The 71,909-nt window shown below is 35.5% G+C and overlaps 4 protein-coding genes and 1 long non-coding RNA gene across 9 annotated transcripts in view; 3 read left to right on the top strand and 2 right to left on the bottom strand.

Annotated features, from left to right (window-relative positions):
- LOC136832256 (lens fiber major intrinsic protein-like) overlaps positions 1-4,010 on the top strand; it is a 110,165-nt gene extending 106,155 nt beyond the window's left edge. Inside the window, exons 6-8 of one of the 2 annotated variants that reach the window (XM_067093120.1) lie at positions 1-51; positions 1,670-1,750; positions 3,068-4,010. The exon at positions 1-51 is cut by the window's left edge and continues 132 nt beyond it. In XM_067093120.1, coding sequence (XP_066949221.1) covers positions 1-51; positions 1,670-1,750; positions 3,068-3,232 — 297 coding nt within the window. In that variant the 3' untranslated portion in view covers positions 3,233-4,010. The remainder of the gene's footprint in view (positions 52-1,669; positions 1,751-3,067) is intronic. The other variant, XM_067093121.1, reaches the window with a different exon arrangement.
- A 248-nt stretch (positions 4,011-4,258) lies between these two features.
- Positions 4,259-7,263, top strand: LOC136832253 (uncharacterized). Its single transcript, XR_010851143.1, has 2 exons — positions 4,259-5,546; positions 5,653-7,263. It is a non-coding gene; the product is annotated as an uncharacterized lncRNA (long non-coding RNA).
- Positions 7,264-13,348: 6,085 nt separating this feature from the next.
- On the top strand, positions 13,349-31,274 carry LOC136832254 (uncharacterized). 3 transcript variants are annotated; one of them, XM_067093116.1, is made up of 8 exons: positions 13,349-13,440; positions 16,100-16,266; positions 17,433-17,553; positions 18,782-18,984; positions 20,518-20,653; positions 23,964-24,769; positions 25,708-25,840; positions 29,262-31,274. In XM_067093116.1, exons 2-8 carry the CDS (start codon positions 16,130-16,132, stop codon positions 29,583-29,585), a joined length of 1,860 nt encoding a protein of 619 aa, XP_066949217.1. In that variant the 5' UTR covers positions 13,349-13,440; positions 16,100-16,129; the 3' UTR covers positions 29,586-31,274. The 3 variants fall into 3 exon arrangements, with proteins under 3 accessions (XP_066949217.1, XP_066949218.1, XP_066949219.1); XM_067093117.1 differs by lacking the exon at positions 13,349-13,440 and adding an exon at positions 13,571-13,857; XM_067093118.1 differs by lacking the exon at positions 13,349-13,440 and adding an exon at positions 13,649-13,729.
- Positions 31,275-37,711: 6,437 nt separating this feature from the next.
- Positions 37,712-50,617, bottom strand: Dera (deoxyribose-phosphate aldolase). Its single transcript, XM_067093119.1, has 7 exons — positions 50,360-50,617; positions 48,721-48,870; positions 47,128-47,319; positions 44,267-44,401; positions 43,232-43,473; positions 42,227-42,336; positions 37,712-39,772 (listed from the first exon to the last, which is right to left on the bottom strand). Exons 1-7 carry the CDS (start codon positions 50,388-50,390, stop codon positions 39,676-39,678), a joined length of 957 nt encoding a protein of 318 aa, XP_066949220.1. The 5' UTR covers positions 50,391-50,617; the 3' UTR covers positions 37,712-39,675.
- A 10,434-nt stretch (positions 50,618-61,051) lies between these two features.
- The window catches only part of LOC136832252 (glucose-induced degradation protein 4 homolog), an 11,256-nt gene continuing 398 nt past the window's right edge, over positions 61,052-71,909 (bottom strand). Inside the window, exons 2-5 of one of the 2 annotated variants that reach the window (XR_010851142.1) lie at positions 66,710-66,877; positions 64,773-65,005; positions 61,508-63,563; positions 61,052-61,437 (exon numbers count right to left, since the gene is read on the bottom strand). Coding sequence is in view for 1 of the 2 variants with exons in the window: in XM_067093115.1 (XP_066949216.1) it covers positions 63,500-63,563; positions 64,773-65,005; positions 66,710-66,877 (465 nt within the window). In the remaining variant the exon portion in view is untranslated. Of the gene's footprint in view, positions 63,564-64,772; positions 65,006-66,709; positions 66,878-71,909 lie in introns of both variants that reach the window. The other variant, XM_067093115.1, reaches the window with a different exon arrangement.

Here is a 71,909-nt window from a genome sequence, read left to right as displayed (position 1 = left end):
TCTTCTGCTATTCCCGTCATAGCAGGCCACACAGCAGCCGCCCTCTTCAGCGTAAGTGCGTGTGTGAATGAATCTGAGGGCTTCAGTGTTGTAGTCTGGCGTTTACAGATCAACAGTGCGTCCGATTTCGTAACGGTAGGGTGCCAGGATAGAAGAAGAATAGAATATAGAATTTAGGCCACAGGCCAAGCGCTGTGATCTACAAGGTCATTGAGTGCTGAAAAGGAAACTTAAAGTAGAAAGGAGGAAACCCTTGCTGTTGCACCGTGAAACAATTGTTAAGAGAGTGTGGAAAGTGAGGTGGAAGAAAGAGAACATGAACGTAGGTACAATAAAAGAAATGAAAGAGGTTGCAGCTAGGGGCCGAAGGGACGCTGCATAAAGCCTTAAATAAAGCCTACAGTGCACATCTATAGCTTTTCATTAGATGAAAAATATGGAAAAGCATTTAAAGACATTTGCCATGGCATTTGTTTTGTGCATTGCCTCACTAATCTTGGAGAAGGACGCACTGCCTCAGCTGTTTTCAATGTTTAGAATTGTGTTAGAAAAGAATCAAAATTTCGAAAACAACCTCTGTTTTTATATTTATCTTCTTTGCTCATCACATAATCTAGCACAAATTTTAGAGACCACACAGCATCCACCATCTTTAGCGCATCTAGACTTTTGTTAGAAGGAAACAAAATTAATAGATCGGAAGCAACGGCCCTTTTCTTTTTTCTTTTTATTTTATCTTACTGTCACATGAATCTTGCAGGCCATACTGCCTCCACTACTTCGCCATTTTCTGCGTTTCCACAGTTTTCTTACTTTAAGAGATTAATAGTACTTTGAAACAGCGTCCATTTTCCCCTTGGTTATTTGTCATCGTATGAATCTCTGTGTATTCTCCAGTAGCTTTGTTGGAGGTGGAGAGCAGCTGGCATAGTTTCTTATCATTTTCACTATATTATTATTATTATTATTATTATTATTATTATTATTCATCATCATCGTTTTTTATTAACACTGATGACGAATACCGTTCAGATGCGCTCTTCATTGGCAGGGTCGTATCTTTAACGTTAACTCTCCGACCGGCCAATGACCGTTCAGTATTTATTTCTGGTTCGAAAGCATTTCTCATCATAATGTGGTTCGGATTCCTAAGCTTAGGTCCGTTGCTAGGTAACCAGTTGGTTTTAGCCACGTAAAATAATCCTTCAGGCCAGCCCTAGGAGATTAATCAGCTCCAGTGGTCTGGTTAAACTAAGTTAACTTTAACCGTTCAGATGTTCGAAAGTCTTTGCTTAATTCTTTTACATTGTAATACAGTTTACTAAATAATTGTGGATTTTATTACACAAACTGTTTTATTATTATTTTATTATTATTATTATTATTATTATTATTATTATTATTCAGAGGGTGAACCCTATTTCTATGGAACAAGGCTCACATAGGCCACTGACTTGAAATTCGAGCTTCCAAAGAATACGGTGTTCATTTGAAAGAAGTAACAGATGGCAACAGGCCATACAGGAAGAAGAGATGAGTCGTTGAAAGTGAAAAAATAAATTAATAAATAAATAGAAGTCTGGCGAGAGTTCTTAGAGAAGACAGTATCAAAACAGCCTGAAAACAAATGACGTCACTTTTTGTATTACATCTCTCTCTTACTTTGCAGGCGGATTTTACGGGCGTTGGTCTGAATCCGGCACGTTCATTAGCTGTTGCAGTGGTCACTGGAGACTGGAGATACCACTGGGTATGTTATTATTATTATTATTATTATTATTATTATTATTGTTATTATTATTATTATTATTATTTTTTTTTTTTTGGTCTATCACAGTCATCCTATTCGACTGAGTGGTTTTTTATAGTGTAGGGTGCGGGTTGCATCCTGCCTCCTTAGGAGTCCATCACTTTTCTTACTATGTCCGCTGTTTCTAGTAGCACACTCTTCTGCATGAGTCCTGAAGCTACTTGGGCAGCTAGTTTTTCCAGATTATTATTATTAATAATAATAATTATTATTATTATTATTATTATTATTATTATCATTATTATTATTATTATTATTATTATTATATTGGGCAAGCCTAAAACTGTTTTGCTCGAAGTAGGAGGACAATAAATGAGAAACATTCTCCGGAGAGTAAAATTGAGATGAAAATTACTTAATGTACAGTCAAAGGTTAGTATATACATACATACATACATACAAACATACATACATACAGCGAAGAAATGGATTAGGACGATAAAAGCGTGTGAAAGTAGCATCACAGCCAACTGCTGTTTCTTTCTGCAACCAAGAAGTTCTAAGCAAAGTGTAAGATTTTTCAGCACACAATCAGTATCAGCTGACATTTTTTGGCACGTCTTACTTTAAATCAGTGTTGCCAGTTTGAGGTGTAACTTCGTGAATTATTGAGAACTTTAATGACTTTCAAACCGCATATCTATGCTTTGTAGAGTGTTGGTCAAAAAGCGCTGGTGTATGCACTTCTGACACTCGCTTCCTCTCTTTAAATTTTAGGCCTCATTGTGATCCCTTACCGATAACACAGACACCTGTGGTCTGTTGTGTTTCTAGACATTAATTTCTGGGATGGGGTTGCAAGCCTCAGGCTCGTGGCCTCCATCCAAGGGTAGTCACTATCCGATTGAGTAATTTGATTGAGATTTTTTCCGCCATTTTGGAGAAGAGTCTGTCAAAATTAAACAGTTCAGTCTCAAATATAGTCTCATAATATATATATATATATATATATATATATATATATATATATATATATATATATATATATATATATATGTGTGTGTGTGTGTGTGTGTGTGTGTGTGTGTGTGAGAGAGAGAGAGACAGACAGACAGACAGAGAAAACACTTGCTTCTTTGCATTACTATTTTTCCAAATGGTTTATTTTATATGTTCTTATCCATATAAATAAATTTAATAAAAAAAACTATGTATACCCAGAAACGTACAGATATGAGCACTGTATCTCTTCAGGTAGGAGTGCTTTCATTTATCCCCTTTACACACTGCATTCTCATCCACATCTTTTCCCTGCAGGTGTTCTGGGTAGGCCCTGCCCTTGGAGGACTACTGGCAGCCTTCACCCACGAGTACACTGGGGCCAAGGACAACGCAAACGCCACGCCTCAGCATCCTCCACTCATCTCGAGAGACACTTCCAGACCGTCAGCAATCACATCCACACTCGCTTCTCCCTGCTGAATTGGCGCGAAGAGGGTCTTCTTTGTGCTGGCGGAGATACTCAATCGTGTGAACCTCGTTTTATAACTAGCAAGTGAAAAGGAAAAAACGTAGACGAGATTTGTTTATTTATTTATTTAGTATTTCTTGCGACACTGATGATCTCGTATAAATTTTTCGGTGCAACGGATGTGGCAACATTTTTTTTTTTTTTTTTTTTTGGCTTCCACACTCACTTCTCCATGCTGAGTGGGCGGAGCAAGTGTTGTTATTTGACTACTGTAGTGTGTGAAGAGGGAAAATGTAGACTTTCATTTGATGTCATCTGGACTTCTATTCATAGATGAGACTATTTCGTCCAGTTTCTTGGTTGCTTTTAGGTGAAATAGTAAAGTAATTTAGTGTGACACATGTAGACAACTCCTTTTGTTTATTGTTTCATTCATAATCTTCTCTTCAACCTTCGACGAACAGTCAGCATTATCATCAATTTCCATTTATAAATCCCAGTGTAGTTAATAAGTTATTTAATCTAGATAATTTCCAGATTGAAGACGGTATCATCCACATTTCACCATCATCATCATCATCACTCCTGTTGATTTGTAGAGGCCATTTCAACAGTCCTCACTGGGTCCATTAGACAGTCCCTGTTTATTCGTCAGTAATAGCACTTAGTCACTCAGTTCATGCCCGGCAGTCCTGTCAGTCTTTCCGTGAAAATCTAGAGTGCTATATATTTTGAAGGAAAATTATCCACCATATCCCCATTATAACTTGTCCACTAACTCCTACCCCATCCATCCAGCAAGGCACTTTCATGTAAGAGGTCAGCAATTAAGTCAATTTCGGTCTTTCATTAAACTAATACCATTGTAGAACACTTACCAACGCAGTTTGTGTAATATGTAGGTTCATGTTCATTTGCTTCCTTCAACCGTGTATATATATATAATAAATATATATATATATATATATATATATATATATATATATATATATATATATATATATATATAGTATATAATGGTAAAAGGCTAGCTATTACTCTCAAGTCTTAGGTACATTTAGATATTAGGAAGTCTGTAGAGTTTTTATAAACTGAGCTTGAGTTTTACTAGAGTAGACGTTGTCCTATATGTACAAAAATATAGTGTGAAAGTCTCTCAGACGACGATAACGGAGAATACTCTTTGATGGTCAAATTTTACCATATTTCTAGATTATTTTTTTCTGGTAATGAACTGTGGAAACCAGGCAGTGAGTGACGCATTTGTTGCGCCTCACTGCGGTTTGCAACAGACCTTTAAGTCTATTGGGAGCGGTATGTGGGTTACGATGAGGCCTGCAGGGCCAAGAATATGATTGGGTGGTTCCGTATGAGTCAGTTCACGAGAGTTTTATTAAAGTAGATTGCTGTTTCGGGCAACACAGAAACGCATTTTTTTTACGAGCTTGTAGGGTGACTGACAACCCTTTGCCCAGGTAGCCCAGGCTTAAAGGGTAAGAAGAGGAGAATGGAGCATCCACCCTAAAGAAGTGATAGACTCTTAATTTTAAATGAGAGATAGGTATATAAGAGTCAGTTAAGGAATTCCAAACTTTAGAGTACAGAGAAGGATTGGCCACAAAACCCAGCAATGGTTGCGAAGGTTCGATACACAAAGTATATGCGAGATGAGGTAGCCTGACAGGTTATTTGTCTTTTGTCTGTTTGGAGGGGTCAGTAGGATATATGGCCTGATACATTTTGAGTCAGTGAAGCTTATTTCGTTGGCATTATTATTTAATGGTAGGGTCGAACTTGCCGTAAGGCCACTGCGTTCAACCAACACTAATAATTGTGTAGGAAATGACTGGAGAGATATATACATACCTTACGTAAAGGCTAACGAGACAGGCAATCAGACGTCGCAAAATAGGCAAGGCCTAAAGGAAAAGTAAAACAAGGAGGGACTGTGAGGCTTGACCCTAAATAAAGCAGTAGACACACTTGGGAGACATAAGAGATCTTGGAAAGGGGAAACTTGGTAAGAGGTCTTTGGTATACTCTAGTGTTGCTGAAGGTTAATCTTCGATGTTCTTTTCTTGTGAAAAGAGGCTAGTCTTTGGCGTTCTTTTCTGTGCTTAAGGTCAGTCTTTGGCATTCTTTTCTGTGCTTAAGGTCAGTCTTTGGCGTTCTTTTCTGTGCTTAAGGTCAGTCTTTGGCGTTCTTTTCTGTGCTTAAGGTCAGTCTTTGGCATTCTTTTCTGTGCTTAAGGTCAGTCTTTGGCGTTCTTTTCTGTGTTTAAGGTCAGTCTTTGGCGTTCTTTTCTGTGCTTAAGGTCAGTCTTTGGCATTCTTTTCAGTTGCATAGAGGCAAGTCTTTGGCATTCGTTCCTGTGCTAACATAGGTCAGTGGCGTTCTTTTCTGTGTCATTCTGTTCGTTGCAAAGCTTAAGGCCAGTCATTGGCATTCTTTTCTGTGGTAAAGGCCAGTCTTTGGCATTCTTTTCTGTGGTAAAGGCCAATCTTTTGCATTCTTTTCTGTGGTAAAGGCCAATCTTTGGCATTCTTTTCTGTGGTAAAGGTCAATCTTTGGCATTCTTTTGGGTGGTAAAGGTCAGTCTTTGGCATTTTTTTCTGTGGTAAAGGCCAGTCTGGCATTCTTTTCTGTGGTAAAGGCCAATCTTTGGCATTCTTTTCTGTGGTAAAGGCCAATCTATGGCGTTCTTTTCTGTGGTAAAGGCCAGTCTTTGGCATTCTTTTCTGTGGTAAAGGCTAGTCTTCGGCATTCTTTTCTGTGGTAAAGGCCAGTCTTTGGCATTCTTTTCTATTACAACAGGCCAGCATTAGTTGTGGTTTTCTGTTGCAAAAAAGTCAGTTTTTGGCATTCATTTTCTTTCCTTCTGCAGAGGCCAGTTTTTAGCCTTACTTTATGTTACAGAGTGGCCAGTCTTTGACATTCTCTCATGCTGCAGAGGCCAGACTTTGGCGTTCTTTATGTTATGTGGAGGTCAGTCTTTGTTCTCTTATGTTACACAGAGGTCAGCCTTCAGTGTTCTTCCCAGATGTAGAGGCCAGTCTCTGTGGTTCTCTTGGTTACAAAGTAGCCATTCTTTGCTCTTCTTTTTTATTAGTAGAAAATGCTAGTCTCTGGCTATCTTTTGTAAGTGTGCTAAATCCGGGTTTTCGGCGTCCTTTTCAGTTGCAAAAAGGCTGGTCTTTGGCGTTCCTCTCTGTCGCGAATTGCAAGTGTTTGCCGGTGGCTTAAATCACTGGAGTTTCAGTCTTAGCTACAAAATAGCCCAGAAGCTGTATTCGTCTTCCTGTTTCTCCCTCTGTTACTTGTATAGAGATGTATTCTGTATCGACCTTTATAGTTATGAAGATGAGAGTTTATTAGTGGCAGTAGTGAGAATAGCCTGTTCATATAAATTATTTAAATGTTACTTGTTTAAAAAGATGTTTGCAGCCGTAGGTTAGGTAAGGGCGGTGTCACCAGAGCGCGCGTCGTCAGGCGTCTCTGACCATGTCGCTCGCGCACGTTGCTCCAAACAAGGTCGAAGTGGCTATTCTAAATCGAGCCCTGAGACAGACAGACACGCATCTGTCACCAAATAGGAAACACAGAACGCGTTGGTTCGGTCGCACTGTATATAAAGGAGACGTGGACCATAGATGCAGATGATGTCTGTAGTAATTTCATCTGAGACTTTCGATTCACTCATCTGGATTCTTTTAGGTAGTGACATTTGCAGACGCTATACCGACTCTATAGCGAATGACGTCACTTCCTCTCGATACTGCGAGGAAGTCGAAACCTGAATGTTCAAGCGATGATAGATTTCTAAAGAGTAGGATTGGATTGAGAACACTGGGGAAACACTTCCACTGAAACATTTATTTATATTTTTTTTCCTTGAAAGGAACTCTTTATGATAGAGGTTATATATAGACTATATACTAGGTAATGAGTGTGTTGATAGTTTTTATGTTATGATTTTCATTACCGTTGTTGCACGAGAAGAAATAAAATAAAATAAAAAAAAAGTTTATGCACCGCAGTTGTACTAAGGTCTTTTTCATTTGCTCCAACCCTGTTTATATTTGACGTCAATAAATACACACCGATGTATATTTGCGTATTCATATCAGCTTTACATACGCGAGTATTTTTAGATAAATACTGGTGTTTTCTTGCTAATATTTATCATTGCCTGGTGATGTCAGTGCTAACATACTGGTGATGTCAGTAACCTATTGACATGCTAATGTCACCGTAAACATATCTATTTCGGTATATACACAATGATATAGCTGTCGACTGCACGTAGTAATGATGGTATTGACGTACTAATGTCAGTATTTGCATTATGATAACAGTATACACTTGAAACATCAAAAGAAAAAATTTCCCTATACATCTCGAGTCCTAAATTGACTTAACTTCTGTCTAGGTCAGAAGGTGACATAAATAGTTCCCTTCTCTGTGGTGGAAATTTTAAACAGAAGAACGAGGAGAAAGAAGAAATCATTTTCAGTCTAGGATGGAAATGGAAAAAAAAAAGAAATATTTCATTCTGAAAATTTTCCTATTTATGAAAGTTTGGATTGGCAGCCCATGTAAAATAATGAACACAGAAACTGAGCTATTTTCATTGGAAACAGAAAGTTATAACGATGCCCTTCTCAAGTTTTCTTTCCCCTAATGAGAGTTATAATTACACGTTCATGACGGTAATGATGGTATAGGAAAACAAGTACTTTAATTTGAAAACATTCCTCCATGTACCTGACATTTTAGATTTTTAGTGTGACATTTAAAATCTAACGTGACAAAAATAAAACGAACTCCTCGCCTTGAATCCCGACATTCTTATCGATACATTTTTCCAACAGAGAGGCTTTAGTAATGCTTCTCGCTTTTGCAAGAACTGAGAGCCATTCGTCAAAGAAGATAATCTCTCCCAAGCCTTAGTGGGAGGCTGCTTTTCTGTAAGAGGGAGATATTTTTAGAAATTCTTGTTTCGAAATTGCTACTTAAATGGTATAAATAAAAGTAGGAGAAAATATTTCTATTTAATTACAGTTATCACTTCGCTTGAAATATAGAAATGCCATCCAAAATATAACCTCAGTTCCCCTTTTATTCAAATAGACGTTTTTCACCTTCGTTTTAATCTGTCCATAAAGTTTTTGAACCAGACTATTTATGAATGTGAATAAATGTCCGGTACTGATATAAAACATCATTCTTTCAAGGCAGATTTAGCAACCTGAGTTCAATAACTGAAGTATGAGAGAACCGAAAATTTTTTATATAAATTCAGGTTTACTTTCGTTTTCATCAACAGAACAGTATTGGAAAGGAGATTACACAGAAACTGTCCAGAGAGCGATGAATGTTACTAACTTAGGCCACTCCTAGACATATATTAAGTACTTGACGCCAGATTTAATAGACAGGGCAAGAATGATTTGAGATTATTGGAAGCGACTGAAGATGGCTGTGAGATGGAGGAGGAGGGAATAATTGTGAAGCAGTGAACAAAGCGAAAGTACAGATAGAAGTGGCAGATTAAAGGAGGAAAAGAAGAGATGAGGGAACAAAAAGCTAAAGAATGTCACCAGAAATCAGAAAAGCAGATGTTAAGTCTTAAGTGATAACGCACAAGTAGGTTAGGTCGAAAAGACATTCCTTCATATTTACGAGGTGTAATGATAAATCTATTGGCATAAGGATAATAGAGCCTTATGCCAGATGTTGCCATATACTTTAGAGATATCCAGAACAACGACGGAAGATTCTCAAGTCCCGCATTAGATCTACCATCAGTAACATGGGAAAAAACAGTAAGTCGACTGAAAGAAAAATCAGGTACAGTGTTTAATAAATGAAAGATGAATAAAGCTCTCAATGCAATAAAGCTGTTGTTTAATCTCTGTTGGTTGGGCAGAGTCCAGGTCGACACTACGCTCCTGTACCCCTTAAACAACACCAAACTACTTGGCCTTCTTCAGACAAGGACTCGTGCTGACATAAAAAACGTAATCTTAACCGACCAACCATTATAGTTGGCAGTACTTGAGTACCTGCCTTCCTTGGAACGGCTCCATCACTGAACGTCTGAAGAAGAAGGTGAAAATTAACGAATATAAAATGATAAAGAAGCTAAACACTAGATCTAATCCGTCAGCGAATTACTCCAGGATTTTACTGGATTATCTAGTGGACCAGATGTTGTGTTGACTTTCGAGTAAAAGGAGGACTAGAAGGAACCAGCTTTGCCCTGGGAAGCCTGAATAACTTGGTGGTTAAACCGCATGAAATCAAACCCAGAAGTATCAGACAAGTGTTCCACCCTTGAGGGGCCACACGCTTCGGTAACAAAGTATACGGAACAGAAGAGTTGCAGGCAAGGTCTAAAGCATCGTCTAGCTCTTGGTTACAGGTATCAAAACAATCCCCAGCTAACTTGAGAAATAAAGTAGAAGGCAAGTCTTTCTACCTACGATAGTGTTTAAAGGTATTGTGAAGGGAGTGCACGCAGGATAGAGATGAATGGCGTATTGTGTAGGGGGTTTTATATATGATGATTATATATATATATATATATATGTGTGTGTGTGTGTATGTTTGGTTAGTTCATAAGTAACATAATTAGTGCACAAGCACAACGACAAGTACAAGCACGAACCTGAGCAGGCAAGAGAACCAGGACTTGTTCGTCGTTCCCCATTAACCTTCATCTGCTGAGCATCAGACCCTCAGGCACGAGGGCGCTATTATTTTATTAGGCAGGTGATCGAACTGAAAAGTGGTTGGCTTGAACACTTACACCACTGACTGTTGGAATGACTGCTTTTGTGCTTGATTATTGAACTGTCTTTCTTTATAATAGTATACATGCTAGGATATTTATGTTCTGTTTATTTCTATCAATGTTACATTTCGATGTGTTAACCTGCCCTTCCCGAAAAATGAAGCTGTTATTATCATGTAAATATTAACCACAAATATGTATCATTTTCTTACGAAGAGATTAAGACTTAATCAGAGGAAGGTCAGATGATTCAGTAAATACAGAAGAAAGGAGATGATTGCACATCCTAGAATACCTTGATAGCAAAATAACAGAAATATCTCTATATTTCAACGAACCTTCGTCACAATTCCATGGGCCTAAGGTGACCTATGGAATGATTACGAGCTAAAACTTTGCAGGGCTGCTCCAGGGGCAAGAGTCCGTGCTGGCATAAGGCCAGCATGATCTACAGCAAGAACGAGTTGGATGTTTTCAAAATGTTCTTGATTGCTATGTGGCCTAGGTATAGGATGGAGGAAATCGAAGTGAATGTAAGGATGAGACATTATTAGCCTATTATCCGTAGGGGGTAGTGCTGTCAGTGCGCATCATACGGTGCACTGTAGGCACTACTTAAAGTTCTATACAGCGTCCTTTCTGCCCTTAGCTGCAACCCATTTCATTTCTTCCACTGCACCTCCGTTCATATTCTTTTTCTTCCACCTTACTTTCCGTCCTCTCCCAAAAATTGTTCCAACATTAGGTCCATCTCTGAATGACCCCATGGGTCCCGGCGCTTGGCCTTGGCCTAAATTTTATATTTTAGTCCACTAATTATTATTATTATTATTATTATTATTATTATTATTATTATTATGAATTAGTTTAATGAGAACACTGAATGACATTTCTAGACACAAGAGTCTGCATGTAAAGCTAAAGAAGCTAAACAGCCAGGTGGAAAGAGACGAAACGTAGAAGGCAGAAAGCATCCTAGCAGCTCAGGCCCATGAGGGAACAGTGTCAAGAATCTTTGGTGCTGAATCGTCTACAATGACGTCCACTGAAGGCTGCCTCGAGTCTATGTATGAGTAGATCTTGGGCCCTGCAGATGCAATACGGGCTGCTCTATGAGAAAGAGCCAGTGCTAACAAAGCCAGCTTAATCACAAACGTCTACGGATGTTGAAAAGGGCGGTCGTTAGTAAGGACCAATGGAAGTGTTTCATAGAGAGATGATCGCCATTTTGCCACAGACCTGCATTTCGTTTTTACTGGATGTTACAGTGGTGGTTAGTTTGTTTCCAGACTGGCCTTATGCCAACACGGCTCTTGCCTAAAGACGACCCAAGAGGTAAGGTATGGTAATTCTGCAAAGATGTTTTCAAAATATCGCTGACACCGGGGAAGGCTCAGAGGAAGAAAACAAGACAACGGTTATCTAAACAATATCCACATTCATACGTTGTATGCTGAATTGTGGATGAATCCCGTGGCAAAAAATCTACAACATTAGCCACTTCATACAGCTATAAAGAAATTTATTAGTAGAGCACATCAAGCCCCTACTCACACACACACTACACCATTCACCTTTATCTTATATATATATATATATATATATATATATATATATATATATATATATATATATATATATATATATATATAATATATATATATATATATATATATATATATATATATATATATATATATATATATATATATATATATATATATTATATTATGTGTGTGTACTCGTCATTTTTTCCTCAGGGGGTGGATCCAGAAAGCACTACCTTTCCAGTTTTCAGAAAACATTTTTGGAATGAAATTAATAACCCAACGTATGTTCAGAATTATGTGTTAACGGTATCTAGCATTTCTTGGAGATCACATTACAGTACAGTGCGTGCGTAAGTGTAAGTATATAAGAGAATGTCACTGGAAATAACAATTCAATGGCCCAACCTTTTAAGGAGATAATCATGCTTCTTGATGAAAACTTTGATAAACTCAGGGGATTCAGAAGGCAGGGGAAAACCAGTAGGCACCAGAAACCTTTATTTGGTGAATAGTAAGAAAATCAGGATCAGACTCAGTGGCATAACCGATCAATCAACTTTTTTTTTATTAGAGAAAGGCAAAGAATATTATTACAGTTAACTTAAAATGAGCGTGGAAACCTTGGGTCTAAAAGAAAAAGCTAAGACCTATTGAATGATTGATTTGGCGTCATAAAATAACGTTACAATAACGGATATTTACGTAATGTAACGTTGCAACCAATTTTGGTCATCGACACCTGTCAACACCGGATATGCGATCCCTTTTAACTATACGTACAAACTTTACTGTTTAGACGAGTATTGTTTATTTATATATTTGTTTCCTTAATCTATTTTTTGTCTTTAGTTTATTTGCCACGGCAATGCAGCTATATGCAGTAGATTAGTAAGACAATTTTCCTGATTCGCGTTAGCATATTTGCTCTACTTCCATTTTGGAGTTTTGAACTGCCCTCTTATGCAGCTTTATTCAACGTTTGCCGTAATGGTAGAAACACGACTGAGCAAGATGTTTTCTGTCCTTTGCAAGTACCAACCACCCAATCAACGTCCTCTGTATCTTCATTTTCATATTTCAACCTTCTTTTTAAATAACAAATGTTTCTTCCTTTCTTGAGATACTGTTCCATTATATTTTTATACTTTTTTTTCTTAGTTGAATCACAATTCTTATCATTTACAGTAGCCTAGTGTTCTTATCTGGTGGCCCCCCACCGAGAGTGCTTCGTGGGACCCGTAAATTCATCTCGATTTATTTCTTCACATAAACGAAGAATGCCACCACTTGCTGAAAAACAATTGTTGTATCAAGAACAACATCGGCACATCAAAATTAGATGTTGGCTCACTCGATACGCGACTAAACTTGCAGCGATATGTGTTCTGTTACACAAACGAAATTGCAACTAATTCGATACGGCTACTTTACTCTCCTGAGTAAAACAATGATCAGATGTATTTATGGGTACCAATAAATTCAAAATAATGCTTTAGGGACGTGTAACAAACGGAAACGGCAAAGTTCTTGGGGCCTTAGCCATCGAGAGCAACATTCGGTGACGTAATTGCCAAGGTTTAGTTGCACTCTCATCCGAATCTAATAATATTGACTTGAATCCGTTAAAATATTCTCTCTTTGTTTAATATATCAATTCCAGTATGCTTTTTGTTTGAATAAAATGATTTTAGATAATTTAATATAATATTTTTGTTCTTAATAATGCGTAATTATCCTCTCAAACTAAAATATGAAGCCTAAGTAATTATTTCACTACATTCGGACTAATGTTTTCAAAACCAAGGCTTAAAGAGTGGGAAGAGTAGGACCGAGCTCGATATATCTTGTAGTATTTGTTGACTTATCTTGAAAAGTAAGTATTGCTTTGATGCACGTATTCAGGATCATACGTAACAGATTCATTTGTATACGTGAGGCGCGGTATCTGGCAAAGACAAATCGGAAAAACGGGTGTAAATTGCTGTATTTTGTTGATGGGTTTTGGCCTGCTTTGTGAGGCCCGTTTGTCATGACAACTGCGTCCGGGGTATCGCACATTTTTTCGGTTACGGTTTTGTCACATCTTAAACCCGAAGGAATTCTTTCCCCTTGACGTAACGGTGTCGATACCCAGGCCAGTGTCTTGGTTCCATGGCCGTTAGGTAATTGTCATTGGCCTTGGATGTTGTGTAAGGCTGGTATGTACTACGCCTACTCGCTCTGGCATAGGCGGATTGCGGACCTGGGCTGGTTAGCTTTCCTTTCATCCAGTCGCTAATGGAATTTTCTAGTAAGGGTATTATTTTACTTTTAACCATTATTGTAGTTTGAAATATACTTTTCCCGTGTTTTAACGTGTGCATTGAACGTTTCGGTATTATTTTATATGTTGCCAATACACGCTATGAAATTGTTACCTACGTTTTTGAAAAGAGCTCTTCATTTTCGTTATTTTGAACCCCATAAACACTATGTGCAAATGATAAATAAAAAAATTAATAAAATTACGGCGTATAAGGTAAGAATACCGGCCCCCCTCCTCCATAGCTAGTATGGCAAAACTGTAACCAGTAAACACCCGTAGTTTGAGTTATATTGGTATCTTAAGGTTCTTTTAGTGCACTACCATTTCCTAGTCATTTTTGCATGAAAAACCCAAAATGGTTTTTCGTTCAAAAATGGCTGGCTGGAGTCTTATTGGCAACTTATAAAATTTTACCGACGTTTCTATCGTTCGTTTCTCACAAATGACAAACCAGCCATGCAGCATCATGCTAAGAACCTTGTACCCTAGGTCATGTTAGGTTAGATGTAGTTGGTTAGGTCTTTGGAGCCAGTTGCGAACGACGGACACAGGTTCCGCCAATGAAAAAACTAACTTTTTTTTTTTTTTTTTTTTTTACTAGAATGCCATGTCCAGCTGCAACCTGACCTTACCTGCCTAACCTGACTTGGGGTGCCTTGCATTGACCTGGCCAGGGGGCTTTTGTCCCCCCACCCATGGACCCGAACAAGTAACGTTGAACATCGGAAACATGGACTAGGCTAAGCCTTCACATGGAGGTAGCGTTAGGGCTTGCCCTTGTCATTCTGGAAGCTACCCAGGTTTTTTGCGAAAGAAACGAACACCAGAAAAGTTCAAAGCACCCATTAAAGTACAGGAATTTGATGTATTCAAGTCCAAGATGTGATAATGGTTTAAAGTAAAATTTTACTGCCATATCTGCTTGAGGTTAGGAAGCTAAGGGGTTTTTCAGATTAGGCTAGGTAAAGCTTCCCTGCTCTGTTGTCAATAGCAACCTAAGCCTACCCTAAAATTTATGAAACAAATTTTTGTGTGTGTGTAGGCCTTGTAAAATTTAAAAGGCTGAATACTGTATTTCTCTAAGCATTTAGCCTTAGGTTTCATTTTCTGCTTGTTTGTGAGTAGAAGTAATATTAACATAAGTCTACTAAGAAGAAAGTTTTTGGTCTTATCTGCTATGTAGTATTATACCTCTCTATTTATTTCAGTTAAAACTTGGCTGTGGCCTAGTAGCTGGCAACAGCTACGTAATCAACAGATTAGATAGGCAAGCCGGTGACTTTATGGTAATTACTGGGATAGATCCTAACCTAATCATCCCAAGTTAACCTTATCCGCTAGTGTGGACTGAAGACCCATTTAACCTTGCATGTGAAATGTGTCATTAGTATTTATAGGGATACATCCTAATTTAATGTAGGATGGATTTGTGTGCTATTCTTTGCACATCTGTTCTTAAGGATGTCTTGTGTCTTTTGAAAGTCTGAATATTAAAGTTGGATTTTTCAGTTAACTAACTAATAGTGTCTACAGGAGGTTCACTCATCACTATTACTGCCATGCATCTGGTTACCTAGCTTGCTTGCAGTTGTAGGCTAATAGTCCTAAGGAGTTATTTAGCAATATTGTAAAAGATTTTAAGAAGTACAAGAATTGTAGATTAAGCTATCTGGAGGTTTATTGTCCTGTTGTGTAATCTTAATAAGGTAAAGTATTGTTTACCAAAATAGGGCTAGCTTGAAATAGATTCAACTTACTGAGTTTTCGCAGTAGTTGCAGTTAGTCTGAAATTACAGAGCAGATCTGATTTATTTAGCCAAAGGTACCATCTGTATACAGTACCCTCATCATATAGCCTATGTCTGGTATGTTATTCTTTGACCCAACTTAATATGTCACAGGCCTATATAGAATATTTGCACCCAGGTAATTTTAAAATATTCTCATTAATTCAGGTTTGCATAAATCCTTGTCTAGTCCCACAGTTGCAAGCCCTTTAATAATATTTATTTACCTGTAGTTTTGAGGCATAGTCAGTTTTTTTGTCGTGATGAATGGAGTTATGGTAATCCATTTTTGAAGAAAGTTCTGTGCATACTCTGACCATTGATCTGTCAAGTTACTCTTAAGTTAGATTTCTCATTTATGTACTTGTGTAGAAACTTGCATATTTGAATCTTTGATGCTCATGTGCTAGAAAGTTGACTAAGAATTATCTATTTTCCAGGATAATCTATATTTAACCAGATGTAGAAAAATGACTTCCTTAGTTGCACAAGATGCAAATAATGTTGTGCCCTCATACCATCGTCCACCATGTCTTTCATCTTTAGCTGCTACATTTGTTGCCCGGAGCCTTATATATGAAGATTATTATGAATGCAACCATTATAGGTAAGTATAATTACATGTAATCTAGAGGTATGAGTATATGATATTTAAAAATATAATGTTAATACTAAAATGTTTGAAGAATTGACAATTTTTTTTTTTCTCTATCTCTTTAAATGTTGAACAAGCATTGTTTTTGGAGCTCTGTAGTCTTACTAGTAAATTAAGGCATTCTTGTCCTAGTTATTCCAATTCAAAGTGTGTACGGACAGTACAGTGAACAAACCTATCATTTTACGAACGTTTAACACTGATGAGATGCGATTAAGCATTGTATTTGATTTCTCTCTAGCACATAAGACGACCTTCATGGTGCCCTGTATAAAGATTGGTTTATTCTGTTATATGGCCTTTTTTTTTAAGTATTTCCTTAAGGATACAGAAAGTAGAGGTCAGCAGTGTAAATGCCTTTCACAGTTGCATGAGAAAGGCACCCATCAGAATACAGTTGAACTAATTAGAAGGTACATAAGTGAAAAGGCCCATATTGCATACATACTGGTATTGGTTTAAGTTTAAGTGGAGTTTCCATGCTTGCAGAACAAATCAATTAGTTCATAAACTTGCTGGTCAAACTTTCATAGAATAAAGTGGCTTATGTGAAAAATAAGAAATCATAAATCTTAAGGATCGTGCTTTCGGATACTGGTTAATGAAGAATACAATTGGTATTTGCATGGAAAGTTTCTCTTGCCTTGGTTTCTTCATGGTACTTCAGGTTTTTACAGGACAGGACATACGGCCATATTTGTTTCTGGACCACTGGCGTAATGTCATGTAGATTAAAGTTGGGGAAGGCATTTAATGGACATTCCAGTGATGTGATTCCCTAGATATCAAAGTCCTTGAAAGCATTACCTCAGCGATTGACATTTGCTTCCATGATGGGAGAACGAAATAATCAAGGATGTTGGTATGGATTTTCTTACTATGGGGCTGCTACTTGGGACTTATAGCTGCTCCTTTAACCTCTTTAACTGTAATTCTCTTAGATATTTTGCCGCTAAATGGAAGGTTAAGGCTTTGTGAAAGTCTTTTCGTAGAACATGGAAAATTATATATTTTTTGTCATTATTCAGTGAAGCATACATGTATTGATTTTAGCTTTATTGTGTTCATTTTCACAGTATGTTCCTTACTTATTTTCTTGTTTTTTCTTGTGACTGTAGGTGGGATCCAGTCATCATATGGCAGTATGAACTACCACAGAGAAAGAAAAAAAATAAAAAGGCTGTGGATAGAACCCAGTTATACACTGAAGCTTCGATGCCTATACCACAACCTCCCTGGGTAAGTGTGAATACCTGTACTAATTTTCAATAAGTTAATGCTGAGGCTAGGTCATTAGTAAGACTTTTTTGAGTAAGGGAAAAAATTTTTATCCTAAATTCCAGATTTTATTTCATTATTTTTTTTTTTTTTTGTCATCCAGGATCTCTGAGTCTTCATTATCATTAACATTTTTACCTGCCTGTTCCCTTTTCAGTTTTGATTTTTTTTGCATCATTTCCATCTGCAAACACCTCCTGATGGTAGATACAAAGGGCTGCAGATGATTTAAGTCTCTTCATAAATACACTTGAGGAAGGGTATTATAATGAGGGTGAAAGGTGGAGTACAGTATATTGCCTCCATAAGATGGGAAAGAAGAGATTATATTAAGAATATGGTATCATTCAGTGTAGGGGAAAGGGATCATATATGGAGAAGGATCTAGCATCAGATTCTTTTCGTGTGGTCTAGAAACGTCCTATATCTATCTAGTGGTTGGTTCCTTGGCCATGAGGGTTGTTTTGGTGTTTATGGGAAAATTCTCAAAATATTTAAGAAATTTCATGCTATTTGCCTTGTGAAATGGAAATTCAGAATTTTCTTTTAAGTAAGCCAAGATGGATTATACACACTTTGTCACAAAATTGCATAGCTTGTGCATGATATCCACATTTCAGAGTTATCAGGTACTGAATATTTATTGTACTGTATTAATTTTCCTGTAGAAAATATAACTTGGATAGCTTAGAAACACAGCATATGAGAGGGTAAAGTCCATTCCTTGAACATAATAGCAAAGTTATTTCTCTATACCTCAAAGGTTGAACTCGGAGTGTGAGAATATTGTACACTGATAGTGGGTTTCTTTTCATAGAGTAACTATTTTTTGGAAAAGTGGCTATTAAAGTTGTACACAAGTACAGACTAAAAGTATTTTATCTTTGAAGGCCTAGGTAAATCACCCTGGTACCATAATGAACTTTTCAGGCTTGAGAGTGCAATAGCTTTCATATTTCATTGAAAAAAAAAAGTTGTCCATCCCATAAAATCTTAATGGCTACGTGTAGGAAGATAAGTAACTTTTAATAAATGTTAAATTCAATTTTAAGAAAGGTGAATTGAATTATGAAAAAGGAAATTGAAGCAAAAATAACATAGATGGAGGATATGAGCCTTAGTTTCAGAACATTTAGAGTGTATCACTATGCATATCACAGCCTTCATATGTTTTTTCATGTGTTTACAGAAAGAAATGAAAAAATTCCGTGATTGGTGGTGGAACAATAGCACATTGGGAAGTTTGGATTCTGCATTGCGTTGTAGGATAATTGATGCTATAGAACGGTTGAGCTGGACCTCAGCTACAGAAGAAGAATATGTTTTATTTTTGTTACTTCGCCTGTGTGTTGATACAAGAATTGAAATTGGCAATAGATTTCAGATTGCCAGGTGAGTGAAATTAAAAGACAGTTATTTTTTTATATCTTGTCATATTTTACCTCAAGCATATTTTGTTGCTTATGTTACTTCACTTTTGTGTTACTCAGAATCTCCATTTGAGCATTCAAGTCTTTCAAAACAAATCTGTACAAGTTGTATGTGAAGTACCTCCCCTCGAAAGCGAGACTTATTAATCATAGGAAGTCCAATAAAGATTCAGGCAAATGACTTGCCACCTAAAGAGCTTTTCATTCAAAGAGAAATTTTTATTAAGTCATCCATCACCATTCCTTGTGAGAGGTAACAGAATTTTTTAGTCAATAAATGTCAAGGGACCTCTATCAGACATAAAGTTCCAGATTATGCAGTGTATACGCAAAAGCGAAACCTTTGTCTGGTTAGGATTTGCTGCAGTCCAATATCTTCTACTAAAGCAAGCTTGATTTCAATACCTAATAATGCATCTGTTTTCACACCAGATTTGTGCGCAGTATGACCAGTAGTTACAGTTATCAAAAACATTCCACAGCAGAAATTTATAATTTTCAGCCACTGTAGAACGGCTATATTTAGAAGGCCTTCATAATTATTGACCCAAAAATCCATAACAAATTAAGTTTTCATACCACATATGGGCATGGTATAAATATATATCGAAATATGCTGGGTTCTAGCTCACGTAGGCATTAAGGAAATGATACTGGTAATGCAGCCATAGCTGCAATCACTGTAAATAGATCAGATAAGGCCCTTTCTGTCAGTGCTTTGCTACTATCTCGTCAGTAAATAGCAGTTATTGCAGGACAGGGAATGTGACAATAATAAATTTAAACAGATTAAACCAGCTATTGATTGATTGATTGATTAATTATGAAATTTAGGTCTTGAGACCAAGCATCGGAGCCCATCAGGATTATTCAGCGCCGTAATGAAGGCGAAATATATAAATTGATGATATTGATAATGAATAGGTGAATGATGATATACTAGTAAAATTCAGTGGTAAAGTATAAAAGTAAAAAATGAAGAATGATATTAGATAGAACCAACAAAAATTAAGTATATATTAAAGTTATATATTCAAAATATATACACGTAGTATAAGAACAAATATGACTGACATCTTTATTAAATATACTGAAATCATATCTCATTAAAATAACCAGATTCTTTCTGGATTGTGATGTTATTCCTATGATAGTTAAGAATGGTAACTTGCTGTATAGTTAAACTGTTTATGAATAATAAGAATAATAATAATATAATAATATTAATAATAATAATGCTGTATATCAGGTCCACAATAATATTCAATGGTATTCTTGTTGATTTTATAAAATCAACAAGAATACCATTGAATATTCTGGACCCTATATACAGTATATCCCGTTCTCGATCTAGAGGAGAAAGACCTACTACTACTACTAATAATAATAATAATAATAATAATAATAATAATAACCTGAAGGACTAAAATGTAATACCTACTGAAAATTAGATACCATTATATGTGTCATGTGCTAATTAATAGCACTCTTCCAGGGAATGGTGTTTTGACTTGTCACAAGTTATCAGTCAGTTGGGTCCCTTCCCAGTTCAGAAGCTGTTTGTGACCTATGATGCTCTTGGGATAAAACCTGTCCTCACAGCACTTGTCCAGCAGTCACCACATTTACAGGTAAGCTTATCCTCAAACAGCGGGATAAAACCTCTTAATGCCGTTTGATAGATTTCTTGTGACTTGCGCAAAGGATGATACCTAATAAGTTTTTAGATTTTACAGTCTAATTTTCTCTCACATGTCTTTTGTTTAGTCATTTTTTCCCTATCAGTAAATCAGGAAAATTTTATTGGATTGCAGGATGCTAAGTTGATTTTTATTATATAAAATATTAACAAATATACAGTATTTTTGGTTATTATGGCGAGATTCTAACAATTGAGTTTCACTCATTTTTGCTCTTATCCGCAGTAGTTACAGCACTGTATAGGTTGTAAAGAAAACACTGTATTAAAAAATAAGAATGACAGTGATGAATGCAGAATATCTATTTCTTATAATGTTAAAAGTTAAAGATTGCCTTCAGCTACTGTAGTTTTTCTTTTTTGATATAAAGTAGATGCCTTTTGTACTCTTAAGAATGGAAGATTTTAAATTAAAAAAATGTATTACATTTAAAAGGTTATGCATACACATAATTTTGAAAAACTGAAATACTGACTGTTTGTAGTAGTTGTACAGTTTTTAGCAAGAGTTTGAAAAAAAATTGTTATCTTTGTGATTTTTATTTTGTTTTGACTGTCTTTAAACTTTTCAAGGGTTCTGCTGTTTTCTTTTTCTATTGGCCAATCCAGTATTTGGAAAATGTAATTCAGATTTTGCAAAAAGGTACAAGTGGACAAATTTCAGGCAAGAGATGAGTAATCATAGTAGAATGTGGTAAGTACTCAAGACTAGATAGTGAAGTTAAACAAAGATCAAGAAGAGGAGAGAGACTATTTGGACAGACTGATGATGTTGACAGTGCCTTGTATTCAGGGAGTGGCATGGGCATTGCATAGTCCATCCATAGAAATATTGAAATAAATATGGTTGGAAAGATATAGATGATATTAAATGTCAAAAGAAGTCACAGAAGAAGAAGGAAGACAGTATTGGACCAAATATTTTTATAACTTAATAAATAAGAGATATTAAGGGGATAATTTGATTGATTGTATCAGAAGCTGAAGATGACCTGAATGTATTATGAATGACCTCCCAGCTTTTGAATTCAAAACGATCATAAAAGACACTTACGAGATGGAAAACAGGTTATGATGATATCATGGCTGAGATTATTCTAGCTGAAACTGAAATGACTCCTTGTATACTAACTAAACTGTTTTGCAGAATATGGAATGAAGAAGCAAAGCCTGATGATTGGGAAGTGGAATTCATAGCAGAGATACCAAATAAACGCTACTTGACTGAATGTGGTAACTGTAGAGGCATTACTCTAGCGTCAGTTGTAATGGAAATATTCAGAATGCCTATTTGCAGTGGGCTGGAGAAAGAATTGTATGAAATTCCTAGAGATGAACAAGCTGGTTTTAGATAAGGCAGGAGTTTCGCAGATCAAATATTTATGTTTGAAAACATTCTTTGCAACAGTGCATGGAACTTAAAAATCTGATCGCTTTTATTGATTACAATAAAGAATTTGGTAGTTCCCACAGACCATTATAATGGGAGGTGTTGTATTGCTATGGCATTCCTGTTAAATCTGCAAAGCTAATGGAAAATATCTATGGACACACACAGTAGATTCAAAGTCAGTGTTGATAAGGTCTTGTCAAGTGAATTTGATGTTTGTCCTTCTCAGATATTATAAAAAAAAAAAAAAGTGGTCAGAAATGGAAGAGCAGGTTTGGAGTTGAGTAATGATAGAAACTTGACAAACTTTATGTAGAGGATTCTGTTTTCAGCAACAAAACACAAGATTTACAAAGCCTGCTTAATGGAATGCTTCATATATTGAAAGAGATGGGATTCAAAATAAATTAATAACAACAAAATTAATGAAGATAGAGTATGCACAAAGGTATGAAATACCTACAGATGGAAAGGGTTTATGAGGCTGAAGCTTTCGAATATTTATGAAAAATAACCAGTACAGGATCTCTTAAGTAGCCATATACTGAATTAAAGAAAAAAGCTAATCAAACAATGGGCAGGTTGAATAAGATTTAGAAATCAACTTAAACTACAGACAAAATTGTAGTTATGCGAATATGTCTTCGTATGAAATTATTGTATTTGAAGGATTTTGTCAATTTGAGAATAGGTTTTAAGAATCAGAGAGATGGAAATGGCTTGTACATGCCATTCACACAATCCTCAGGAAAAATTTTTGCGATAGTGTCATCTGGGCTCCTGTGGAAACAAGAAGAATTGGAAGCCCCAGACTGACTTGAGTAAAGAATGTGAGAAGGAAGACTTGAGATGAGTGGAGGTATTGGAAGATGAAAGACCTGCATGGTGGAATTTCAGAGGTTCTTTGTATAACGTGGCATTAGTGGTGATGATAATGGTGTCTTTGAAAACTTTGGTAAGAGAAGTAGGTATAAACTTGAGTGAGAGGATGGTCGCCAGGGTAAAGATGGCATAATGATTGTTAGTAGTGTGTGATGCAAGAATGGAAGGTATTGTGGCGTGGGAGGGGGGGTTGGGAATGGTACAAATGATGGCAGAATAAGAGAAGAAATAAATCATCATAGGGGAACTGCCAGATTTGTGGAAGATCAGATTGTATTAGTAAAGGTAATTCAGAATGTTTGAAACGGTTATTGAGCCAACTCATCATTTTAGAATGGTGAAAAATGTAGAAATGTGCGTGGTCAAAATTATGAATCAGTGTTTCGAGGTTTGGGAGGGACATGAGACCAGAAGGTGCATGACTAAATGGTGTGGCAAAATTTTAGAGTACATGGGAAGAGCAAGATGTTTTTACAAAGATGGTGGCTAGTGCACTATGTGCTAGAGTCATCCTCCTTTGGATTAGGTTCTTATTGCAAGGGGTTACATGGAGATCTGCCTCAAAGACCTATCACCTCATCTAAGGAGACACCTTCCTTGAGGGATGCTGCAGTATAAGTGAAAAAAGTATATGACACATTGGATTTGATCTGTTATTTAGTTACAGTACTGTACGTGTATAGCTGTTACTGTAAAAGACGGGTTCTTGAAGTTTTACACTAGATTTATGCTGTTATGTTTGCATACTATTTTGTTTGTATAGCTGATATTGTGAAAGGAAGGAGTTCCTGGAGGATTACAAAAAATTCAGTATTATTATGTTAGTAGACTATTTTGTTACAGCCAAGAACATAATAGTTCAGGGTAAGAATTAGACATTCTGCTGCTTTGTTAGTAGTTATTAAACTTAATTTGATTAAGTATTACATGCCACTTGTATAATATATTTTTCCCCTTTTTTGTGGAATAGGTTTTGAAAGTCAACCAGTGGGCATTAAGCAATGACTTCATGATGACTATCGGTTGCCATTGTCACTTACTATCAGAATTTGCCATTCCATTCATGCAACCCCAGGTATTTATGAGTGATGAAGCATTGTTTTTTTGCTTCTTTGATGGCATGAGTAGTGAAGAAGTGATTCAGTGTTGGAAAAACGGAACAAAACCAAGACGCTCGTTTTATCATCTGAAATACATTGATATTCTTTATTGGAAACAGACAGAGCGTTTTATTCAGATGGTGTCAGTGTTTTACCCTGAAGTGCGCCTTGGTGGCATTGATGCTTATTGTGATGTCAATGAAAAAGAAAATCTTATCCAGCCATTTTTAGATGTGAATGCTCAAGTGACTGCGCTTCGTGTCAGTTGCCGAACTAATGGTATCCTTGATGGCCGATTGACTAACCTAGCTAGCAGAGCACCATTCCTGAGAGAACTTCGAATTCATGTTGATGATAGTTTTGAAGGTGCTGATTGTGATTCCATATATGAGAAAAGGTTAGAGGAAGCTGGTGCTAAGTTAAAGGAATTGGTGTCTCAAATTTCTGCATTTGACTCTCTAGCATTAAGACCTCATCCTGGTGTAGATATTACGAAGGTTGTATTACCAACCTTACATGCACAAGGAAGTTGTATTACTAGTCTTCAATTATGTTATGAATATGCTCAAGTGAACTCTAACACACTATTTCAAATCATCAACTTGTGCCCTAGACTTTATCGTTTGGTCGTGTCCATGGTATTGCTTGACAGTGATGAAGCTTCAACAAGTTACAGGTAATCATTTTAATCTGTTAAGCACCTAGTCTAGACATATTATAGGTTCCAAGATTTAAGGTAGACCAGTTTGTTTAAAGTTATTGCTGTCCAGATTGTAATGATTACATTTTGTCTTCCAATTCCATTTATGATAGAACCAAGATTAGAAAGTAATTTTTACAAGCTTTAAGAATGGGATAGATTACAATTGGTGTATATATTCCATGAATGTGTACTTAGGCTATTGAGATTTTAAACTTCTTGCCAAATGCAGTACAGGTATTTTGAGACCTTGAAATGTTTCCTGTGTTATGAATATGTATTCATACAATGACACTGACAAATGAAGGAAAAGTGATTGATTTAATGTTGGGAATGAACTTACTGACTGTCAGCCTTTGTAGTTTTAATATTCAGAAATAATGCTGAAGATTTGACAGGGAAGTACTCTTTGAGTATTTTGAAAGATACAATCCTGCTCTCATTCCCAGATATATTTTTATAGTGCATTATATTACTTATTATTTTGAAGAAATAAGGATTCCGTGAGTTATATATCATTTTAGAAAGTACTTGATCACAGCAAGTATTTCTGACATTCTTGTGACATAATACAGCATTGTTGTTGTTCATGCCAACCTACATTATTAAACCTATGCATTGTCAGTGTCTTTATAACAACCCACATAAACGTGTTTGATAAAAAGATCTGTCATTTGTTATTTTTTGCTTACAATTATTAGTAGTATCTATAACTGAAGAAGCAAATGTAGATTTTTAGGGTGTCTTACAGTAAATATATTGTTTATCACAGGATGGTGGTTTACATCAAGGCGGCTGGGTTAACTCTTATTACACATATGATAGTATCTTCAAAACAGTATATGTAGTTAAATTCCATTCATTGGATTAACAACTATGTTACATTATAATTTACTGAAACATTATTTTGACAGGACTTTGCTTCAGCCTTGCAACACTCTCCATACCTTTGTCATGCGGGACATAGCATCGGGAAGTGATGAGAGTCAGGATTCTTGTTATGCAAAAATTGCATCTCAGATACTGAATGCTGCACCAAACCTTGAGGTAAATACACTATGATATATAGGGGTATACTCTCTCATTTTACTTATTTTAAAAACAAAATGTTGTGAATACAGTACTTGTTTACTGTATATTAAATTTTAGTGTAGTGAAAGACATGTCTATATGTTGCCCTTAAACAGCTAGCTTTCAGTGAGAAAGCAGTTTATTCTAGTTGCAAAGCTAAAAAGAAATGATTGTTCCTATGGGAAACCTCTGAAGGTCATGAGAATGGCTGAAATACCTTCTCTTTTACTTCAGTTATCTTTGTTGTTATCAATTATTTATTTACCATTGGTTTATTCTTATTATTTTTCCCCTCAGTTTTCAACCATCTCATGTACAGCCGCAATGATAACTACAATGATATTTTTCTCTGAATGTTTTTTTTTTTAATTTGTTTCCCATAGTTTAGGGTGCATTCATGCACCCTCATCATTAGGCATTATGTTCGCATGTTGTTTTTTAACTACTCTGCTGTTATTAGAATAAGTATAGGCTTTTGTTTTAGTAACTGCTTTGTTCAGTATTTTAGGATTTATGGTATACAGTACTTCTAAAGGGCATATATGTTACTGGAAGGAGCACATAAGGCCATGAGACCTCACATGGCCATCTTTCATTTCATACGTCTTGGTTTATTACCCATTTCAGTGGTTCTATGTGTGTTTTATTATATAGTTCTCTTCCTTCCTATTCATTCATGCTCTGCATGCTTTATGTCCCCAACGGTGCCATAACTCCCATAATGGAATACCACATGTTGTAAGCCCTTTATACCACACTGTACATGTTACCTTAGGTTCTTTGCAATGGGTCACTTTAGTTCCAGATGAATTGCCATCTGCCTTTTACTTTTCATCCATCCCATTTAGTCGCTTCCTACTTAGCCATCCAACCCATAGAACATTTCCTAGCCCTAGTTTTCACTTCAAAGTCTTCAGGCAAGCCATATGAGACTCTAGCAATGTGGTTCAGAGTTTTTTTTCAGCTGTTTTGTAATAAAAATAAAAAGGATGACATTGCCTACAATGTTATTTGCACTGTACACTGTAGATGGCACTAAAGGTTCTATGTAACATCTCTTTGACCTTGGACTGGAATGTATTTTTTGTTTTGTTTTTCATTCCATGTGTAGTCTTCCCACATAGTTTTCCATTTTCGTGTGCTTAACCTGCCGTAGTTATAACTTGTAGTTCTGTTGCTAAGCTTTGGAATCCTCTTATGGATTCAAGATTTTTCTGATTCATTAACCCTTCTTCCTTTTAGAAGCCAGGTTATTGCTTCCCATTTTCCTTTCTTTTTCCACTTGCTAGTTTCTTTAGGCCTTGGGTGAGGCCATTGGGTTTCTCATCCAGCCTTGTGATAGTCTAGAAATGTGACCAGTTACCTGATTACTCTGCATAGTACAAATTGTACTATGCATAGTTCTGTACAGTTAAGTTCTTATATGCTCCCTTTTGAGTTAAGATCCACTCTTTCCATCCCCTTAGCTTTACTTTTCAGTCCTGGGACAGTCTAGGTTGCCTGACCCATTACCCCTTTACTTAATAAACAGGTGTTTGGATTTTTAAAATCATTCATTTATCATTTGTATGGTTTTAGATCTTTCCTATTTCTTTTGGTGTGAGTTCTAAATGGGGTGAACTATGAATAGAGTTATAACAGTTGTTTGTTAAAAAGCCACCTTGCAAGAAGTTATCAGTAAATAGTTGAACTGGAACATCAAGTCAACATTCTCAGTTCCCACATGGCTGGGATAAAGTGTTCATTCTTTCTATAAGTCTTTTAAGAATTGGATAAACTGAAAAGGGTAAAGGTTCTGATAAAATTTATTTCAAGAACTTAAAAACTTTAGTATGTTGGGTGAAAAATGGAAGTCTCATAAAATATATTTACAGTAAAGGTAAATGTTCTGCATTCATGGAGTAGGTCACATAGGTTATTTGTCAAGTTTGACCAGTTGAAAAATGGGATGAAACAACTTTCGTGCTGCGTTCTTTATTTAAGGGTAAAGACTGATTCAGTCTAACAGTATGTATAATCTGTTTTGATTTATTGTAAGATTCATTATTCAGCAATGCCTGCCATACATTAAAGATGAAGGTTTTTAGAGATAAAGCACTAAAAATCATTGTCAGGAGTAGGTGCATTTAATCTGGTCATAGGTGCAACTTTGGCTGCCTTATCAGCATGATTTCCATTAATACTGTAACTAATGAGCAAGGATCCAAAATATTCAAGTAATTTTACTGGTTCCTTAAAATTTTAGGAATGAAAATTTAATCTGTTAAGTGAAAAGGATTTTTAGGGCAATAATTTTTTAAGGGTTTCTAGAGAATTTTCAGTCCCATAAAGTTTCAGATTTCAGTGTTATTTCAGATTTCTATGTTAGCTTATTTTTAATCTGTACTTCTGACCACTTTGCATACTTTTCTTCTGTAAAAACATAGGCATCACAGTATTTTCGTACAGAGAACTGGCTTGTTTCATTAGACGATGTTGTGGCTAATGCCACACTAAGTGGAGATTTGAAGCCTTTCAGTACAAGTTGCAAAGTGTGAGTCTTTACATCTTCATGATCCATTGTTTATGATGTTCAGGGGTATATGTATAAATTTTGGATAAGTATTACAAGTGCGTACACATACTTCTTTGTAATCCAGAGAAGTGAGAGTTCTAGTACTAGAAGAAATGTTATGTATACATTCACAGATCCCAAAAATCATGGCAGAAAATTGTTTATAGGTTGGATGTCCTTGATTAAAAAGCTTTTTTGTTGGGGGGTCATTTGCTTGAATTTTTTTGGCGCTTCATATTGTTAGTTAGTTAGTTAGTTATAAGTGATTTGTTTAACCAGACCTCTGAACTCTTTTATCATATTGTTAGTAAGTTGTGGTGAAGAGATGTGGTTGTTTGACAACTTTTGATTTGAATACGCAATTGTTAGTAAGTTGTGGTGAAGAGATATGGTTGTTTGACAACTTTTGATTTGAATACGCAAGTGCAGATTCTGAGATGTTCATTAGAATTGTTTTCAAGGTCTTTAATACTGTCTGATTTTGAACCGTAAATCTGGCTTCCATAGTCTAAAAGATTGAACAGTTGCTCTGCATCATTACAATAGGTATAATCTGTCAGCTTTCCAAGTTGTATATGATACCTCTTTCATCAGATTTAAATTATTTTTACTTTTGGAAAAAGGAGTATTTTGCAGTAGTTATCAAGATTGTTTTACATATTTAAGTTATTTTTATAATTCTTTTTCCATCTGATATCCTAAAACTTATTTTTTATTTTAACTTAAAATTGGAAGCTTATTGATGAGGGCCATTTATCAACTTGCTGTGAAGAGATAATGTTAAATTGAGATTTTAGGGTAAAGGATTTTACTTGTTAGTAAAAATGTTCTTTTGTCTTTCAGATGTTTGGATTATCCTATGAGGCAGACATGGTTGAAGAATTTGGGTGTCTTGCATCAAATACTGTTAGGACCCTTCATCTTCAGTTTTGTTCAGAAGTCAGTTTAGGAAGGTTACACATATTATTACAACGAACCCTTCCAAATTTCCCCAACTTGAGGACTTTGTCACTTGATGTGAAAGAAGGAGCAATGCAGTTTGAGGGTCTAGCATGTGTGTGTCGCACAGGGATAAATGTAACTCAGCGTAAGCCAGAATTTTTCCAGTTGCCAAAATGGGATAGTTCTCGTGGTTCTCAAAACATTTTTGCATTGTATGTAATGTAGAACATATCATAAACTACAAAATTTCTTGTGGTAAAACAGAAGAAATTAAAGTCATATATCTAGCTGTAGCATTGGCTGTGAGATAATAACAAATTTCTTTAGTCAGATACTTGTATTTGTTTAATAATCTTATTAATTTTTTCTACTTATGATGTTTAAAGTTTTTTTTATTTTGTCCAAGTTACTGTCAGGCAGCGCATATCCATTACTTCATATTGGCATCAGTTCTTTCTGATTAATCATTATTTAAAGTAAAATTAAGTCCAATTTAATTATTCTTCAGCTATTGAATTAAGGCCACCACTAACGTTCAGTTATACCTGTGCAGTTATGCCTGCACAGTCGGCCTGGACAGGCAAACCTCCACCAATAACAATGCAGTCTTTTTTCCTCATTCCTTCATAGCAGCCATGGCATCGAAAGATGATGCTGTCTATAATTGGCTTGCTGATAGCATATAAAAAACATAATTGCCAAGAAAGACATCCAGTGAAAGGGTGGCTAAAAAAAACCAATTTAGTACTCTTATGAGAATTTGTTGAAAGTTTAAATTTGGCCTCAAGGACTTTCATAATGTTCATTGAATATTTTATGAATGAAGGAAGAGTTCCATGGCAAGATAATTGAGTTAACGAAGTTAGTAATTGTTAGTTTTTTATTTCAAAGTTTACATATTTAGCCCTAATATTGTTTTTCTGTTTCATTAAAATGCTTATTACAAATTTGTTTCATTTGTGTGTTGGTTAGTCTATTCATTTCAAACTGGCTTACATATGATGTGAGCAATGTGCAAACATACATACTAGTCCAATAGTTTTATTTTTTTGTTATCAGGAAGTAGAATATTATTTTGTTCTCATTTTAAAGTGAATTATATATATGATGCATAATCATGAATAGTTGCATTATAGGCCTATTTATATTTTACATTATTTTGCCATAATAAATATTTATTCTCATTAAAAAACTGACTTGCATACTGTGTATGGTTTATAACCAAGAATAAACATACATATGCTTAATCTGTGCAGGTTGTTCACATTAACATTCAGTTTTGCCTGCACTGGCCGACTGTGCAGGCATAACTGCACAGGTATAACTGAACGTTAGTGGCGGTCTTTATACTCAGACTGCAAGTTGTTGCACATCCTTGTACAAATATAATTATCTCAGATGTCTGCAAGAGATTTTTGCATTTATGTATACTTTATGTAAAAATATAAGTATTTGGATTGCAGTCTGCAGTTTTAAGCTTGTTTTTATCAGACAGTAATTATATCATTGTTCCTTATGCACAAATGTTGATTTTATTTTCCACATGGATATATCTTCTTTATTTCATCATAATTTAATGTGGCCATTTATTTTAATTTTAAGGCCATTTCTTATATATTTTCAGAACAGGTCTGGGTGACCTCAATGTGAAGGGTTTCATTTTCAAAATGAAAAAGTATACCAGTGCTCTTGTTATTGAATATGATCAAGTCCATAATTTAAACAAAGTATTCATTGTCCATATTTCACTTTAAACTTAAAATTTGTGCTAAAGTTAAAACAGTAACTTTCGAGTTATCTGTAATTTGAATCATAAGTGTGTGTTGGTATCAATTAAGATTTGAGCAAGGTTTCATGAAATTCAAAAATTGTCCCATTCCCCTCTTTGGAAATAAAACAAATGTTTCCCCCCTTTATAGTGTTTAATCTATCATTCCTTTTTACAGGGCAGCTGTGCTAATGAAAGTAGTATCCTACGTGATTAAAACATTTAGCTATCATCTTTTGCGATATTTGTACTTGTTTGTAAGCCCCTCAAGGTATTTATTTACACAAAAATACAAACCATAGCCTTATTAAAGCTTATTACTTAATGCTTCAAAGGGCAGGCTTTCAAACTTTGCCTTCGAAAAGAGTACAGTACTTGGGACACTAGGCAAGTGAGTATCACCAGTCATTAATGTTCACATGTACAATCACTCAAAAAAGTTTTGCAACATACTTCAAAACTTTTCGGACAACAGCTTATAATAGCGACTCTGGCGCTTTTGGCAACTCAGTTGTAAGCGCGTGAAACAGCTGAACACTAGTGGTGGGTCCGAGAAATTAGCTGCAGTTTCCCTTAAGCAGGGCTTTTTCTGATACTGCTTACTGTTGTTATATTTTACTTAATTAAAGGAAGTTACTATAATACTCAGAGGTCATCGCAGTTCTTATGTTTTAATATTTTCATCTCCAACTGCCATCACTATCGTTGTTTTATCTCCATATGTGTGAACTTTGTAGACATAGGCCTACGACTGTTACAAGTTGAACTGTTAGTCTTATTAACATCAACAAATACGACTTTTGTAAAGATTTGCTTCACATTATTATTAATTAAATTTTTGAATGACTAATCCTATACCTATTGTGAACTAGTGAAACTTAATATAAAATATACTGAACTAGACTAACAGATTTCACGTCTTTTTGTAATACATAGAATATAATCGCGCGCACACACATATATATAAAATGCCGTTATCATGTGTAATTTCTCATTTCTTTCATTGCTACTTAGGCCTATCATTTTGATGCCTCTTATGAAGTTAACTGAACATATAATGCCTACTTTTGTATTTCTTATTATCTAAGTTTCTAAAGAATTAAAATTAGCTAGAAGTTCAACATTAATTTAGCTAATGCTAAATGCCAGCAGTGAAGAAGACTACCATGCTCATCAGTGGAGAATGTCTCCTCATCATAAAGATGACCATTACAGAAATCATCGGCCACTGGATTATATTATAACGCAAACCCCAGCCTCTATTCTTTGTGTTTCGCTGATATGAAGTGTTTCTTGGCAGGAGTATGATGAAATAATATCTTGGTCTCATGCAGCCTGTTACGGATGGTCTGAGCAGCAACTTGAAGGGATAGCATGTAATGTCTTCTCTCTTTATAGCAACATCGGTAGTCAGGGGAGTTAGGCGGAGCTCCTTCAGTGATCATCCGATGATGATACTTAACAGTAGTGCAACAATGAGGTTGTCCTCCAGTTTTTATAATGAATTTATCATGTTTGCTCGTTCTCTCTGTTGGTGTATCCCTCTATACATGGTTGTTTTATTTACGCTAAGCTGCCGAGCAATATCTACGATAGAAACATTAGTCTTATGCAAGTTAATGATTGTGGTCCGGCTTAGTGACGAGACAGTTTAAACTTTTCCTGCCTGAATGTGGAGTCACACGATAACATATGACGTTATGAGATTTTTTCTTTTTTGTTTTTGACAACGATAATGGTTGAATTCTTTCTTTCTTTATATATATATATAATTTCATTGATGGTTATTCAATATTATTTTATTAGTCAATAAGCTTTTATCTGGATTCGAAATATAGTTTCTTCTTTGACTCTTTTGCCCATTCTTTGACTCTTTTGCCCAATCATCTGAAGTGAAATTTTTCAAAATGTTTCGTCATTTTTCGTAATATGAATTTTTCACTCACCATTCTTTTTTTATATTGTTAACCGTATGATTAATAACCAAAATCGAATAAGAAAATTACATTTCCTTGTAAATATCAAAAGAACAAATTACTGTTAGGTGAACGAAAACTTCTGGAACATGTTGCAAAACATTTTTGAGTGACTGTACATTTATCTGTATGCTACTGTATTTCTCCAGTAGACCATGTCTGTGTGTAGTATTTTGTAAGCCTAAACGTGTTGCCTACTTCTTGGGCAAAGCCCACAATTATTTATTTCAGATGCAGTGACCACATCCTTCATTTCCCAGTAAGCACAAATTTTTGCAGACATATATATGCCTTAGAAGTTTCTAAAGTGTTGCAAGGAGTTGATGCTGTGCCAGAAATGGTTTGAACAACTTCGAGAAGCTCTCTGTCTCTGGCTTTTTAAGTTAAACTGTTCTGCAATTTCTGTCTTGGGAGTAATGAAACTACTTTGCAAAAGAAGTAATAATCAGTTAACTGCCCAAATACCAGTGTAGTCTGATGCCTTTAACCTATTTACTTTCATTGTTATGGGAGGCATCGACCTAGAAGAGCCATGATTGAAGCACACTACCCAGAACTACTTGAGCATACTTTTCAACACAAATCTATTAAATTTATAGAAGGGAATTGGGAAAAGTGCCTGGGCACCTTTAGAAGTTCTCATTTCTTTTCTTTTGTCATACCTCCATGGGACTGTAGTGTTCTCAACCTGGGCGTTGGCAGGTTGAATGAAAACTAATGGTACAGGAGATCCAGCCTTGTTATATATCAATAAATGACATCTTCATTTGCCTTCCAGCTGATGTCTATGCCACATCTGTACACATTAGTGGGAATCTAAGGGCAACTTTCCAACAGTTGTCTTGTTTATGCAAACTTGCAACTCAGCTCTCTGAGGAACAATCCTCTTTAGTCCACCTATCTCATTTCATGTTGTAACTTGTCAAATTGAGCAAAACCACCTTTGGACTGCTTATTCTACCAAAATCTATCATTGTCATGAGTTTAAGAGGAAGAGAATTGCAGCCGCCTTTCCCTTCCTGTGGCAACCCATATACTAGCCATGTTTTGGCTTCTGCATTTGAGCAATTTCCCTAATTCCTTGTGCCCAGGCAAAGTCCTTGCTCTCTTCTGAACTATGCACAGCTCTGCTGACTGGCTTTGTGACCAGTTCCTTCTGGTGACCATGTGTTCAAGCTTCTTTTTAGCTGTGGTCTTGTTAAACTGCATAACTTGACTATAGCCACTTATATTTTGTAAGGTTTCATTCTTGTGCCCTGGTAACCTACCAGAGATTATGGGTGTACAGTATTGTTGTGCTGTAGGTTGTCAGGTCCAAAAATCAAATAGTTACACTCTTTGGTTGTGGCGATCACCACCCTCTTGTGTCCAGCTCCCAGTCAGCTGCTTTCATGATCTGCTGCCTATTGCCAGGATTCTAGCTGGGGATTGCCTCCTAGATTTTGACTGGATTCCCATGAACTGTGCACCCTACTACCATATCCACAATAAGGACTGTTTCTGTTGGAGTTCAACAGCTTTGTCTCTCATGGCTGATTTTTCCTCTCCTGAAATTATTATTCCTCCAGAATCGTGGTAGCTGTCATCTCTCTTCATTTATCACCACTAAACCTTCCGTGAACAACCCTTCCTTCAATCTGAATCCGTTTTTGAATTTCCCATTGTTCATACATGGAACAAACCATAGGTCTTTATGTATAGGGAAAATCTCAAAGCACAGCTGGATCCGGTTTAAAAATAGAACAAGGTTTGGTGGCATGAGTGTATCAGCCAATGGGGAGAGAAAGTAGGCAGAGCCTGACCTCTTCTCCCCCCTCTGTATACGCCATGATTCACCAGTTCTCTCTCAAACTGTCCGCAGGCAAGATGTACACTGCCCTTTCTAGCATAGAAGCCGGTTTTTTACACACTTCCTGTTCTTTCTTCACCTTGGTGTTCTGGTTTTTTTATTCTGTTTTTGTGTGTTTCCGTGATATATTGTCATTATCAGTGTATATTTCCATTCGAGATGCAACCCATGAATCACCTAAAAAGGCTGTGCCTCAAAGGAACTGTCCTGGGGTAGGTAACAACCCATGCTTTCGTTATCTAGTCTCTCGATACTGATCCTCATTCAACTTTTAGCAGATGCAGATCAAATGATTGCAATGTAAGTAACCCCTATTCAGAGTGTCGTGATTGGTCTCTGGAGCAATGGAAGCGTTATGGTAAGAAGAAATACAAGAAATCGGCTATTCCGAAATGGGAAGGCTATGTGTCTCCAATGGCGTCAGATGCCACCATTCCTTCTTGTTCTTTCTCTCCTTCACCAGATTTATCTCTCATTGCATCTTCTTCTCAAGAAGATTTTACTCCTTGTTCTTCTCTTGCTTCATCTCTAGATAGCTTGAGGAAGGGTCCGGGAGATCTCATGATTGATTTAGCATCCTCTGTCCCCCCCCACACCCCATGAGGAGGGAGGCAGGTCCCCCTTGTACTGTTGTTTCTGGGATTGATGCATAGAAGCCGAGTGTTGGTCTTCACTGGGCCTACCAGTGGAGCCCCACCTTGGGGGCCTGCTGTCCCACCTCTTGTTTCCCATCTCCCAGTGTCTGCCACCATGTCAGTCTCTACAGCTATGGTGTCTGTGACTTCTGCTTGCATTTCTACAGCTGCAACTTCCTCGGCCTACACTCGTTCCTTCATTGGCTGTGTCCCTCCATCGGTTTCTGTTCCTGGGCCTTCTACATCTTCTCCTCCCAACTCCTTGGTTCAAGCCTTGATGGATAAAGTTGAAAGTGCACTTCTGAAGTTCAGCTGCTCCAATACAAAGAAATCTAAGAAGAGACGTCGTAGATCTCCATCTTCCTTGTCTTCTTTTTCTCATTCATCTTCTTCGTCATCTGTTCGTCCCATGCCACGAAGGCATTGGAGGAAGAAGGATTTCGTGGCCCCGTCGCAAGATCCACAGGCCCTCTTTGGATTCCCGCTCCATTTCTCCTTTGTCTGGGGGCAAGACATACCACCCATCTCCTACAGTTGATTCTCGGTCGGCCAATCACGGCCGTATCGTTGCCTCCAAGTTTGTTCCTGGTTCGTCTCCAGCTGCCCATCCAGAGTTACTTGCCATTACAGATGGCCGTGTGTCTGTCAAGGTTCACAGCTGTATATCTACTACCGTAGTTACTGATGAGCATCGCCCAGTTCCTGATTCTTGTCCAGCAATGCACTCTACAAGAGAAGTCTCCCCTAAGAGCCATAGATCTACAGTTCAGGCTTCTCAAAAAGTCGCAGTCATTTCACCTTCTGCTCATCCTGCTCAAGAAATGAGGGTTAAGACCACAGCCATTAAGAAGACAACAAGGCAGTCGTAAGGAAGTCGACATCACACCTGAGGGAGCGTTTTCATGATCGGGATTGTTCCTCTCTTAGGGCAAGTAGTTCACGGCCTCATTCACGCAGCCGTGACCATTCTCCACGTAATGAGAGTCCTTTTATAGTTGTGGAACCAGCCATGGCCATCCTCTCCTTTAACACAGTCCACGCTCTTGTTCGTGTGGCTGGAACCGCTATCAAGACAGAGTCCCTTAACTTTCATTAGAATGATATACAGTGAACCCCCGTATTCGCGGGGGATGCATCCCACCCACCCCCGTGAATAGCTAAAATCTGCGAATACTTAAAACCCCTCTAAAAACACTTAGAACTGCCCATTTTGATAGTTTAAACACAAGAAAAACCCTGTAAAAATGCTTATAGATGAGTATTTTAATAGTTTTATCACAAAAAGTGTGTTTATTCATGAAAATTATATGAAAATACAGTAATTAGTGAATATTTCTCAGTGAAAAATACCACGAATGGGCGAATTTTCTGTAAATAATGGGTAGATATGTTCCATAGAAACCCGCGTGAATCGTGAGTCTAATCGTGAGAACGCGAATACCAGGGGTTTACTGTATACCCAGAGTGTTAGCCCCTGACCATTCTTATGCTCCAGTAGTGAACAATGATGAACAGGATGCCACTGATTCAGTTAACAGGCCAGATTGAGAATCTCTTGGCCTGGAAGCAGGTCCTCTCCCTCTTGATGCAGACAACTAAGAACTTCAAACTATGTCAGCAGAAGTTGTGGAACTCATTCGTGGGTACAACGAATTAGCATAAGAGAATGTGGCTACCAGTTCAGATTATCCTATGGGTCTCAAAGCCCTTGTGGGGCCCCAAGAAAGAAACAAAGGCATCGTTGGGGTTGCCGTGTTCTAACCAGGCTGACTGTGTCCTTAACCAAGTGAATTCTTTCGTCTCTGGACAGGACAACTCTCTTCGGTCTAGCAGGTCATTTAAGTTGCTCCCTCCTCCTCTTCCATGACATAGATGTTTTTGTGTCGCTCCTAACGTTGCATTCCAGTTCCAATAGCAGAACTACTAACAGTTGGAAAATATTTCATTGGGAGTTTGTAAGCTGGGTTACTTTATCATCATAAAGTAGTTTTACAAGATCACTTTGTAACATTGCTGTACCCACATGACTCACCTGAAGGATTTGTTCTCACATGCAAAATGAAGAGGGAGCAAGGTACAGTTAACATTTTAAGACAGCCAAGGGAATGAATGAAAAGTAAAAACAGAAAGCAATGCAATTGTAATTGAAGGAATTCTGCAAAGAAGCTTTAATGCCATCTACAATGTGCCACAAATGCACACTGTAAGTAGTACCCCTTATGGGAAAATGGTTTACAACCCACTTATTCCAGATTTTTACAGAAAGTGATTAACTGAAAATTGTTTCAATAGCTTTAAAATACTCAAAGACCAACCAAGGAAGATGACCTAAAGCTGGATCCAGTTCTGTTGCCATGTGAACTACATTATTACTCCTTGGCAAGGCTACAAATTTTAGAGGCATATATTCTTTTGCAACTTTCACAGCACACAGCCACTGTAATCTGAGTTTGCATATATGATCATGAATTTATCAATATTTAAGTAAATTAGAATACTAATTTTCACAAGTTTTTTTCACACGAAAAGTTTTCCATGGTTTCAACCAATTCTGCTATTTATATATATCACTTGGTAAATATAAATTTAGTTCAGACTACTACCACTATTAAAACTTGAAACATCTTTTTAAAACAGTACTGAATGCACCAAAGCATATAAGATAACACTGAACATTAATTAGCTGTCACATTAATTGAAGACATATTACTACACTGGAAAGAATATATAAACTTAGGTTATAAACCAATTGAAAATTTTTTGGAACGTGTTCCATTATTATACAGATGAACTTAACTTATATAAATTCATTAAAAAACCCCAATGCTAACGTGTTACTGATACAAATCACATTAAAAAAAAAGGTTACTATCACACCATTAGGATACTTTGAGATGTGCTGCAACACCTGTCTTGTATATCATGAGATCATTTTAACATCTCATGTAAAGATTTGCAAATGATTTTGTTCTATATCCTATACTGTACAGTTTATTGAATATATTTTCAAACTGAAGCATTATATACCTGCCAATGATAACATACGATCATATATTGAATGATTTTTTTGTACAATGCTCTAGTGAAAGGAAGCACCTATTGTATGATATATAAATAAAATACCATACCATGAGGCCAATTAATTCATGAACTGCTTTCCTCATCTGAGCCAGATCTAATTTGTATTCAGAATCCCGTTATTCAGAAAAGTTTGCTTCTAAACATGACAAAGTTAACTACAGTAGTGTCCATAAACTTGAGATATTTCATTTCACATGCAAAACTGTCCAGTATTATACCTATCCATAGTAATATACTCCAATTTATATTCTTGCATTCTTGCACACTAATAATCAAGTAAAAAACTCTGAAAGTTTTCAATTCAAAACGGACTGATATATCCACTTCTTGGATAGCTACATTGTGAACTATTTACATCAGTTTACCAAGTATTCTAGTGTTCACAAGTTGATGAGCAAATGTGCTCTACATGTACCACACAGCAAACTTGTTTTATATAAAATATAAAGCTACTTTATATATACCATAAAGCAAATTTGTTTTATATAAAATACAAAGGTACTTTATAAGTAATGGAATGCACCAAAACAGGCAGTCTTTTTCAAAAAGACTTACCTTCTCTGTACCAATGAAGTATCACAGTTTAGTTTCCAGGGATATATTTCACCTATACAAGACAAAGCATGTCTGTTTTCTACTGTACATAAAACTAGCAAAAATTGTTGGTCATATAACTTTATGTGTACTGATAAAATTTACTCGAATTAAGCTTATTATTTTACTGCATGCCATTACATCACACTTACAAATACAGGTCTCTTGTACAGACTTGCATGATATACCCCAGATATCTGTGGATGATGAAAAAAAAAAATCTTACGCTAACAAAAAGGATTTTCCATACTCATTTGAAAACATATAGACTGTGAGAGATTTCTGTAATCATAACAAGGCAGTGCAGCTGTATTTATCAACAGTAACCAAAGAACATTAAAGCAACCAAAATTAGCTATCAATACTGGACCAAATCTTGCAGCATTGAAGGAAGTAATGCTTCTCTGAATTTCTAAGCCATAGGAAGCTCTGATCCTGCAGCATAACGACCATAGACGTAATGGAAAAGCTGTCTCTCGATGTCACCCAACAGACCTGAAGCTCCAATTCTGGAAGAAAACAGTTTATCAGTGCTACGCACTTTCATGTAGCCTAAGTTCACTCATTTTTAGTACATATAAAATATTACATATTTAAAACATTATTACAATTCAGTTTTATAACAAAACTACCTTGTCATAATGCTAAACTCAATTGGCTGGACCAATATGTTTCTTCTTGTATAAAAGACTGTATCATATCATAAATTGCAGCTCTTTAAGAACAATAACTGAATAACTTTAAAAAAACATTGAAGGTCCTCTTTATTTCCACCGAGAAATAATTATCTGTCCTCAAAAATGAAACGAAATATATGTTCCAAAGAACTTCAAGGCCCCATGTCTTTGTATATATCTCCTTCAACCAGAGGAAACATGATTAGAGGTAGGGAGAGGGACTTCATCTGCAACAAACCTTCTACACAGATATAAACTGTGGATATGAGTTTCTCACCCAACTACCTTACCAGGGGTTCCTGGAAAGACGTAAAGATTCAAATGGTCAGAAGTATGGCAACACCCTCCTGAAATGGAGCGCACTCAGTCAACAGCACACCAGCAAGGACCAAATCCTAACAGTTCAACAAAGTCAAGACTTCCTTACATACTCTCTTGTCATATCTAGGGTCCAGTGATAAAGGGCCACGGCATCTTTGGCTATGAATTCTCTGGCAAAGGATAGATGGTGTGCCAATGAAAAACACCCATGAATGAGGTAAAACTTGTGCAGTCACCAGTCAGCTAACAAAAAGTGATGGGTGTTTTCTGTCAGATTATGATAAGCATAGCTAGTATTACAGCCTTTCAACTTTAGGATCACTTTCTTGAGATTAGTTACAACTGATTTAGCCAAAGGAAATTCATATAGCTTCACAGAAGAGTCCGCTTTGTCTGGCCTTACTTTAGCCACAGATGACTCCTGAAAGAGTTAAACACAAACGTGAAAAATCCCGCACAGCCAGTCAAGCACAAGAGCAAAGGACATATCTTGAAAATGAAAACATGCAAAGATCTTTAGCAGTTCTTCAGATTCCTCCAAAAACACACCACATCTTGCAGTGCGTCAAACTGGGCCCTCTTGGAAGAAGTATAAAGGATGCCAGTACTAAGAGGAACAAGTCACTTAAATCACCCTGCTGATGGTACGAAGTACTTCTACTAGAGGAATGACAACTGGTATCAAAACTTTGCATTGGGGATTAGCAGTGATTGTGGCTATAGGAGCAAGAATGTTTATTTTCAAGGAAGACATAGAAAGAATATCCCTCCCTTGATTGAAAGGATGAGCAGTACAACCATCTGATTTGAGACTTCCAAGATGTTAAGTCCTCTGGATATGGACTTGAGTCTATGCAGGGGAAGGAGGCACAGACAGGTTGTCTAGCAACCCAACTCTAAGTGAAGGGTGTTGAAAACACAGTGATATGACCAAAAGCAGAAGACTCTGAAGTGTCCATCCAAGTCATAAAAGTACATCGTTTGTAGGACACATTTGTAGAATCACTGATCTACACAGGCATCCTCACAAACATTGCATGTCATTGAGGCAAGCCCTGTTGACCCCTACATGACACTGGAGTTTGGGGGGTACATATCAAGCGAAGACATGAATGAGCTACAACCCCAACCAAGTGAAACCTTAAGAATATGGTGAGGCATGATAAATAATAGACAAAAAAAATACAAAAAAAGCAATGATAAAACACAGTAACCACTGTCACTACATCACAGTATCACTATAACTCATAAATTCCCCGACTAATAAATAAACTGTGGTTCACAAACTAAAATTTAATTCAAAACTCACATATTGTAAATTTCCCAAGTTGTGATATATGACAAAATATTACACGCAGAAATAAAAGCAATGAAATGTAGCACAGCAAAGGCATAAAAGGTAACTGGTTACTTTAACAGAGAACGTGAGATGAAATACAACTTGACAAGCAGGAATTACATGTTATTTCAAGCAAAACTGCCAGCAAAAAGAAAAAAAAATAACAGGAAGGAGGCAAGACTATACCCTCCCAGGAAATTAATTCACATAATGAAATTACAGTACTAGAAAATTGCTTGCAGAAAGAAATATAATAAAAATGCAGTAACTTGTGAGGTGAAGAAAAATGTAGGCCCTTAACAAATACACTACAAAAATAAGTCAGTCATTACACAGTCATAAATAACACTGAAAGATATGAATTTACAATAATTAATATCATATACATATTATGATGAAGCCTGGGAGAGTGATGCACTGATAATACTGATACTGTTATGTTGCATGAATGAATGAGTAACTGAGGTTTCTTAAGAGGTCTGTGCATGAGGAGTGAAGGCTTTTTAGGTTGATTGGAACAAGATTGCAATAAATGATTAATGGGCTTATGAAAAAATGCTAAGTTAAAAGTAATGTATATAACAAAACACACCAATTAAATCCTAACAACTTAAAGTTCTACTCACCTGAACATATGGTTGTTTAACCAACCATCCCCAAGTTCTTCTTTAATAAGTATGAGCCAATTTAAAGCATCTTTTGCAGCACGGATCCCACCAGCAGGCTTGAAACCCACCTAATAAATAGTGCATGAGCTATGAATTTGCATATAGAAAAAATAATAATTTGACATTAGAGCTAGAATTTTAGGTAATATTCAGAGCTAGAATTCTAACATGTTTTGTATACAGGAATAAAATGAACAAAATCTGAAAGTTCACCCCAGTCAACAACAACACAGGTTATGAAATGGTCCAATTACAGAACTGATTTTTCAAACCAGTCAGACAAGCTGGACATGAAGTACTGCACCTTCATTGTTGCAAGTAAGAAACATAATCAATGCAATGCCGTATAATTGCAGGAAGTGACTAATCAAAAAGAATTATAAACTAGTGCAACTGCATTAACCAGAGGGGTAAGACCTTTCCTAGACTGCCATAGGGCTGGCATAAAAGGATGTGTCCTTCAGTGGAAATTAGTGCAAGATAAAATGAATGAAGTTCGAAAAGGTGGGAAGGAACCAAATTATTAAATGAGAAGTAACAAACAGGAAGCAAGGGGGCAAAAATGATGCTGCAAAAAATCTACAGTATATTATGCAAGGTACAAATCAAGCAAAATGGATCAGGACCTGCAAAGTCACTTAATATTCTACATACAATTTTCCACTACTTTTTGATAATTCACTGAAGGCTAATTACAATTCTGATGATAAACTACTGAAAAGTAGTGTTGGAAAAGGAGAGATGGGGGATTCTATCAACCAGGGAAGGTCTCACTAAACTAGGTCCATGCTCCACTGATCTATAAGTAAGAATTCTCCATGACTTTTTCTAAGCCTATTGGGTTTGTTTGTCGTATGGGCACATTCAACTAATGGACAAGTACTGTAGTCTTTTAGGGATTATATCTTCCTCGCAATACCAAAAAATTAATTTCATTCCAAGATAATAAGTATAAAGTATTACCATATATCCTGTTCGCTGATGATATTCTCTGATAGCTCTGCACATAACAACTCCAACTGGTAATATGGCATTCACACCTTCTTTGCCGGTAGACGTTTTGATAAAATCTGACCCCGCCATCATGGCAACAAGTGATGCTTTATATACATTAGCCATAGAACCTAATTCACCGACAGCAAGGATAGCTTTCATGTGGGCATCCCCACAGGCTTCTCGCATGGCTTTAAGTTCTTCATAAAGGCCTGAAATACCAGAAAAGATATTAGAAATGATATAAAACCTAAACCTTCCAAGTGCAATTCAGCACACTACAACATGAATGTTATATACCAATGATAGAAGGCTACAACATGAATGTTATATACCAATGATAGAAGGCTACTAGTTTTGGGAAATAAACAGCAATACAGTAAACTCCCTATTACATCAAATCTCAGCTGCAATACTGTTTATGGTTAAAGTTTACCAAATTCTTTCTCATACAGGGATGTACTGTATACTGTACATAATAATATGCAGTACCTGACCAGAGTAACATTATTATTATTATTATTATTATTATTGTTATTATTATTATTATTATTAGTAAAATATGTCACTCCAAAATTCCATTACTAAAGAACCATGGAATGGTATGTATACATGTAATGAAATTGCCAGTTTTAGAGTTACAAGAGAAATTTCAGTACATTTCCATTTAATTATTATTATTTTTATTATTATATAATAAAATAGTAACAAATAATCACAGTATGGACTTTACACATTCCCCAAGGTCTGACTTCCGAGAATAAAAGGATTGTTATACAGTATACTGATTATATGTACTACATGGCTATCAACTCTATGCAAGTGAACGAATTCCCTCTATTGTAAATTAATCACATTAAAATAAATTTTTTTTCTTACCAAAACAGAGAAATGTTAGATTTCAAGTAATACCGAGGAATGTTAGATTTCAAGTACTGTAATAATGTTATAGCTAATACACGTAATCAGGCTCCTACCTAAGACCAAAAGAAAAATTACACTTGCCTTTCCAGTTCCCCGTTAAGGCCATTTCCCTATTGATTACAATATCTATTTCCTTTGCTCCAGCTCCAACAGTCAGTTTGATTTCTTCAAGTCGAGTCTTCATATAGTACTGCCCAGATGGGAAGCCAGTGGCAACTGTAAAATATTAGGACATTAAAATGAAACCTTAATCTGCTCTGATTGGTCTTAATATGTCTTTATATGTAAAGAGCTGAGGAAAAGTATATCTTGTGTAATAACAAGCACAGATACTCTGTAAAGGCATAAGAACAAGCAAATATACTCTATATATGACGCCTTCCAAACTCTTCAAAAATATTTTTATTATTAAAGTAAAACTGATGTACTTCCCACATACTTAAATACTTACTGTCTTTTCAAGATAGGAATTCTGTTTGTAGATAAGATAAAAGAATTTTTAAATAATTATATATTCTATGTGCTATTTTTCTTGTAAAAGATATGAAACAGTTTTTATATCACTTAACAATAAATGTTTGTCCAAGAATGGAGGTGAAAGAAGAATATTTAACTGACTATTGTAATGAGTAAACACACAACTATACATTTCTTCTTCTGCATGAAATTTCTTTTCATCAGTGTCATTTTACTTTACTCATACAAGATTTTTTTTTAAAGAAATTTACAAACAAATACTACCATACCCAAAAGTAAGCCTCTAAGAACAGAGTATGAAGTACAAAATAAGGTTTATGAAATCTCTGACACAAGCATGGCATTAAGAGCATGACACCCAGTCATCAAAAGAATGTGTTCTAGTACTGTACTTGGTATTTAAAATAGGTAAAGGAAAAAATCCTGAAAATTTTAAAATCAAAAGGTTTTGTTTTAGCATTTAGTATTTAAAATAGGTACAACAAAATCCTGGCATTTTAATATAAGACCTTGCAATGATAACATGAAGTGAAAACAAGTGTAATTCTCACCCTAGCCTTCACAGAACCCTTAAAAAGGGGTCTTTAGTGAAAACAGTTTGGCCAAATATCTGCAACAGTAACAAGTACCACACATCATTTGGTTACATATTAACACAAGTATAAACACCAGAACACTATTATTGGGCAAAAGCATTCAGAACGCAGTAGTATGTGAAATTTACAAAAAGCAGCAGTGAGAATTCCATCTTGAAGAGGAAAGCCTTGAATAGTTTCACTCCAAAGCATGGCCCCTTTAGGATGAAGGTCCCTGGACATCAAGAAAGCTCCCCTGAGTATGGTAACACACAAGTCACCTCCAATCTCCTCTTTCTTATGCAATGAAAACTTCTAAAACACTTGGATAATGCAAATCAAGTCATAGCATAAGAGTCTGTTATCAGTTTCTGAGTCTACTGGTTCTCAAGAGTATCAGAAATCCTTAAATGACTGACCTTCTACTGATTGCATTACTGTATTATTAAAATTTTCATAAGACCACTGTGTCACATTTCTAGACTTGTGAGACTTGTCCAAAGGATTAATGTCACATGAAAGATTAAAACTTAAAAGTAAAGTGAAAGAAGTTAAGACAGCTAGACAAGAATTAAAAGTAAAGTGAAAGGTTTAACAGAGAGTAAAACATATAAAACATTGCAGCTCAGGGCCAAAAAGACACTTTAATACCATGTAAGGAGTACCAGATAGGGCACTATATAAACAATAATACCCTGTGGGATAATTCTTACATAAAATCCTTGAGGTTAAACAAATACAAATTTCAATTTATCCTACTATAGATGGGGTTGATGCCAGGCTTCTATCCCTCTCTTTAGACTTACAAGATTTCATACAACTGACAAAATGATTTATATGAATAGTCATGGGATGAAAAGAAAACGTACTTCAATGACTGCTTATTTTGTGGAAAGTTTTTCAAGTTTCTATGAAGGTATGGTGTGTGTCTCTATCTGGACACACAGAGCAATTTTCAAAAATATATAAGTATAAAGTATGTGTAATGGAAAACCTAAAAAAATGTGTCACAGCAAATTATATGCACAGTTTGCCTGTTGAAAGTGCAGTCACTTGAAAAAAAATATACATATTGTACTTGAAGGTATTCCCCCTTCCAATTAAGAAACGAAAAGCTGTAAACAAGGGATGATACGTAACACAGCAGGAAGAACGCACATACGTGATCATGCACTGATAACTGTATTACTATATTTAAATAATACAGTAATGGCCCAGTTAGGCAAACAATATTTTCATAACAACAGCCACACTTAAGTTTGCTAAATACTTGTACTCTGAAAAATGCTGCAATTAACATCCAGTAAAATAAAGATTTTGAATATGGGGGGTTACAAAAAAGATATCAAATAACTGTGCTGATATCACTGTACAAGAGTAACATGATGAAAAATGAAATGGGAAAAAAAAGCAAGAACAGACTAGTTGAAAAATGATGCAGTACATTCTTACTCTAAGCAGGTGAGACAGAATGCATGGAACGAGTGGGATAAGATTTTGTTTGAATGCCTCACTCATCATAAAACCAACAAGTCAGTTTGTAATTCTAAACTTGATCTGACCAGCCAAAATTGTCAAGAAAATGTATTTGTAAAAACTCTTGGATATTTAATCATGTGGAAAATGTAGAGAAAATTTATTGGACAGCAATACTGGTGTTTTATTTTTATTTATACCATCAGTAATACTGTACCTCTTTTACTGTACTACTAATTACCATAAGGTAATTCAACCACTTTACTGGGTATTTAATAATTATAACTGTGCAGTTAATCATTATCCTTACATGAAATATCAAAACTTCTTATAAATCACAGAGTTACTCAGGGTCTATTAGTGATATTAATTAAACTGTGAATTTATCCACCAAATCTAAACATATGCATTTACCTGCAGCAACTGGGATGTCACATCCAATTTTCTTCAATGATCTCACAGCACCCTCTACTCGGGCAGGGTATACACACACAGCCCCACAAGTTATACCAGCATCTTCCATTCCTAAAGCTTTGATGATGTCATATCGAATGGGATGAGCAGCTTTATGACAAAGCCTGTCAACATTTGCATCAGTGTCATCACCTGTATAAAATGGACAAAAATAATTTAGCATCAGGCTTACTTGTCTTCCCAACTTGTGTTAATTTTCCAAGGTACATACAGACAACCTAAAGATCCAAGTGGCCTGTTTATTATTAATTTTGTAATTTGCATACATTCTTATGCAACTATCCAAAAGCAATTAACTTATCTTGAAGGCTTCTGTAAAAAAGAATACTATATAAGTAAAACTGAATACATGTACCATAGTTAATATGAACATTACATATAATAATGAAAAAATAAAATGCAAAAACATCAACAGAAACAGGAAAGGCAATCACACCTTGGTACAACCTCTAGTAAGGGACCTCAAATCCAAGACTGGAGAAAACAGTACAGAGACTATGGCACAGTCCAAGGTAGCTAGGATGACATTTAATGAAGGAGGGATGTCTAACACCCATAAAGTCTTTGCCATATTAGGGTAATAGTGACAGTTTAACACAATAAAAGATATTATTTAATTTCACTAATACTTGCTAAAGACACTGCCTTTTACTTGTCAAAGTATAATAGTAAATATGTGGAATAACAGTTACAACATGCACAAATATTAAATCAAATCTATCACTCAAAACGTAAAACCATGAACACCATATTTGACACTGATGACAATAAAGTGAACATATGAAGATGAAAATAACAGCACAAGAAAGACTCAAAATAATCAAATTGTTTAGAACAGTAAAGAAACAACCTGAAAAGCACAAAAAAGAAAAAAAAATCAATGGAGAATCAAGAATGAGTTTTTGACAGCAGAGGGAGCACACTACTCACCACACAGGTGGTCTCGCCTATCCACACACAGATGCTATTCAGAATTTAGCATATCCACTCTTAACTGGTGTTTAGGTAAAAGTGTGTAAGAAGTTTGTATTTTGTAGGCAAACGCATTTCACAAGTGAAGGCAAGTAAGCCACCAAACTCCTTTGTTCAGCCACAGTTCTAAAAATATGACTCAGTATTCTTAAAACAGTAATTTTGATGGTGAGGCAACTGCTACATACAGACACAGCAAGATAAGAGTTAAAAATGCGTACTACTCTTCTAAAAATATGACATATGCAAAATAACATGCATATATCTATATAATGAGTATACTAATTTCATGAGTAAATAAAAACTGAAGTCTTCAAATCTTCAAGGCACTAAAATAAGGTACTGATACATGTATTTTGAACTGGTTGTCAAACTGATACACAGTACATTTCTAATACAATAATCAATCAATACCATATGCTTTGCTTTGCTGGACATGCCTAGTCTATTGCATACAGAAATCATGAAACAATTTGCCAAAACTCAGTAATACCACCATTATAGAAAACTTTTTATTTAGATTCATGTCACCATATAATACTGACCAAAATGATGTCATACCTGAAAGAGTAGTGAGATCGATGCATGTGACAGCTCGCAGTAACCATGCTGCTTGCCACTGCTTTTTGACAGTACGCTTAGTGCCAAGAGTCTCTGCTCGACGCTTTACAGAAGGCAAGTTTATTCGAACACTGTTGACCCAGCCCAAATCTGTAAAATGAAAGTTTATTCGCAACTTAATTTCACATTTACATTACCAAAGTGCTGCAAAACAACTACATGCCTATAATCTGAGTACAGACTTCAAGAAGCAAGAAGTAGTAGCTACATATGACAACCTGCAAAAAAAAAAACTTTATAAATAAAACTCTAATCAGTCTCCACTGAAGGGGATGAGGTTATTAGTTAAGTCAATTTAGTGACAAGGTTATCAAAGTACTGCAATAACCGGACTGACCAGAACTTTCTGGAAGCAAACATTTGATGCAAAATGGTTTGGGAAGTATGGGAATACATGAGCTTTGTCATTGTACTGCAAAAAAAAAAAAAAAAATTTCATTTCTCCAAAAATAACTGGCTTCTTATTGCATGAACACATCAAGTCCCAAAAACATCAGGTTTATCCTGCAATATGAAGCACCAAGTGAAAGTCTCATTCCAAAACACTTGCAACTGTAAGTGTTGCTCTGGATGTACAATACCCCTCTCCATATATGACACTACAAGAAATTCAAGAAAATTATGCGATACCTCTGTAACATACCTTACAGGCAAGTGTTACAGTTCTGGGTTAGATGTAAGAATTTAGGCTATAAAGTCAAGCACTCGGGCAATATCAGCCATTCTCCTCTTAAGATGTGAGAAGAGGAAGTTGGAGTGGTTTGACGGCAAAGTAAAGAAATCCAGAAAGTAAAAGAGATGAAGCACGCGGATTTAAAGGTAAAACTTAGAGAAATTCCCACAGATGCATTGTCAATAGTTAGTGACATTGGATAGTGACATGGAAGTAAGGATGCAGAAATTGAGGCTGTACACAATTTGTTCTGATATCTCAAAGTCATGTTAGTGGTAGAGTATGGGGGTCCAGGGAGGCTGAAGCCACCTTGACCACATCAGGACACAGTACCCTAGGATAAGTTAAGTAGAAGGTTAGGTTATGCATCATTATTGAAATATGTTGTTTTCTTTTACGCAGGCTGTGACCTGCAGAAATATGCTTGATGTTTACTGATTGGAGTAGGCTGGTAGCCTAAACCTTCTAGCCTACTTGTCACGCGTTCAATTACTTTAGGCTTGATAATTACCCTAAGCTAAAGCAAAGAACTCTCCCCCAAAAAGGCTGCTAAAAGCCCATCTGAGCTACAGTGCGTTCGTAAGTGTTCCTTTTAAACTTAGCCGAAACAAATAAATTTAATGCTAAATGGCTGTTAAAAGTAATAAATACAGATAAGCCTAGGCTATTTGAAATGCGTCTACTAATCTGTTCTCGAAGTAACACAGGAACCAAATGACATATATACCACGGAAATGCTCTTTAAAACAAGTCTAGGCCTATGCACAAATGAACTGAAATTACATAAGAAATGGAATACAAGCCTCAAATATAAATCTTTTTCTCATGCTGTCACTTTTCTACAGCCTGCTGAAATGTCTACAGGCCTTTGTATCTCATGAAGTTACAAAAAATAAGTCTACGCACCCAATTCACATCCAGGATTCCTAACATCCATAGTTGTATAATCGTCAGCGGGTGGTGGTTGCCGTGATAATGGAGGCTGAGCGATGAGAACAGCAAATGAGCAGAAGAGCGACTTAATCAATTTCAAGGTCCTTAGGCTGTCCAGCACCTTTGAAGCCTGTCCAGCCAATGAAAACACAGGACCAATGGAGCTGACCAATCACAACCTCGGCAAAGTGGGTGCGGTTCCGCAGGGGATGTTGTCAGGGAGCGTTCTATGCGGTCTAAAATTCTCCTTTTATTATTGTGTAACGGATAAATATTTTTATCATCTCGTAATCGATTCTAAAAACGACGCGTAACACAACAGAAAATTATCTCCATTCCAAGAAACCAGAATTAAAGATTGTAATGCAATTTTAATACATGACTACGTCTCTCTCGTATTCAATTTTTAACAGCAATATACTTTATGGTTTATAATATATCAAAAGCGAAGAATGCAATGTCTCCATTGCGAGAAGACAGAATTTAAGATTGTAATTTAACTTTAATACATAACTACAATGTCTCCATTGCAAGAAGAGACTTCAAGATCGCAATTTGACTTTAATACGTAACTACCTGTTGCTCGACCTTGACAGCTTATCGCGCGATAAGAAAAAAAGTATAAAACTGGTTTTCAGTTCAGAAAACGAAGTGGTAGTGACTAACTTTATGATCTAACTTTAAAGTAAATATGGGCATGAACGCTTATAATATTGTACGATACCAATTAAAGAAAGAATGAATATACAAAATGTACAATAATAAAAGCATTCGTGTCCATATTTACTTCAATTCAAAGTTACATCGTAAGGTTAGCCACTGCCACCTCGTTTTCTGAACACACAAAAAAAAAAAAATATAAATATATGTATATATATATATATATATATATATATATATATATATATATATATATATATATATACATATAATATATATATATATATATATATATATATATATATATATATATATATATATATATATATATATATATATGTGTATGTTCTATAAGCTGTGGCTCCTAATGTAAACAATAATCAATGCCATATTTTTCTCTTAGCTGCTGAATGAAGGATAAAGCCCTTGCGTAGTATATTTACACAGCATTAGACACTTAGGCACGCTGCAAAGAACCTTAAGTAATGCCTACAGGTGCACTGACGGCACTAACCCCTACGGGGTTTATCTTTGTTTCCACTTAACTGGGTTTCTGTACATCCAGTATATGCTATTTTTTTTTTTTTTTTTTTGCTATTCTGTTAAAACAGGTGCGTACTACTGTACTGTATTTGGTGATGATATTAGTCCCCTTTATAATTTCTGAATTTGGTTTGATATGAACCTTTACATCTTAATGTTCAAGTCTTGTTAACGATGCTTGTACACGAGTAAATTTTTAAAACACATTGCAGTACAGTTACATACTTATACTTTACACATATTCTAATGAAGTGTTCCAATATTGGAAGAAATAGTATGACAAACAGAGTCCAACTGTCCCTTATCAATACTTGAGACCAACGAGTATGATTGTGTATAGTAAATCTTTAAATCTTTGATCACACAACTCTTCATCTTTTGCATTACTTGCCTCTTTCTTTATTGCACTTCATGCTGTTACCAGATCATGGCATAAAAGGGAGTGGTTTACCTAGTTTCAAGGTGCAGATTCTGAGCCTCATAGTGATTGGGATACACCCATTTACCATCATACTTCTGTATTTAGCAATTTCTGTACACTTTAACAGGATTAAACCATCAGCACCTCATATTACTTTATTAGATTGAAAGCAGTTGTACTTTTAATGTATGTAACCTAGGCTTTCCAGATTTAATGAGTGTTAATAAGCACAAGAATTTCATAACTTGGGTAATTTGGGAACATATTTCTACTGTTCATTTCAGTTTCATCATTTTTTCCACCTGATATAACGATAAAACTTGACAACTATTGTTTTTTTTTTTTCTACAGAGAACTGAAAGTTTACTGTTGAAGCAAACTTACTTCAATTTAGGCTGTAAGGAACACACTGGGTAAGTCAGAGTCCCAGACAGCGAAAGTACATTAGTCATCCACTTAAGCATTTCTGTATTTTATGCAAATTGCAGCATTACATTGATCAATCATCCATTTATACATTACTGTATAGTATCCCCATTGTATCATCAATCATGTCTTTACTTCGTTTTTTCTTTTTATAACATTTTTCCACAATCATATTACCATTTTCACAGGCCACTGTTTCTAAACTCATTACTATACTTCGTATACTTATCTCAAAGACTGATTCCTTCTCATCACATGCCCAAAGCTTCTGAATCTTGAGATTTGGCTGTTTATCAACCAAACATTAATAATACAGATTTTCCCAATATAAACTAGCAATGAATTTCAGCATTTTTTAGTCAAACTTAAATTTCTCTTTCATTTGTAAGCAGCCATGTCTCTGCACCACAAAAAGTGCATGTCTTAGACTGTGTACATAAATGTTTGCTGTTCACTAATTGGATAATTTTAGTTAGCAGTAAGCATATTCCTGGATACTATTACTCTAATTGCCCTCATAATCTAATATCTACAGTAGTATCCTACTCAAAACAAGACCCATTCCACCATAATGTAGTCCTCCTATTTGCACAATGGCCTCTTATGCATTTAAAAAATTCAACATTTCCTGCTGCATTCATGTTACAATCCTATGCAACTTCTGTAACATTTGATACACAAGTCTTCCATTCACCCGTAAACTTCTTCCACAGCACCTGCTTTTTCAACTGGCCTTTCTCCTTTACTTCCTTTCTAGTCAACTTAAGGTTGGTTTTTACCTTTTCCACTAATTCTGTTGTTACATGGCTTTCTGCACTCCTTGTGCCTCTCTCCCGCTCAGGGGTAATCTTATTTGTCACATAGCAGTTATTAACGCATCACTTATCTATAGTTGAGATTTGAACTTCAGTTTTCTCTTAAACGACTCATTAATAGATACTAACTTTAAATTCCTCCATACAAATATGAACACTTTTCTTCATGGTGGTTCTTGTTACAAACGCAATCTCTTGATTTTAGTGTCATGACACCCAACATACATTTGTTGAATCAAATATTTGATGTCTGTGCACTTTCCTCTAGACTGTCCAATATTTCCATAATGTGTACCAGCAATTTTTGAATTATTCCTTTCATCTCGACATTTCTCATTTTTAATATACTTTACCCATTTCCATATTCTTTTTTTCCCCTCATCCACTGTGCTGTCAATATCATTCTCCTTCTGCTTTGTTCAGATTCTGATTTCAGTCATCCCATACCCTCTTTGCCTTTGCCACCAGACTTCTCTCCAGAGCACAAGGGTTCTTTTCAATTGCTCTTTGTATGCCACAATCTATGTCTCTCTGCATGTACCTTTCCAGATGTTACAAAGTACATGCATTGCCTTCTTTTCTAGCAATCTTCATTATCCTTTTATGTACTTGTCACACCTATATCGAATCTTCAGTCATTTCATCTTGGACCATTACATCAACTCCAATTTACTTGATTTACAATTCTGTAAATCCTAATATTCTTTCCTCTTCCTTTATACTGACTACAAATTCACACACCTTATTGGCACCATCTCCCTACTCTTTCCTACCACTGTTCGAATATTTACGTTGTATTTTCACATTTGTCTAGAATTATGCAACTCTTAATGCCTGCACAAAATTAACAGAAGCATTCAGCTGTTCCTTTTGCAGTTTTTAAAAAATATAAATAAACGACAACCATCCTTTTGAGCTTTGCTGTAAAAGATGAATACTTATTATGACAAATGGGAATGGGAAAATTTGGTGATAAGAGCTCTGTAAAGGTTCCTATGTACTGTACCTCTTGAGCAAGCAAAGAAGACAAGTTCCACGTGAAATGGGAGGATCCACTGCTCAGGGGTGATCTTACTTGCCACATAGTAGTTATTAACCCATCACTTATAATTGGGATTTGAACTTCAGTTTTCTCTTAACTGACAATAATAGCTTTCATACAGTAACCTGCTTCTTGTGCAACCACATTAAAATTACAGTGAAAGGACAATAAAACCATATTTAAAGATCTGGTTTTATGATTTCCAAAACAACTAGAATTAGCTCTGGCAAATTTCTACAGCTCACTGAATATTCATAGAATATTCGAGACCAGCATAAAAATAAAACATTCCAGTTTTCTAAAACTGTTAATAACATTTCCAAAGATGTTTCATGAAATGCATCAATACAACTTTACTAGCAATCCCATCACATGTACACCAGAGAGATAACACATTCCATAAAAAGAAACTTTAGAGGACTGAACTAGATGGATGTAAATGGGAGTGCAACAGGTTACCCTCACATGAAAAATAGAAGGTACCAGCCTTCTCTGCCAACCATACCTGTAGCCTGATGTAATAATCCTACAGCCATGGTCCTGTTACCTACTTTTTGGTGACGTTCCAAAGGATCTTATAAAGTTCTCAGTAATCTCTGGGTAGACAAATTCTAGGTTAACAACCTATAATAAAGCGAACTTGTGATACTAATAAACTTGTACAACCAGAAGTATTCCACCGGAAAACAAAACTTTAGAACTACACATCACAATAATGACATTACCATAATTCATGTTAATTGGCATCAAACAGCAATTTCCTAAAATTACTTTCTTAAACTCCAATTACAAGAACTGCAGGCAACAAGCACCTTTCATGTGCAGAGGCTTAGAGTTCATATCATCATCACAATCAAGACAAGAGAGCTTACAGCATTGGTATGCCGTCACCTAAAGTTTATGGGTTCTTCCAGAAATACTCTAGGCTTATAATGAAAGTTAGTTCGATACAATATTCTAAAACTTCGTATCTGTGTCATTACAAAAATGCAAGATGCTACAGTTCATCAGCTGGTTCACACAAGTATGAAGAACCATTTTGTGTAAATGAAATATGCCAGAATTTCATAACAGTAGTTAAATGTATAACTACAATACTTTACAATTTATGTCTAAAATATGTAATCATGTTTATAACTTTTATCTTCAACAGCAGCTATGCTTCCTAAAAATGTTTTGAATACGATAACTAAGATAAAAAAAAAATTACTGACCATGGAAATGCTGGTGAAGATACTATTTGCCCCATTACTAATGTAGCTTACTAATAACTTCCTTATTAAATTCTGAATACAACCTCAATACATTTTGCCAAAACTAAACTTTATCAAACTAATTATTATTCCTTGTTCATAAAAAAATAACAATTCATAACTAACAAATTAACTAATCACCCTACTGTATCCAACACCATAATAAATGTTGAATGAACTTTCACCTTAAACTAACTGAACTAATTTGGTATTGTAGTTTCTAAAACAAATCTGCTACTAATACACTCTGCATCACACTTTAAAGTGGGGAAGAAATTGTTAGAGCTAAGAGCTGAACTAAATGCAACAATCCTTTATGTGACATCACCAAAATGAGACAACAAACTGCACATGTCACACCCATATTATGAATATGTAATCACCACTATACCAAACTTCATGAACCCTTTGAACCAAATTTTTAAACATCAAAAGTACCAATACAAACACTGTCAACATATATATAATGAGTATAAATGAATCACAAGAAAATCCCAAAATGCAAATAATATTACAATTCACATAATTTACATAACATTAATTTAACAGGACAATCCATACCTTAAATTGTGAATTTCAAACATACAAATGGTGAATAAAAACTAATGCCATCCCAAATGAGTTGGAAAAAAATTCTGCTGCCCCAATTAACTAATATGACCCATGAATTTTTATCATTATTTTACTTGATGTCTGGTGTACAATTGCACCATAAGAGAATGCAGTTTGGTCAGAAAGTCAAATAGATCCATGAGTTATCCTAGGAAATTATTTCAAGAATTAACACTGATTTTTATCACAAAAACACTCCAAAATTCAACTCTACTGTACTGGGAATCTTGTCAAATTCAGATTCCAAATTTCAATTGACATACTATACTATCTTAGGATCTGGTCTGAGACTGAACACAAGGCACAGACTGCAATACATATCCTGAGTCAAAATGAATTTGATTAAATGATCTAATAATATCACTCCTGTTATTACAAACAAGTTTTTATTTGATGAAACTCACTTGTGAGAGACAGGATCACTAATTGGAATCTTTGCTTGCAAAAATGCTTTAGTCAATTTTTTTATGCCTATTTTGGGACCATTCATATAAGAGATGAACCACTGAATAGCATCTTAAAATTTCACTCAGTTTTCCATGTTTTCTTTAAATATGTTTCATGAGTTCTGTAAATATAATACAAAAGGGGAAAATTGACCACATATAAATCCATAAGGGCAGAATATTTCTATACTGCATTATACAGTACAATATATATCCTTTAGATATACCAAATCAGGCCAGTAGAGCACTGGATGCTCTTAGCTCTTAGACTTCACAGGATAATTCTGCATCCCTACAACTTTGGAACGTGTCATTATTGTTAGTACAATTATCATTATCACTGTTCAGTGCTCTTTGACCACTGAGTTAAGGCTTTTACCTCTTAAAAATTATCTTAAGGGTTTGCCCTTATACACTGACATAGTTTTGAAACATCAATACATCTGTATGTGTAAGACAATACCACAATACAAGTCTGAAAAGCAAAACAAGCAAACTGTGAAAAGTAGCAGCTTATCAAGAGTCAACAAGCTGATTTTGCAGAGGACAGCTATGTAACATAGCTGTCAGATAAAGTACAAATAGGCCACTATTAACAGCCTACCAAGATACAGTATAAATAGGACACTATTAACAGGCTACCAAAGGCAAAATGCAACAAAGAAACCAAAACATTATGCCATCAAATAGAATTTGATATGCTCAGCATTATGCCATTAAATCTGATAAAACAGTCTACAGTACAACAGCACCACCATATAATGTATGGTTTCAGTCAACATTCTGTTCAGGTAGGTAGAGTCACTTCCCATCTCAAGCAGCTGGTTAAAATGTGCCTGTTTATCCAGTGCAGCTTTTACTTTGCGGATATCATTTATTGCTAAACTGTTCACTTTCGTGACAGGTTCCTTTCCACTGAAACCACTCCTTGGAATTCTCCCCAATTTCCAGTTCTTGAACCCTATGATATTTGATTAGGAAGATCAGTAACTATCTTCTGAATTGGACCCAATATTTTTTTCCTCCCAATTCTTACTTCCCATCCTTTATGACTGGACTACACAAGGGCACTGAATTGGTGTGCACATAAAAACAGACAAGTGCAAAAATTTTACACTTGGGAAAATAAAGAATGTCTTCCAAATATATATAATATCAGAAGGAAAACATGTTTAAATGCTGCAAGATGTAGGAAGCTGTCACAATAGAATACTGTTACTTGTCCTAGAAATTACAGAGAAAACTTCGAGCTTTTCTTATACAACTGACAATCAAGGCAAGAGACTGTATGCATGAACTCTGTAACTGCCTCATGCCGTGTCCACACGGTCGAATTCTGTATGCAGACACAAAGACATTGTCTGTAAATGGGCAATTTAAGCAGACAAAGACACAAAATGTCCGTGTTTGCTGTTAAAGAGGGCACAAACAATGCCCTTGTTCTGACTGAATATGAAATGACGATGTTGCCAGACACAAAATCAGTTTTCAGTCTGTTTCTATCCTGACTGAGTTAAGAACATTTTTTATTTTTTCTTAGATTTATTACTGTGCATCATGTCCAACTCAAACACGTATTGGTCTCGGGAAACATTATTGAATTTAATTGAAATGAATGTCTGTGGAAAGTAAGTGTTTCCTATAGGAATAGAAACCAATGCGCTGCAGCCCTCAAAGAGATAACTTCAAATAAGATTACCAGTAAAGCTTCAAAGTTTTGACAAGTGATGTGAAAAAATAAAGACTCTCAGAAACCAGTTCCGTAGGGAAATGAGGCAAATGAAAATGTCCAAGAAGTCGGGAAGTGGAACAGATGGTATATATGTGCCAAAGTTATGGTGTTTTAATTATCTCTCTTTTTTAAATGACGGCGACACTACAGGACCGTCTGTGTCGAATATGCCAAGCAGCAATAACCAATCTTCTGATCATTCCTGCAGGTACCCTGCTGAGGAGGTTTTAGGTGAAGACCATTCTGACTCTGAGGTATGTGTGTCTCTCTCTCTCTCTCGCTTCAAATATTTTTTTTTTTTTTTACATTGTCACGTTTAGTCTTTATAGAGTACTTTAGTGAAAATACATGAAATAGTTTTATACTGAATATATTTGTTCTACCTATGAATGATAGTAAAAGGACAGTGCACAATAATTGATGAGTAGTTACTAGATCAGATCAGTTGTTTTTAATATTCAACATATTCCTAACTTAAACCATATAGGTCAGGGCCCCTTCGAGGTATTCCACATCCTCAAAAAGGGTCAAAATCATTAACCGTATTACACTACCACAACCACACGCTGCCTCGACTTGCTGCCGACTGATTAGTGATTACCTAAAGACCGTAACCCACCTGTCCTGTAGCTCTGCTGTTTGGACGAAGTTTCAGTCAGAGTTTGCATACTTTGTATGGTAAAGACATAGTCTGAAGACAGAGTTCGACTGTGGGGACGCGGCATCACACTTGCTAGTTAGCTGCATTAGAAACCTATATCAAAGTGGTGGTCATCTGATAATAAATTTTGTACAGTACAAACAAAAACTGTTGGCAACCACCACTTGATATTTTCTCATGCTGCTCTCTAAAACCCAAAGCTGGCAGAGAAGTGTATACGAGAATTCACCATGGTCTGAAAAAGTTTGCCAAGAACCCACCATGGTCTGAAAAAGCAAACTTAACTCAAAGAACATACAAGAAAGCAATCAAGTTGTTAAAGACTGCATTTTCAAGCTACAGCTTCCCAAGGCAAACCAACAAACCTTTAGAGATAAAAAACATAACTATTGCATTTTTATGAACCAGTTTGATATGAGTTTTCTCAAATATTACAACCAGACACTGATGCATTTTATAGCTTGGGTGAGACCTTAATTCAGAGACCTATGTACTATCATACAATGAAAGAAGCTGAAGGGAGATGCATTTGCTCATGACAACTAAGTATTGTGATTATTATCCGGTAGCTTAATGAGAGGATCAAATCCATAGAGTTGACTTTCATAAGGCTGGTGTGAAGGGTATGTCTTTGGTAATAAAATCTAAGTCTTTGATAAACTGCCTTCTTAGAAAAACTAATTACTGGATTACAAAAGTGGGGAAGATTCTGACAATATTCCCAAAAAACTGATATCTCCAGAATTTTACTTTTGCTGTTGGCTGAAGTATGGATGTTCAAACAAAAAATGTTGGTACTGATCAACTTCTCTAAATAAAGATTGGATTAAAAGAAGTGTTACCAACTTGAAGATGGGATAAAATTAGTGTGGAGCTCTTTTTAATCTAATAAGACCACAATCCAATGGTGGGTTTGATGTTTTAATCCACTGTTATCAGATTAAAATGTACCCACTACAGCTTGTAACTACAGTGCCACTAAAACATTGTTTCCTATAAAACCTTCGTTAACTAAGTTTTTTAAAATTCCATTATTTTCAATCATCTACCAAATCTCCTTGCTTATATCACTTCGGTTATACTGGCAATTCTTCAATAGTTATATATAGTTTAAAATATTCTAAACTAACTATAGTCTTCAAGTACAGTACTGATCAAAATCTTTTATCTATCCACTGAACCTTACCTAGCGAAGGCAAGAAGGGTGTGGCAAAAATGGGTTATAATTTATCAGCTGTTTCTAGGGATTCTTAATCCACAACAGTAGGAGAAGTAGGCCTTGCACCTAATAATTAGGTACCTTTGATGTCCTTCCCCATACAGAAATATTGAGGTGCACTGTAGGTATTACTTAAGGTTCTTTGCAGCATCCCTTCAGCCCCTAGCCACACCCCCTTTACATTCCTTTTATGTACCTCCGTTCATATTCCCTTTCTTTCATCTTCCTTTCCACCCTCTCAAACTCTTGATTCATAGTGCAACTGCAAGGTTTTCCTCCTGTTACACCTTTCAAACCTTTAACTGTCAATTTCCATTTCAGGGCTGAATGACCTCATAGGTCCCAGTGCTTGGCCTTTGGCCTAAATGCTATATTCCATTCTTGATGTCCTTTCACATTTACTAGTCACTAATTACTGGTGTCCAACTGCCTTTGCCCAAAGAACATGTGCATTTCACTTGCTTTGCAAAGCATCAGCTTCCAAATTCTGTTTGTCCATCATGTTGCATGGTACTGGAATTTTCCAAGTCCTTGTACTTTAAAACAATGAGATGGTCTTCCACAAAATGATGGAATGTTCATCCTAGCAGTGTTATTGATGTTGGTGTACTCAAGTTTAACCAAGATACATACTGACTGACAGCTTAGGCTGATCGGTGAGGCACTGCAATTTGAATTAACTGTTATGCTTCTTGGCCACCACGAGATGGGATTGTGAAGGACTACTGGACACTCCATAGTTTAATAGCAGCATTAATGCTACTTTACAAAGTCACCACCACAACTTTAGTTTTTTAATCTTACTGTTATGTTAATGATTCTATTTTCTTCTCTCTTTTGCATATAAGGACCTTTTATTTTGTGGAAGGTTGCTTTGCTAATGAATGTCCTTTAAACTTTTCCCCACTTGTACTCATTTTGGATAATGAAAAAAATAACAATAATGTCACAGTTCTGTGTCAATAATACCCTTCTACTGTACTCTCAGCGTATGTGTTCTAGCAATTACTGATTCAAGTTATGTTATGGTGCTGTAATACTCATCCTATGATCACCTTTACGTTTGCCTGAGTTTACTAACAACAGACTTATGTGAATCAGACTAAGATACCAGGCTTAGAAATAAGGTATGAGATGCTATTTCCTCTCAAAAGACACTTACAGGGTCTTTTTGAGTCGGAAGTGATCTTGCAAAGTGATCTTGCAAGTAGTTCAGGTATTCTTAAAAGGCAACCTTAAATTTTAAGTTTTGAAATATACTTATGAACTTCATTCTGAAACATTGGGCAACTTATTCATATTTAAGAAGCTTGAACTTTGTTCATACTTTGAATATAACTTGTAGAAAACTCTATAAGAAAGTAATTTCTATTCTGATGGCACCCTTTACATGAATATGTCCCTTCTCTTGTCATATATACACAATTTTATAATAGCTTATTCTTCACTGAAATAAAGCTTTAGTACGAAAGTACGATTTCAAAGGCAAGTTTACGTGAAGAAAGGTTCAAATTTGCATCTTGCAGTCGGAGGATATGATACTAATTGCCACTGGAATATGTTAACAATGTGATTCATCCCTATTATATACCATGACCAATTTTGGATAAATAAAATTTCTGTCTTGTTCACAAATGCTAACGAAACCACTACGATTTACCTGAAAAATTTTTGGAAGCAAGTTCTCTCCGGTAAAATCCTGATATATGAGCATCATTAAGTGGGAGTAGTTCTCTTATAAATTGTAGCATTAACTTCAAAAACACTGATATCTCATGAAACCCTGCTAATACAGATACAGAAATACACAAAAAACAATGATTATATAAAAGATACTGATAAAGATGAAAATATAGAGAAACCCAACACTAATATATAATCTGAGAAAAAACAATGACTACAACATATGATTTTAATGTTTTGTGAAAACTGTACGGAAATTCTGTGTTAATATCAAAGGGAGGTAAATTACTTTACAACTGCCACAACAATTGTGACTACACCAAATTACAATTGCAATAAACAAAACATTAAGAACTATCCACTCAACATACAAAAAAAAGTCAAGGTGGTGATGGGTACCTCCAATTTCAATACTAAATGGTACAACTTGTGTGATTTTTGTCAGTTATGAGTACGAGAATTTCACATGTAATTCATACATCTCCTAGAATACTACATAAATGGAACAAAGCCATATTCGTTCTTAAGAACGGAAAAAAAGATTCACCAGGTGAAAAACAAAAGCATCTCTATAGCCGTATTAACATTAACCACTTTAAAAAATTTAGACCATGATAACTGAATACATCTTTCATTCAAGTTCATAAGGTGTCACAATTTCCATCTTTTGGTAAATGATGCTAGCCCTTGTGCACAATTTAAAAAGCAATTTCAATATCATGTAATAATTTTTTGTTCCCGGAAACTTCCTAGTTTTTCCTAAAGTAATGCTACTGTTATATACTGTATCTATATACTTTGCAAAATTTAATTTAGTTTAGTGATATTGTATAATTGCATTTTTTACTTTTATATACAAAAAATGAATAAACTCATCTTGGATTACCCATGATTATTCTACAGAATGATAATGTCTGTAAGCATTTTTACACAGAATATTTTCTACGGACCTTTTCATAAATTATATACAAGACAACATACTTGCCAACAACCATAATGCAGAATAATTTTTTTTTTTATACAAATCTTTTGGCAACACAATTCTACATCGCCTTCACCAGTTTAGGACATAAAATAAGCTAAAGTTATGCACTCTAATGAAGAGACTTAAACAAGGACCCAAAAATTCAGCTGCATGAGGATCCAGCCAATCTGAGTACATTGAACAGAAATGTACCGTGGCAGTGTCATTTCATTAAATGCTAATCATGTCATCAGTACCCCAATATATCTGTATAAAAGATATGCTGCCTGTGACAAATATTGTCAAAAGCAAGCATCTGCTAAGTATAAGTCCTTCAAGGCAATGTACGTCCATCCCATTGTCCATTGTAAGAATCACAGGTGTAGTCTATGTGCACAAATAAACCGTTTTGAGTGTTCTTTTAAATATTTTCATAGATGAATATTCCTGCATCCACCTAACTTGTTTTATTCACCGATGAATTTTCCGGCATCCACCAGCTCCCATTCATAAAAAGAGCAATAAATCTAAGTAGTAAAAGACTTCAATAACACTCCTGTCAAAATCTTTACAGAAGAACAAATAAAATATGAATCACATACATACACATCCTTAATTGTATTGAATGACAAACTTTTATCTGAATTCATAAATCTGGACACTGTGTTCTGGAACGTGCGTCAAATTAAGAGACTGGTACCTGGAAAATATAAAGAAGCATTATGTTAATAGTGTATACCAAAAGTTATTGCAAATGAAGTTGACAATTCAAATGATGTATAAATATAATATCTGCCTGTATTTGTCTGTCTCACTGAGACAAAAAATACAGTTCAAAGGTAAAAACTAATCCCACTACAGATGACTTCTCAAATCTGTGGTTTTGTATGTTTGCAGGTTTTTTATCAAAAACTAAATCAAATATTTTTACAGTCATACTGTCATCTGCCTAAAATGCAGATGACTTGTGTAAGCTGCAAATGTCAAGAAACAAAGAAAAAAAGCTTAGTCTGTCATAAACACATCTATATATACAGTGTCCATCTGACTACTTTACCAGTAAAATACAAACACCACCATTGTAAGTGAAGATTTTAAAAAGCTGAGATGTATACATGTATTACTGATAATGATATGAGCAGCTGATAAAAATGAAAACAAAAGAAACATGCAACAGCAAGTCCTGAGAGTATAAAACATAATGTGTTATGTACTGTAATATAAGTGCGTTATTATTCACTATAATAAATTACATAATGTACTTTCCTTTGACGCTGCATATTTATTTTGTTACATTTCATAACTATCTGAACCTTAATGTCTATTCATAATATAGTGCAGCAAACAATAATAAAAACAAGCTGATAAGAAATATAATCCTAGGAGTTGTTGCTTAAAACAATACCACTGACATGAATATGTTTTTGTACGTCAGTGGGACTGTAGGATTTGTTAATTGCTGTTTTATCCTCACTTCTTATGAAGAAAATATTACTTGTGTGTATTGGTACCTTACACAAACTAGTTACTAACAGCTTTCTAACAGTTATCCTACTGGGGTGGTTTAGTACCCTATTCCTGGGGCCCAGTTATTATCCACATATTTTTTCTTACTTGTGGGACCTGGCAACCTAAGCCCTAAAATTTCTTCAGGGACAACTACAGTATACAAAAATTATAATTTTACTATTTATAGGTTCAATTCCTCAAACTGGATTCATAATTCACTCTAAAAACAAAACTAAGAATGTGGTGTCTTGACAATATCAAGATAAAGTATGGCCACACACAACTTTACAAACTACCAAACGGAACATTATGGAGTGAGGTTGGTTTGTTATACGAACAGTGCAATTTACATCAAAATGTAGGTATGGAGATGACAAAATGCAGAGACCATAAAACTTACCATTCAGAAGTTCTATGATAATAATAACCATCAATGGTGGCATTGCTTTTCTGGAAACAAATGTAATAAAACCCAGCAAATGACGCTCCATTTATATCTTTGACAGTGTGATCAGGAACAAGAAAGTGCTCCTTCCACCTCATAAAAACATGCTCCGAGTCTCGCAGCACACTGTAGTCGAATGTGTCGGAGTTGAAAGTTTTGGTATATTGATAGAATGGTGGAAATTTACCCTGGAAAAGAAAAATAATCACATCATTGTTTATGTCTGAAGTGAACAGAATGCATACAGCTTTATATTACTAACTTGTAACAGCATACATGATAATCGTCATCTCAACAAGTTGAGAATTTTGACTTCGTGACCTGGTTTGACATTTAATAACAGTAACAGCTAGATTTTAATTGTATTTATTTTCTGCCAAACATATACTGCAATATATTTTGACATTTTTCGCTGCAGATTACCTACAATAAAATGTTATCATTGCAACATATGACTTACTAAATACCTTTATTCTCAAATACATCAATAATTTCTATCAAAATTATAATAAGGATAAGATTTGGGAGCAGACAATGGCCAAAGGTTATTAAAAAATTACTGGGGGCAAAATACCCCATCATCCAAAAGCTGCTACGCCATCCTCAGGACTCACTACGTACCCTGACAAGGATTCTAAGGACCTTCGACAAACTATATGAACTTATCTAGAAATAATCCAAAACTAAAATTTCGACACATCAACGGGCAGAAAAACTTGAAAAATGAAGGTAAAAAGTAATGCAGGAAAATTACCAGTAACCTACAGCAACCTACAAGGTTTCATTGCCTTTAAACTGACTTGTGATTTTCAAAATATATCAGGCTAAAATATATTAGGTGAAAAATAATCACCAGCCACCGTGGTACCTACCTACCAAGTTGCAGTAAAACCAGAGAAAAACAGTAGAATAAAAAAAAAAAAAATGATAACAATATCTTCAAAGTGGGACTTCTATAATAATTTCTGAGACTATCAAAAATGTTTAAGATTTTTGCCTTCATTCTGACATGTGACCTACAACCTAACTACAAAATTATCAAAATCAAACCCTGAAGGAAAGAAGAGTAATGTCTTCTATCAACAGAAATTATGTATTCTGAGAATACAGTACTGTCAAAGCTATTCACATTCCATGCTGACTCCTGACTAGTTCCTCTCTCAGAGAATAATGGTTGATGAAATGTTGAAAACATTATAATGGTTCTTGCACAGGCAAATGAAGCAACAACTTTCTCCCGATGAGAAGACTTTATAAAACCAACAATTTTCTCCCAATGATATGAATTTATAAAAAGAAGTTTTCTCCCAATGAGATGGCTTTACAAAACCAAAAATTTTCTCCCTAGATGCCTTAGCAAAATCAATAATTTTCTCCCTAGATGCCTTTGCGAAGATGCCTTTGTAGAGCCAACAATTTTCTCCCAACAAGATGTCTGTGAAAAGTCTATAAACTCCAATCAATGGCAGCTATTTTTAGCTGGAAGATCAAGGTCAAAGTCACTGACCTTGGCAGGATCTGAGAGAGCTTCAGGAATGAAGCATGCATGCCAATTACAGGCTCTTAGCTCTTAACTTTATAGTCCAAAAGTTATGGCCAAGGTTGATGCATACAAAAATTGGTCTACTAAGCTCTACTACTTCAAAGTCTTTGTGATACCTAAATTAATTACTGATATGATATGCATTAACTTAAGACCCGGATTTTATATAAGTGGCCACTAAAAGCCACTGTGATAAGGGATGATTTATAAGTAATCATAAAATTAATACCTGCACTCACAATGAAACTGTTTTATATTCTTAACATAATGCTCCATATCCTAAAATTTACATGCTGCACACATATTTCCTTACCTAGTAACAAAAATACAATTACAGTACTCAACTTACCCAATGTTTTTTGTCAACCTCTTCATCTGCATCCCACTTTCGCGTCAGAAAAGGAAACTTTTCACTAATTATCTCCCCATCGAAGAACGTTGTTAGCGTCGGATACTCTTCCGTCAAACCTTTTATCTTCAGGTAGCCACAGAGGTAGGAATTGGCTTCGTCAACATGCTGTAAGAAGGGGATGCCATGAGCAATGAATATATAATAAATACAAGGTTTTACATCAGTAAAATTCAAAACTCTTCATCTGAATTCTACTAATGAGTTGACACAACTTAATTTTTGTGTGCAAAGAATGTGGGTCAACACTAACAGTACAACACATTTGACGTGAATGCCTGTTCTTCAACCAACAACATACGTAAAGCTTTGGAAATAAATAAAAATAGAAATTGTTGTCAGAAGCTTTATCATTTTTGTCTCATTCAATTACCAAACTTATGAAGAACAACAATTTGTCAAGTACTATTATTATTATATAATTCTGAAGATGAAACCTACTCATATGGAACAAGCCCACAGGGGCCATTGACTTGAAATTTAAGCTTCCAAAGAATATGGTGTTCATTAGGAAGAAGTAAGAGAAAGTAAAGGGAAATATATAAAGAAGAGATTCCACTTATTAAAAAAGAAAAAATAAAAAATAAATTAATAAATAGATAAAAATGTATTAAAATGCAAGGAGAATAGTATTAGGGTAGGAATGCACTGCATCTTCGCATCAACTTCTGAAGTTCCAACTGCACGACATCCTCTGGGAGGCTGTTCCACAGTAAGACACATTTACTGCATATTGGTGCTGCTGTTGAGTGATTATGGTTGCCCTCGGCACATAAAGGGGATCGGGGATCAATTGTGAATGTGAAAGATCTCCGTTGAAAAACAACTTATGAAAAAGTAACAAACGAGACCATCCGTTGATGGTCCACATCATCATAACTGCTACTGTTACGAAACAGAAACCTATCACCACAGACAACTCTATCTAAAAGAGATAAATCTCTGGCAGAAGCAAACATCCACACCAGAGAACAGTATTCTAGTAAAGGAAGCACAAATGACCTACAACAGGTTGCACTGATTTTAACACTGTTATAAATATATGAGGCCTTACAAACAATACCTAACATTCATGTAGTATTTGCTAAAACTTTCATTAGATGCTTCTCAAAAGTTTTATCTGTCAAAAGTTAAACCTTGAGTAGTTAAAGGTTCAGCCTCATTCAGCAAAGTTCCAGCCACCTGAAGGGGAGGATGGGGTGCGAAATCTGTAAGAAATCTGCTAATCAATGGCAATTTTGTTTCACTAGAGTTCAGCCTCATACCGAGTACACCATTCCCTGATCTAGTCCATGTCTTGATTGAGGCTGAGGGCAGCTTCATTTCTCATAAGTGGAGACTTGATTACACCCATAAGTGCTGAATCATCAGCATACTGAACAATCTTATTTTGCAAGCCAAAAACCATCACCTGCATACACTAAAAACAATGGTGGACCAAGAACACTACCCTGTGGAACTCCAAACAAAAGAGGTCTTGGTTCAATAAAGATCCTGTCCACCGCAACTTGCTGCTGCCCAGTAAGGAAATCTTGAATCTTAAGACATATCCACCCACCCAAGATTCTGAAGTTTATAAATAGCCAAAGTGCCTTGTGATTTACTAAATCAAAAACAACACTAAAATCTATTTGAATTACTCTGCACTCAAAACCCTTATCAAGGTTCCCTTGCAAATGGCAAGTCAAGTCTAAAAGAGCATTGCAGGTACCTAACTGCTTCCTATATGAATACTGACTATCAGCTAACAAATAAAATTTAAATTTCACTTTCAAGGACAAACTCTTCAAGACAGCCTATAGTCAAGTGTTCTGACTTGGCAGTCTAGTTAAACTATCTAATAATAATACTGTCTAACCACATTTTACTTTTTTTTTTTTTTTTCAAATATTTGGGGGACCTAGTAGGGCTTTGTGCCCTATGCTAGGTTAAGCTAGGATGTACAGTATCCTGTAGCCTAGGCTACCTACCAGTTTTGTATTCTCTTTGTCACTTATGGATTACACATATGAGCCACATATCTTTTACCTGACTAAGAGGTGTTGTTTTTGCATATTTTACCATTCAGGTTAGAATGAATAAATGAACGAATGAATGAATGAACAAATGGTATTTATGCCATATGGCCAGCTGCCTGGGATGGGACAGCCATTCAAAACACATTTCTGTTAGAGTAATTCATTCCAATTACACTAGTGCAATGCATTCATTTTTTACTTCCCAAACAGGAAAACCCTAGTTTCCCCCCTCCCCTTATGTGTTAAGCATAAGGATAATAAGTGAACATAAAAACAAGTTGTTTTCACAAACAACAGGCTATGCCTAATGGTTGAAAATGACTGTCTCAAAATAAGCATTCTGAAAAATATGTGGTTCATGTATCTGCCATGAAATTAATTTCTCGTTTATATGTATCTGAGTTACATATCTGAACAGTATTTTCTAAATTATGGTTATCAGACAGTCTATATAACATTGACAGACTTGAATAGCTAAAAACCAATATAAAAAGTAATTTATATATTTATTTTTATTAGTAGAGACAAAACAATGTTCTCTATTAGTGTGATTTTTTTCCAAAGGTTTCCAATGAACTGGATGACTTCTACCCAGTTTTGGATGTGTGGGTCATCTGCCTCCTTGGATGTGATCCCATGTCATTCAGTTTAATTCACCATGTATTACATTATTTTATGTAATATCCTCTAGATCAGCTCAGCTAATCCCAACAAATGCAATTATTAGCATTTCCTGACTCCCTTGAATAACTGTATTATATATATCATATATTTTGTTCTTCATTTCATCCATTTCAAAATCTGTTAATTTTTAGTACTTATTGTAAATGCTATTAGATTAAAAATTACAATGTCAAAATAAAATTATGTAATTGAATAATAACAATAATACAGAAATATCTAAAGCAGGAAAGTCACATTTCATGATTATTCTACTGACGAGGTCTGCAAGGAGGTATTGTTTATTAATATATTTTTCTGATCGGACAATATAAAAAAGGAGTGTACATAATGCAGAAAGATGAGATCATTTGAGAAATTTATCGCCTTTTGATTAAGTTTCCCGTTCGTCTCTGAGGGTTTGGTACTAGGCCAAAAACAGTGCCCCGCAGAGCTTTTCTGTAGAATTACCATATAACTTGAAAATATCATTCTCCTATTTTTTAATGTGTTCTCTGGATGCTTCTGATATTCGTTTCTTTCACTGTAAAGTTTTCTATAGTACCAGCACTACTCTCATGAGCGTCATGTTCAGTACCAGCCCCACTAGTCAATGTATTGGAAACCAAATTTGCTATAGATGTGATTATAAATTTCATAAATGATGTCAAAGAGAGTTACGATCACAGCATCAAAACTCCAATTTCAAATAACACTTCACAGGAAAATAGTACCAATAACTGTTAAAAATAGGCTAGCCTCGACCTAAAGACGTTAATTAAAACTTGGCCTAACTTAGCCTATCATATCCTCTACAACAAGACATATGGCAACTCTGTTGAAATGTTCTGGCTAGGCTACTTTCCTCATGAAACTAATGTAGGCTATATACAGTACATTAATACACTCTATCATTCATTTATGATAGAACGATCCTGGTATATCTGGCCATGAACACCACAGGCTAAGGAAGGCTATAGCGCAACAAACTTAAGAGGAGACTGGCCGTTGATTTGAGTCAGTGCACGGATGCCATACATTCAATTACCCTGTATCAGACATTATCTTTACTACAATATAAATAAAGAAATGGGTACGTTGGGCATATATACTCTAACCAGAATTCATTTCGTATCATCATTATTTTTTATCTAAATTTGAATATACCCAGTAGCATGATGTGTGTTTTGACGAGTGCTGTCAATTTTCATATTGCCTTATGACAGGTCATTTATGGGACGGTTAAGCTGCTTAACCCTAATGGAAACAGGATTATTCTTTCACAATAACATTCTAACAGCGCTGGCGCTTCACCCACCTTTGACACAATAAATGTTCTTTATAAAATATTCCTAAATTTCTGCATTGGAAAGAAAATCCCTAGTTTTGAAGAGCTCTTTGTAGATATGGAAAACATATGATGTACGTAAAACAAAGCACCACTTCATAGTTTTGAAAAAACTGTTTAATAATAACTGGAAAGGGAAAATTAATACGATAATGCAAATACATGCCGTAAATAAGTTTCTTAGGAAAATTAAATAGTTTTGAGATTAATGGCACATCCGATTGAAATATGGTAATTTTTTAAAAGAAATAAAATATTGTAAATGGTCGTTTTCACATTCTTCTTAGTCGTTTCACATATTTTGAATCTTGCATGGAATTACATAGCTAAATAAAAGGAAAAAAAAAACATTCATTATAAACATACTCCAGTAAAAGAGCACAGTAATACATAAACGAGATTAAATGTTTAAAAATAATGAGGGAAAATTAATACAGTAATGCAAATTCATGCCATAAATACGAAGTTTCCCGAGGTTTCATTAGAAAATGAAAATAGTTTTGAGATTAAAGGCACATCTGATTGAAATATGGCAATTTTTGAGAAAGAAATATCGTAAGTGGTAGTTTTCACATTTTTCTTAGTCATTTCACATATTTCGAATCTTCCATGAAATTATATAGCTAAATATAAGAAAAAACATTCATTATAAGAAAACTCCAGTAAATGAGCACAGTAACACATATAAACAGCATTAAATGTGAAGCCAGGAGATTAAACTTAATTTACAGGGCAATTTTTAGAACTGATTTGAGTATTCTCAGAGAAAAAGGGATTTTGTTTATAACAGTAGGACTTTAAGGAATAGGAAGATGTGGCAAGAAAGCATTCAGTCTCTCTTCCAAAATTTGTCGCACTATAGCCGGGCTAGCCCACCCTAAACCCAGCTCAAGTCAGGAGACCTAACCTAACGTAAAGCACCACACGGAAGCCAGGCTACTATACATTAAGTTGGGGTCAAAAACTTAACACTCCGGGTAATTTGCATATCTTAGCGTCATTCGAGTCCTTAAACAGACACACCGGTAGACAAGACGGTCCACCGTAGCAATTTTACGTAAACTTTCACTTTCACTACGCAACGGTAAACAGGAGGCGAGAAAGTCTCCCCTTT

Source organism: Macrobrachium rosenbergii, chromosome 49 (assembly GCF_040412425.1).
Source record: "Macrobrachium rosenbergii isolate ZJJX-2024 chromosome 49, ASM4041242v1, whole genome shotgun sequence".
Taxonomy (NCBI): Eukaryota; Metazoa; Arthropoda; class Malacostraca; order Decapoda; family Palaemonidae; genus Macrobrachium; species Macrobrachium rosenbergii.
Note: the sequence above shows the minus strand (reverse complement) of the source record. Positions and strands in the feature narration are given on the sequence as shown.

Coding starts and splice junctions, on each gene's coding strand:
- Dera (XM_067093119.1), bottom strand. CDS start 50,390: ATGGATGTTAGGAATCCTGGATGTGAATTGG. Junction 48,871..50,359: donor GAATCCTGGATGTGAATTGG/GTGCGTAGACTT, acceptor TTCATTTTACAG/ATTTGGGCTGGGTCAACAGT. Junction 44,402..47,127: donor TGACATCCCAGTTGCTGCAG/GTAAATGCATAT, acceptor AATATTTTACAG/TTGCCACTGGCTTCCCATCT.
- LOC136832254 (XM_067093116.1), top strand. CDS start 16,130: ATGACTTCCTTAGTTGCACAAGATGCAAATAATGTTGTGCCCTCATAC. Junction 18,985..20,517: donor AATAGATTTCAGATTGCCAG/GTGAGTGAAATT, acceptor GCACTCTTCCAG/GGAATGGTGTTTTGACTTGT. Junction 24,770..25,707: donor GAAGCTTCAACAAGTTACAG/GTAATCATTTTA, acceptor TTATTTTGACAG/GACTTTGCTTCAGCCTTGCA.